We start from the raw sequence: 72,089 nt of genomic DNA, 5'->3' as shown, positions 1-72,089 counted from the left end.
AATAAAACTAACAAAAAATACACAGAAAGAAAAATATTAAAAGGAGCAAGGGAAAAGCAACAAATAGCAGACAAAGGAACACCCATAAGGTTATCTGCTGATTTTTCAGCAGAAATTCTGCAGGTCAGAAGGGAGTGGCAGGATATATTTAAAGTGATAAAAGGGAAAAACTGTCAACCAAGATTACTCTACCCAGCAAGGATCTCATTCAGCTTCAATGGAGAAATCAAAAGCTTTACAGACAAGCAAAAGTTAAGAGAATTCACCACCATGAACCCAGCTTTACAAGAAATGCTAAAGGAACTTCCCTAGGCAGGAAACAAAAGATAAGGAAAAGACCTACAGAAACAAGCCCAAGACAATTAAGAAAATGGTAATAAGAACACACACTTTGATAATTACCTTTAATGTAAGTGGATTAAATGCTCCAACTAAAAGACACAGACTGGCTGAATGGATACAAAAACAAGACTGTGTATATGCTGTCTACAAGAGACCCATTTCAGACCTAGTGACACATACAGACTGAAAGTGAAGGGATGGAAAAATATTCCATGCAACTGGTAATCAAAAGAAAGCTGGAGTAGCAAAACTCATATCAGATAAAATAGACTTTAAAATAAAGACTGTTGCAAGACACAGGAAAGGGCACTACATAACGATCAAGGGATCAATCCAAGAAGAAGTCATAACAATTATAAATATTTATGCAACAAACATAGGAGAAATTTAGTACATAAGGCAAATGCTAACAGCCATAAAGGGGAACTCGACAGTAACACAATCATAGTAGGGGATGTTAACACCCCACTTTAACCAATGTACAATTCATCCACAGAGAATTAATCAGGAAACACAAGCTTTAAAAGACAGAGTAGACCAGATAGATTTAATTTTATTTTTAGGACATTCAACCCAAAAGCAGAAGAATACACTTTCTTCTCAAGTGCACACAGAACATTCTCCAGGATAGATCACATTTTGGGTCACAAATCAAGCCTCAGTAAATTTAAGAAAACTGAAATCATATCAAGCATCTTTTCTGACCACAACACTATGAGATTATATATCAATTAGAAGGAAAAAAAACTTACATATACAAACACAGGGAGGCTAAACAATATGCTACTGAATAACCAAGAGATCATTAAGGAAATTAAAGAGGAAATTATAAAAAATACCTAGAAAGAAATGAAAGTGAAAACACAACAATGCAAAACCTATGGGATGCCACAAAGGCAGTTCTAAGAGGGAAGTTTATAGCAATACATTGTTACCTCAAGAAACATCTCAAATAAAAAACCTAACCTTACACCTAAAGCAATTAGAGAAAGAAGAGCAAAAAGCCCCAAAACTTAGTAGAAGAAAAGTAATCATAAGTATAAGAGCAGAAATAAATGAAGAAGAAATGAAGAAAACAACAGCAAAGATCAATAAAACTAAAAGCTGGTTCTATGAGAAGACAAACACAACTGATAAACCTTTAGCCAGACTCATGAAGAAAAAAAGAGAGGGGATACAAATCCACAAAATTAGAAAAGAAAAGAAGTTACAAATGGCACTGAAGAAATACAAAGGATAATAAGAGACTACTATAAGCAACTGTATGCCAATAAAATGGAAAACCTGGAAGAAATGGACAAATTCATAGAACAGTAAAACCTTCCAAGACTGAATCAAGATGAAATAGAAAATATGAAGAGACAAATCACAACACTGAAATTGAAACCATGACTTAAAATCTTCCAACAAACAAAAGCCCAGGGACAGATAGCTTCACAGGCAAATTCTATCAAATATTTAGAGAAGAGCTAAAACCTATCCTTCTCACTCATCCAAAATATTGCAATGAGAGAAATACTCCCAAACTCATTCTATAAGGCCACCATCACCCTGACACCAAAACCAGACAAAGATATCAGAAAAAAGAAAATTACAGGCCAAGATCACTGATCAACAGAGATACAAAAATCCTCAACAAAATACTAGCAAAAAGAATCCAACAACAAATTAAAAGGATCATAAACCATGATCAAGTGAGGTTTATTCCAGGAATGCCAGAATTCTTCAATATATGCAAATCAATCAATTTGATACAACATATTAACAATTTGAATGGTAAATACCATATGATCATCTCAATACATGCAGAAAAAGCTTCTGACAAAATTCAACAACTATTTATGAAAAACTATCCAGAAAGTGGGCATGGAAGGAAACTACTTCAACATAATATAGGCCATGCATGTCAAACCCACAGCAGACGTCATTCACAATTGTGAAAAATTGAAAGCATTTCCTCTAAGACAAGGAACACAACAAGGGTGATCATTCTTGCCACTATTATTCAACATAGTTTTGGAAGTTCTTTTGTTTGTTTGTTTTGTTTTGTTTTGTTTTTTGTATAGCCTGACTTCCTAGAGTTCATATCAGTGTTTACACAGCTTAATGATAAGTCAATGATTTGGACAGAGATTTTGCTCAGACACCTCAAATCTGGTAAGTCTTTTACCCTCTGGTGATGGGTCTGCTTGGATATGGGTTGGGGAGTTCATTTAGTGTTCAGCAGTTATCAAGTCTGTCTTTTTTTTCTTTTTTTTAAATTTAATTTTATTTATATTTTTATACAGCAAGTTCTTATTAGTCATCAATTTTATAAACATCAGTATATGCATCTTAATCCCAATTGCCCAATTCATCACACCACCACCCACACCCCCCCACAGCTTTCTCCCCTTGATGTCCATACATTTGTTCTCTACATCTGTGTCTCAATTTCTGCCCTGCAAACCGGTTCATCTGTACCATTTTTCTAGGTTCCACACATATGCATTAATATACGATATTTGTTTTTCTCTTTCTGACTTACTTCACTCTGTATGACAGTCTCTAGATCCATCCACGTCTCAAAAAAGGACCCAATTTCATTCATTTTTATGGCTGTGTAATATTCCATTCTATATATGTACCACATCTTCTTTATCCATTCGTCTGTCGATGGGCATTTAGGTTGCTTCCAAAACGTGGCTATTGTAAATAGTGCTGCAATGAACATTGGGGTGCATGTGTCTTTTGGAATAATGGTTTTCTCTGAGTATATGCCCAGTAGTGGGATTGCTGGATCATACGGTAATTTTATTTTTAGTTTTTTAAGGAACATCCATACTGCTGTCCATAGTGGCTGTATCAATTTACATTCCCACCAATAGTGCAAGAGGGTTCCCTTTTCTCCACATTCTCTCCAGCATTCGTTGTTGGTAGATTTTCTGATTACACCCATTCTAACTGGTGTGAGGTGGTACCTCATTGTAGTTTTGATTTGCATTTTTCTAATAATTAGTGTTGCTGAACAGCTTTTCATGTACTTCTTGGCCATCTCTATGTCTTCTTTGGAGAAACGTCTATTTAGGTCTTCTGCCCATTTTTGCATCAGGTTGTTTCTTTTTTTTTTTTAATATTGAGCTGCATGAGCCCTTTGTATTTTGGTGATTAGTCCTTTGTACGTTGATTCGTTTGCAAATATTTTCTCCCATTCTAAGGGTTGTCTTTTCATCTTGTTTATGGCTTCCTTTGCTGTGCAAAAGCTTTGAAGTTTCATTAGATCCCCTCTGTTTATTTTTGTTTTTATTTCCATTACTCTAGGAGGTGGATAAGAAAAGATCTTGCTATGATTTATGTTAAAGAGTGTTCTTCCTATGTTTTCCTCTAAGAGTTCTATAGTGTCCAGTCTTACATTTAGGTCTCTAATCCATTTTGAGTTTATTTTTGTGTATGGTGTTAGGGAGTTTTCTAATTTCATTCATTTACATGTAGCTGTCCAGTTTTCCCAGCACCACTTACTGTCTTTTCTGACAGCAAAAAGAAAAAAGGAGAAAAGAGACTGTCTTTTCTCCATTGTATATCCTTGCCTCCTTTGTCATAGACTGGTTGACCATAGGTGCATGGGTGTATCTCTAGGCTTTCTATCTTGTTCCATTGATCTGTGTTTCTGTTTCTGTGCCAGAACCATATTGTCTATATTACAGTAGTTTTGTAGTACAGTCTGAAGTCAGGGAGTCTGATTCCTCCTGCTCCATTTTTTTCCCTCAAGAGTGCTTTGGCTATTCGGGGTCTTCTCTGTCTCCATACAAATTTTAAGATGATTTGTTCTATTTCTGTAAAAAATGCCATTGGTAATTTGATAGGGATCGTGTTGAATCTGTAGGTTGCTGTGGGTACTATAGTCATTTTCACAATATCGATTCTTCCAATCCAAGAATATGGTATATCTCTCCATCTGTTGGTATCATCTTTAATTTCTTTCATCAGTGTCCTATAGTTTTCTGCATACAGGTCTTTTGCCTCCCTAGGTAAGTCTATTCCTGTGTATTTTATTCTTTTTGTTACAATGGTAAATGGGAGTGTTTCCATAATTTCTCTTTCAGATTTTTCGTCATTGTTGTATAGCAATGCAAAAGATGTCTGTGCATTAATTTTGTACCCTGCTACTTTACCAAATTCATTTATTAGCTCTAGTAGTTTTCTGGTGGCGTCTTTAGGATTCTCTATGTATAGTATCATGTCATCTGCAAACAGTGAGAGCTTTACTTCTTCTTTTCCAATTTGTATTCTTTTATTTCTTTTTCTTGTCTGATTTCCATGGCTAGGGCTTCCAAAACTATGTTGAATAATAGTGGTGAGAGTGGACAATCTTGTCTTGTTCCTGGCCTTAGAGGAAATGCTTTCAGTTTTTCACCATTGAGAATGATGTTTGCTGTGGGTTTGTCATATATGGCCTGTATTATGTTGAGATTGGTTCCCTCTATTCCCACTTTCTGGAGATTTTTTATTATAAATTGGTGTTGAATTTTGTCAAAAGCTTTTCCTGCATATATTAAGATGATCATATTGTTTTTATTGTTCAATTTGTTAATATGGTGTGTCACATTGATTGATATGCAAATATTGAAAAATCCTTGCATCCCTGGGATACATCCCACTTAATCATGGTTTATGATCCTTTTAAAGTGTTGTTCGATTCTGTTTGCTAGTATTTTGTTGAGGATTTTTGCATCTATATTCATCAGTGATATTGGTCTGTAATTTTCTTTTTTTGCAGTATCTGTCTGGTTTTGGTATCAGGGTGATTGTGGTCTCATAGAATGAGTTTGGGAGTCTTCCTTTCTCTACAATTTTTTGGAAGATTTTACGAAGGATGGGTGTTAGCTCTTCTCTAAATGATAGAATTCACCTGTGAAGCCATCTGGTCCTGGACATTTTTTGCTGGAAGATTTTTAATCACAGTTTCAATTTCATTACTTGTGATTGGTCTGTTCATATTTTCTATTTCTTCCTGGTTCAGTCTTGGAAGGTTATATCTTTCTAAGAATTTGTCCATTTCTTCCAGGTTGTCCATTTTATTAGCATAGAGTTGCTTGTAGTAGTCTCTTAGGATGCTTTGTGTTTCTGTGGTGTCTGTTGTAACTTCTCCTTTTTCATTCCTAATTTTATTGATTTGAGTTATCCCCCACATTTTCTTGATGAGTCTGGCTAGTGGTTTATCAATTTTGTGTAACTTCTCAAAGAACCCGCTTTTAGTTTTATTCATATTTGCTATTGTTTTCTTTGTTTCTATTTAATTTATTTCTGCTCTGATGTTTATGATTTCTTTCTTTTTGCTAACTTTGGGTTTTGTTTGTTCTTTCTCTAGTTCCTTCAGATGTAAGGTTAGCTTGTTTTTTTGAGATTTTTCTTGTTTCTAGGGTTCTAGGGCTTTCTTGAGGAAGGCTTGTATAGCTATAAACTTCCGTCTTAGAACTGCCTTTTCTGCATCCTGTAGGTGTTGGAACGTTGTGTTTTACTTGTCATTTGTCTCTAGGTATTTGATTTCCTCTTTGACTTTTTCAGTGATCTCTTTGTAATTTAGTAATGTATTGTTTAACCTCCTTGTGTTGGTGTTTTTCACATTTTTTTCTCTGCAATTAATTTCTAATCTCATAGCGTTCTGGTCAGAAAAGATGCTTGATATGATTTCAGTTTTCTAAAATTTACTGATGCTTGATTTGTGACCCAAGATGTGATCTATCCTGGAGAATGTTCCATGCATAGTTGAGAAGAAAATGTAATCTGCTGTTCTTGGATGGAATGCCCTATAAATATGAATTAAATCTGTCTTGTCTATTGTGTCACCTAAAGCTTCTGTTTCCTTATTTATTTTCATTTTCATTGGTCTGTCCATTGATGTGAGGTGTTAAATCTCCCACTATTATTGTGTCACTGTGTCCTCTATTATGGCTGTTAGCAGTTGCCTTATGTATTGAGGTGCTCCTATGTTGGGTGCATATATATTTATAGTCATTATATCTGCTTCTTGGATTGATCCGTTGATCATTATGTAGTGGGAGTGGCATGATATACTTAAAGTGTTGAAAGGGAAGAACCTAAAACAAAGATTACTCTACCCAGCAAGGATCTCATTCAGATTCGATGGAGAAATCAAAAGCTTTACAGGCAAGCAAAAGCTAAGAGAATTCAGCACCACCAAACCAGCTCTACAACAAATGTAAAGAAACTTCTCTAAGTTGGAAACACAATAAAAGAAAAGGACCTGTAAAAACAAACCCAAAACACTTAAGAAAATGGTCATAGGAACATACATATCAATAATTACCTTAAACGTGAATCGATTAAATGCTCCAACCAAAAGACACAGGCTTGCTGAATGGATACAGAAACAGACCCACATATATGCTGTCTACAAGAGAGCAAATTCAGACCTACGGACACATGCAGACTGAAAGTGAGAGGATGGAAAAAAATATTCCATGCAAATGTAAACCAAAAGAAAGCTGGGGTAGCAATACTCATAACAGGTAAAATAGACTTTAAAATAAAGAATGTTACAAGAGACAAGGAAGGTCTGGCTTGTAGGGTTTCTGCTGAGAAATCAGCTGTTAACCTTATGGGAGTTCTCTTGTATGTTATTTGTCATTATTCTCTTACTGCTGTCATTAATTTGTCTTTGTCTTTAATTTTTCCAATTTGATTATTATGTGTCATGGCGTGTTTCTCCTTGGATTTATCCTGTATGGGACTCTCTGTGCTTCCTGTACATGGGTGGCTCTTTCCTTTCCCATGTTAGGGAAGTTTTTGCATATGATCTCTTCAATTATTTTCCCTGTCCTTTCTCTCTCTCTTCTCCTTCAGGGACCCCTATAATGTGAATGTTGTTGTATATAATATTGTCCCAGGGGTCTCTTAGGCTGTCTCTATTTCTTTTCATTCTTTTGTCTTCATTCTGTTCCTCAGTAGTGAATTCCACCATCTGTCTTCCAGATCACTTATCCATTCATCTGCCTCAGTTATTCTGCTATTGATTCCTTGTAGTGTAGTTTTCATTTCAGTTATTGTATTGTTCATCTCTTTTTGTTTGTTTTTTAATTCTTCTAGGTCTTTGTTAATCATTTCTTGCATCATCTCGATCTTTGCCTCCATTGTTTTATCGAGGTCCTAGATCATCTTCACTGTCATTATTCTAAATTCTTTTTCTGGAAGGTTCCTTATCTCCCCTTCATTTAGTTGTTTTTCAGGAGTTTTATCTTGTTCCTTCATCTGGTACATAGCCCTCTGCCTTTTCATCTTGTCTGCCTTTCTGTGAATGTGGTTTTTGTTCCACAGGCTGCAGGATTGTAGTTCTTCTTGCTTCTGCTGTCTGCCCTCTGGTCTAGTTTTGGAAGTTTTATTCACAGCAATCAGAGAAGAAAAGGAAATAGAACAATCCAAATTGGAGAAGAAATAAAGCTGTCACTGTTTGCAGATGACATGATCCTATACATAGAAAACCCTAAAGATGCTCTCAGAAAATGACTAGAGCTCATCAATGAATTTAATAACGTCACAAGATACAAAATTAATACACAGAAATCTCTTGAATACCTACACACTAACATTGAAAAATCAGAAATAGAAATTAAGGAAACAATCAAATTTACTATTGCAAAAAATAAGAGTAAAATATCTAAGAATTAAACTATTTAAGGCAGAAAAAATCCTGTATGCAGAAAACTATAGGACACTGATTAATAAAATCAAATAAGACACAAACTGTTGGAGGGATATACCATGTTCTTGGATTGGAAGAATCAACACTGTGAAAATGACTATACTACCCAAAGCAATCTACAGAGTCAATGAAATCCCTATCAAATTACCAATGGCAGTTTTCAAAGAACTGGAACAAAAAATTTTTCAGTTTGTATGGAAACACAAAAGACCTGGAATATCCAAAGGAATCTTGAGAAAGAAAAATGGAGCTGGAGCCTGATGCCTCCCTGACTTCAGTCTATACTACAAAGCTCCATTAATCAAGACAGTATTGTACTAGCACAAAAACAGTAATATAGATCAATGGAGCAGGATAGAAAACCCAGAGATAAACTCATGCACCTATGGTCACCCTATCTTTGATAAAAGAGGTATGTATATGCAATGGAGAAAAGACAGTCTCTTTAATAAGTGGTGCTGGGAAAACTTCACAGAATGAAATTAGAACACTTCCTAACACCATACACAAAAATAGACTCAAAATGGATTAAAGACCTAAATGTAAGGCCAGACACTATAAAATTGTTAGAGGAAAACTTATGCAGAGCACTCTTTGATATAAATCACAGCAAGATCCTTTTTGACCCACCTCCTGGTATAATGAAAATAAAAACCAAAATAAATAAATGGGACCCAATTAAACTTAAAAGCTTTTGCACAGCAAAGGAAACCCTAAAAAAGATGAAAAGACAATCCTCCGAATGGGAGAAAATATTTGCACATGAAATATTTGCAACTGGCAAAGGGTAAATCTCCAAAATATACAAGCAGCTCATGCAACTCAATATCAAAAAACAATCAAAAATTGGGCAGAAGGCCTAAATTGACACTTCTCCAAAGTAGACATACAGATCAACAACATACACATGAAAATATGCTCAACATCAATAATTAGAGAAATGCACATCAAAACAACAATGAGACATCACCTCACACCGGTCAGAATGGCCATCATAAAAAATTCTACAAACAATAAATGCTGAAGAGGGTGTGGCCAAAAGGGAACCCTCTTGCCCTGTTGGTGGGAATGTAAATTCATACAGCTACTATGGAGAACAGTATGGAGGTTCCTTAAAAAAACAAAAATAAAAGTACCATATGACCCAGCAATCACAGTACTGGGCATATACCCTGAGAAAAATGTTATTCAAAAAAATACATGTATTCCAAAGTTCATTGCAGCACTACTTACAATAGGCAGGTCATGGAAACAACCTAAATTTCCATCGACAGATGAATGGATAAAGAAGTTGTGGTACATATATACAATGGAATATTACTCGCCCATAAAAAGTTTGAATTGGGCCATTTGTAGTGATGTGGATTGACCTAGAGTCTGTCATACAGAGTAGTAATTCAGAAAGAGAAAAAAAAATACTGTATATTAGTGCATTTATATGGAATATAAAAAATGGTACTAATGAACCTATCTGCAGGGCAGGAATAGAGACACAGATGTAGAGAATGGACTTGTGGAAACACAGGGGGAAAGGGAGGGTGGGATGAATTGAGAGAGTAGCATTGACTTATACACACTACCATGTATAAAATAGAGGATATGGGGAGGGGGAAGGGTGAGCTGTGACAGGGCAAGAGAGAGACATGGACATATACACACTAACAAACGTAAAGTAGATAGCTAGTGGGAAGCAGCCGCATGGCACAGGGATATTGGCTCGATGCTTTGTGACAGCCTGGAGGGGTGGATTAGGGAGGGTGGGAGGGAGGGAGTCGCAAGAGGGAAGACATATGGGAACATATGTGTATGTATAACTGATTCACTTTGTTATGAAGCAGAAACTAACACACATTGTAAAGCAATTATACCCCAATAAAGATGTTAAAAAAATAAAAATAAAAATGGGCAAAAAATAAATAAATTAATTAAATAAAATAGATAGCTAGTGGGAAGCTGCTGTATAGCACAGGGAGATCAGCTCTGTGCTCTGTGATGACCTAGAGGGGTGGGATGGGGAGTGGGAGGGAGGCTCAAAAGGGAGGGAATATATGTATACATATAGCCGATTAACTTTGTTGTACAGCAGAAACTAACACAACACTGCAAAGCAATTATACTCCAATAAAAAAATAAATAAAATAATAAAATAAATGTATTATAAAATATTGTTTACCTTACCTGTGCTGTGCATTACACTGTTGTATTTTCTTTCTTTCTTCCTTCCTTCTTTTCTTTCTTTCTTTCTTTCTTTCTTTCTTTTTCTTTCTTTCTTTCTCTCTTTCTTTCCTTAATTCCTTCCTTTATTTATTTAAAGTATAGTTGATTTACAATATTACATTACTTTCGGGTATATAGCATAGTGATTGACTATATTTTTAGATTATACTCCGTTAGAGAATATTAAAGATAATGGCTATAATTCCCTGTGCTATACTGTGTATCCTTGTATCTGATCTATTTTATATATAGTAGTTTGTATCTGTTAATCCCATACCCCTAATTTGTTCCTACCCCCTTCCCTATACCCTTTGGTAATGACAAGTTTGCTTTCTAAATCTGTGAATCTGTTTCTATTTTGGATATACATTCCTTTGTATTATATTTTAGATTCCACACACAAGTGATGTCATACAGTATTTGTCTTTCTCTATATAACTTATTTCACTAAGCATAATATTCACTGATATTCACTTTGCTGCAAAAGGCAGAATTTCATTCTTTTTTATGGCTAAGTAATATCCCATTGTGTATATATATATATATATATATATATATATATATATATATCATATTTTCTTAATACAATCATCTTTTGGGCACTTGGAATGCTTCCATGTCTTGGCTATTGTAAATAGGGCTTCTATGAACACTGGGTGGGGGGCGTGTATCTTTTTGAATTAGTCTTTTTTTCTAGATATATGCCCAGGAGTGGAATTGCTGAGTTATATAGTACCTCTATTTTTGGTATTTAAGGAACCTCTAAAATTATTTTCCATAGTGGCTGCCCCAATTTACGTTCCAACCAGCAGTGTAAAATGGTTCCCTTTTCTTCACATCTTGTCCAATATTTGTTACTTGTAAATGTTTTGATGATAGCCATTCTGACGGGTGTGAGGTGATATACCATTGTTTACATTGGCATTTCTCTGATAATTAACGATGTTGGACATCTTTTCATTTGTCTGCTAGCCATCTGTATGTCTTCTTTGGAGTAATGTCTGTTCAGGTCTTCTGCCCATTTTTTGATTGGATTTTTTTTTGATATGGATTTGCATGAGCTGCTCATGTATTTTGGATATTAACCTTTTATTGGTCACATAATTTGCAAATTTTTTCTTCATTCCATAAGTTGTCTTTTCATTTTGTCATTGGCTTCCTTTGCTGTACAAAAGCTCTTAAGTTTAATTAGGTCCCATTTGTTTACTTTTCATTTTATTTCTTTTGCCTTAAGAGACTGATCCAAAAAAATATATTGCTGCAGGTTATGTCAAGGAGTGTACTGCCTATATTCTCTTCTAGGAGTTTTATATTTCTGTTCTTACATTTAGGTCTTTAAATGATTTTTAGTTTATTTTTCTAGAAGGTGCAAGGGAATATTTTAATCTAATTGTTTTACATGTGACTATCCCATTTTCCCAGCACCACTTGTTGACGAGACTATTCTCCATTGTATATATGTGCCTCCTTGTCGTAGATTAATTGACAATAGGGGTGAGGGATGTCTTATTTATTTTATACCTAGTAGTTTGTACTTATTCATCCCATTCTGCTATCTTGCCCCCTCCCCACACTTCTTCCAACAGCTGTTTTGTTCTCTGTAGCTATGAGTGTATTTATATTTTGTTATTTTTTTCATTTGTTTTATTTTTTAGATTCCACATATAAGTGAAAACATGCAGTATTTGAATTTCTCTGACTTAATTCACTAAGCATAATACCCATCCATGTTGTTGTAAATGGCAAAATTTAGTTTTTTTATGGCTGAGGAATATTCCATTTTATATATGTATATCACATCTTCTTTATCCATTCATCTGTTAATGGACACTTTGGTTGTTTCCATGTCTTGGCTATTGTAAATAGTGTTGCTATGAACATTGGGGTGTATATACCCTTTCAGATTAATGTTTTCATTTATTTTGGATAATATCCAGGGGTAGAATTGCTGGATCATATGGTAAATCTATTTTTAATCTTCTGAGGAACCTCCATACTGTTTTCCATACAGGCTGTACCAATTTACATTCACACCAACAGTGAACTAGGGTTCTATTTTCTCCACATCCTTGCCAACATTTATTATTTGCTCTCTTTTGAAGATAGCCATTCTGACAGATTTAAGGTGATATCTCATTGTGGTTTTGATTTGCATTTCCCTAATGCTTTGTGATATTGAGCATCTTTTCATGTGCCTATTGAACATCTGTATGTCTTCTTTGGAAAAGTGGCTAATTGCATCTTCTGCACATTTTTTAATCGGTTTGCTTTTTGGGTATTGATATCTATGTCTTTTGGATATTAACCCCTTATCAGAAGTAACATTTGCAAATATCATCTCTCATTCTGTAGGTTTTCTTTTTGTTTTGTTGATGGTTTCCTTCACTGTGTAAAAGCTTTCGTATTTAGTTACATCCAATTTGTTTATTTTTTAATTTTGTTTCACCTGCTCAGGATGACAGATCCAAAAAATATTGCTAAGAATCATGTCAAAGACTGTGCTGCCTATGTTTTCTTCTAGGAATTTTATGATTTCTGGTCTTACACTTAGGTCTTTAATTCATTTTGAATTTATTTTTGTATATGGCATTAGAAAATGTTCTATGGTTTCATTTTTATATTCTTATTTCATTTGGATAATTCTTTTTTTTTTTCTTGTGGTATGCAGGCCTCTCACCGTTGTGGCCTCTCCTGTTGTGAAGCACAGGCTCCAGATACGCAGGCTCAGCAGCCATAGCTCACGGACCTAGCTGCTCAATGGCATGTGGGATCTTCCCGGACCGGGGCACAAACCTGTGTCCCCTGCATTGGCAGGCGGACTCTCAACCACTGCATCACCAGGGAAACCTGGATAATTCTTTTAATAGAAAATCATCCATTTCAATGAATTTTAAAATTGATTTGCATTAGATATCATACCATTGCCTTACATTATCTTATGTTGGTTATTCAGTGTCCTTTTTATTTTCTACTATCTACATTATTGGTAATTCTAACCTTGGTCTCATTAAGGTCACATTCATAATTACTGATTTATTCATCTAAGGTTTCCTATAAGATCTAGTATATAATCTAGTATATAATACATTCCATGGATGTTTCATAACCTATACTCCCTTTCTATGTAATGTAATGTCTACCGACTATCCATTATGCCTTACTGTCTTTTTTAGTGCATCTCAAAATGTTATTTGTTTTGAAGCAATTGTATTTTTCTTCATTTACCTAATTGCTGAGTCATGCTTTATAGTACTATTTTCTGATTAAAACCAATATGTATACTAAAGAAATTCTAGCAAATCAGACAAATTAAAGTAGAAAATTGTAACTATTCATAAGCAAGTTTACCAAAGATAACCAAATTTAATATTTCAGTGTTGTTTTTCAAGTTTTTCTTTTATGCATTTGTATATAATTATGGCTGAGACCATTCATAATATCATATATTTATTTACAGTCATCTCCAAGGTTTGCTCCCACACAAAAGATTGAAATAAGCATTTAGAAAGAAGGTAGAGACAAAAATGAGTTTTTAGGATGTGGGAAAATGTGAACAAAATCCAAATGCATGTATCACAACATTCTGAGTGTATGATACATATTTTTTTATTAAAAGGGAAAAACACCTTAAAATGTAAATGCTTCCCATGAAATATATTTTACTGAATTAGGTTATAGACTAATGCTACAGTGATTAAACTCATGATCTCTGGACTCAGACTTCCAGGATTATAAAATTCCCAGCCCTATCACTAATTATAAGCTGTATATCCTTGACCAAATTATATAACCTCTCTATCTTGTGTTTTTGTTTTGTTTTTTGTAATCTAGCAAATGAGGATAATTATCATACCTATCATGGAATTGTGAGGATTGTGACAAACCATATAAAGCCCCTCACATTCTTATATTTTATCATTATTTCTCAAGACCTGTTAGATATAAGGTATTTTATTTTCATAATTCTTATGATCCACCTCCTCACCCACCACACAAAAGTGCATTCAAGTTCCTCCATATTATAGGCCTCTATTTTTTAAATTGACATATAACTGAAAAACATTATATTAGTTTCAGGTGTACAACAGAGTAATTCAATATTTGTATATATTGCAAAATTTTGACTACAATAAGTCTAGTTAACATTCTTCATCATATATAGGTACAAATTTTTTTTCTTGTGATGAGAACTTTTAATATCTACTTTCTTAGCAACTTTAAAATATTCAATATGGTATTGTGCACCATAATTACTGTGCTGTACCTTACATCCCCATGACTTATATATTTTATAACTGGAATTTTGTACCTTTTGCCTCTTGTCACCCATTTCATCAACCCTTCATTCTTACCCCACCCTCACCTCTGGCAAACACCATTCTGTTCTCTATAATTATAGCTTTTTTTTTTGGAGGAGTGTCCTAATATGAGATCACATAGTATTTGTTTTTCTCTATCTCACTTATACTAAGCATAATGTCCTCAAGTTTCATCCATGTTGGTGCAAATGGCAAGATTTCATTGTTTTTATTATGTCTTAATAATATATATTTCTCACATTTTATTCATTAATCTGTCAATGGACATTTAGGTTGTTTCCATACCTTCACTATTGTAAATCATGATGCAGTGACCATGAAGGTGCATATATACTTTCCAGTTATTGTTTTTATCTTCTTCAGATAAGTATGCAGAAGTAGAATTGCAGAAGCCACAGTACTTCTATTTTTAAATTTTTGAGGAACTTCCATACTGTTTTCCATAGTGGCTCAACCAATTTACATTCTCACCAATAGTGTACTATGATTCCCTTTTCCACACATCCTTGCCAATACTTGTTATTTCTTGTATTTTTGATAATAACCATTATAATAAGTGTGAGGTGATATCTCATTGTGGTTTTGATTTGCATTTCACTGATGATGAGTGATGTTCAGCATCTGTTCATGTAACTGTTGACCATTTGTATGTTTTCTTCAAAAAATTGTCGACCCAGATCCTCTGCCCATTTTAAGATTGGATAATTTGGGGTTTATTTGCTACTGAGTTGTATGAGTTTTTAAATATATATTTGGATATTAACTGTTTATCAAATACATGATTTTCAAATGTTCTTTTTTCCCATTCTGTAGGTCATCTTTTCATTTTGTCACTGGTTTCCTTTGCTGTGCAAATCTTTTAAGTTTGATTAGGTCCCATTTGTTTATTTGTGATTTTATTTATTTTCCCTTGGGAGATTGATCTATGAAAATATTGCTATGATTTATGTCAAAGAGTGTTCTGTCTATATTATCTTCTAGGAGTGTTATGGTGTCATGTATTACATTTAGGTCTTTAAACCATTGAGCTTATTTTTGTATACAGTGTGAGAGAATGTTCTAATTTCATTGCTTTACTTTTGTATCTTCAGCTTTCCCCGCACAAATATTAAAGAAATTGTGTTTTCTCCATTGTATATTCTTGCCCCTTTGTTGTAGATTAATTGACCATAGATGCATGGGTTTATTTCTGGGCTCTCTACTATGTTCCACTGATCTATGTGCATGTTTTTGTGCCAGTACCATGCTGTTTTACTATAGCATTGTAGTATAGACTGAAGTCTCAAAAGGCCATACCTCCAGCTTTGTTCTTCTTTCTCAGGAGTGATTTGGCAATTATGGGTCTTTTGTGGTTCTATATAAATTTTAGGATTGTTTGTTCTGTTTCTGTGAAAAATATCATGGGTATTTGGAAGGGTTTGCATTAAATCTGTTGATTGCTTTGGGTAGTATGGTCATTTTAACACTATTAATTCTTCCAATTCATGAGCATGGGATATCTTTCCATTTCTATGAATGAACTTCAATTTTCTTATCAATATTTTTTAGTTTTCAGAGCATAGGTCTTTCACCTCCTTCGCATGATGTATGTTTCTAGAAATTTGTCCATTTCTTCTAGGTGGTCCAATTTGTTGGCATAAAATTGTTCATAGTATTCTCTTAGGATTTTTTGTATTTCTGTGTTATTGGTTGTAATTTCTCCTCTTTCACTTCTTGTTTATTTGAGTCCTCCTTTATTCTTCTTAGTGAACCTATCTAAAGGTTTGCCAATTTTATCTTTTCAGAAAACCAACTCTTGGTTTTATTGATTCTTTTCCATTGTGTTTTTTATTTCTATTTCATTGATTTCCTCTGTGATCTTTATCATTCCCTTTATTATGTAGACTTTGGGCTTTGTTTTTTCTTCCTTTTCAATTCTTTTATGTGGTAAGTTGGGTTGTTTATTTGAGATTGTTCTTATTTCTTGAGGAAGGTTTGTATTCCTATGAACTTTCCCTTTTAGAACTACTTTTGCTGCATCCCACAGATTTTGTAAAGTGTTTCCTTTTTGTTTTCCTCAAGGTATTGTCTTATTTCTTCTTTGATTTTGCCATTGACTTATAGGTTTTTTAGTAGCATTTTGCTTAATCTCCACATGTTTGTTCTTTTCCTGTTTTTTCTTTCTGTAGTTGATTTCTAGTTTCATACAACTGTGGTAAGAAAAGTTGCTTAATATAATTTCTATCCTCTTATCTTAAATTTGTTGAGGTTTGCTTTGTGATCTGCTATGTGGTCTATCTTACAGAACATTCCTTACACACTTAAAAAAGGTGTATTCTGTTATTTTTGGATATAGTGTCCTTTAGATGTCAATTAAGTCCAATTTGTCTATTGTGTCATTAGGACCTCTGTTGCCAATTGATTTTCTTTCTGCATGATCTGTCCATTGATGTCAGCAAGAATTAAAGTCTCTTACTATTATTGTATTCCTGTCAATTTCTCCCTTTATGTCTGTTAGTATTTGCTTTCTATACTTAGGTGCTCCTATATTGGGTGTGTTTATGGTAATGAGTGTTATTATCCTCTCCTTGTATTGATGTCTTTATCATTATATAAGGCCTCTCTTTGTTTTTCTTTATAGCATTTGTTTTAAAGTTTATTTCATCTGATATGAGTATTGCTACCCCCATTTTCTTGTCATTTCCATTTGCATGAAGTAACTTTTCCTATTCCCTCCCCTTCAGTCTGTGTATGTCTTTCACGCTGAAGTGAATCTCTTATAGGCAGCATATTATATCTCTTTTTTTTAAATCCAATGCTCAGTCTTTTAATCTGAGCATTTAAAGTAATTATTGAGTGGTATGTATGAATTGCCATTTTAACCCATTTTTTCCAGTTGTTTCTGTAGTTCTTCTTTGTTCATTTTTTACTCTTTTTTGTTTTAACTTTTGTGTTTTGATGATTTTCTTTTGTATTATGCTTTAATTTCTTTTTTGTTTTTGTGTATCTACTGTATGTTTTTTATCTGTGGTTACCATGGAGTTCAAGTATGTTTACCCATAACTATATCTACTTGCTTTAAACTGTCATTCAAGTTTAAATACTTTCTAAAATATCTATGGTTTTATATACCACTCCCCTACATTTTGTGATTTTGATGTCCTATTTTATATCTTCATGCTTATCCTTTTTCTGTTTGTTGTAGTTATAATTGCTTTTACAATTTTTTGATTTTTTTTTTAATCTATGTAGTAGCTTAGTTAAGTGATCTCCAATTCTTACTATATATTTGTCTTTTCTATTGTGATTTTCTCCTTTCTATAAATTCTTGTTTCTTTCCTACTTAGAGAAGATACTTCAATAGTTCTTTTAGGTTAGGCTTAGTATTGCTGAATTTTTGCTTGTTTGAGAAATTCTTTACCTCTCCTTCTATCCTAAATGGTAATTTTGCTAGGTAGAGTATCCTACGTTGTAGATTTTCCCCTTTCAGCACTTTGAATATATCATGCCACTCCCTTCTGGCATGAAAAGTTTCTGCAGAGAAATCAGCTGATAACTTTATGGGATTCCCTTGTAACTGATTCTTTTCTTTTCTCTTGCTGCCCTTAGAAACCTCTCTTTATTTTTAATTTTACCATTTTAATTATGATATGTCTTGGTGTGGGTCTGTTTGGGTTCATCCTGTTTGGGACTCTCCGTGTTTCCTGTACCTGGATATCTGTTTCCATTTTTAGACTTGGGGTGTTTTCATCCATAATTTCTTCAAATACGTTTTCAATTCCCTTCTCTCTCTCTCTGCACTTTATGGAACACTTATTATGTGTAGGTTAGCACATTTCATATTATCCCATCAATTTTGTATGTTACTTTCTTTTTCTTTTTTCATTTTTCTTTGTGTCTACTGATTGTGTGGTTTCCATTATTCTAACTTCCAGATCATTTATTCATTCTCCCATGTCATTTAGTCTTCTATTCATTACTTCCAGATTGTTTTTTATCTCAGTGATTGAATTGTCTTTATTTGATTGATTCATCTTTATAGTTTCTAGTTCCTTGTTACAGTAATCTTTCTTAATTCAGTTAGAATTTTAATACCACCTGTTTGAACTCAGTGTATGGTCAATCAATGATGTCTGTTTAATTATTTATTCTTTCAGGGGATTTTTCTTACTATATTAATTGGGAGTGGTTCTTCTACCTTTTCGTTTTACTTAACTTTCTCTGTCTCTATGAATTTAAGAGAAACAATTATCAATTGTGGTCTCAAAGGGGTGTTTTTATGTGAGAACATTCTTATGTAGGCTCTGTGTGTCCAGTGTCTTTGGTGTGAGAGCTGATTTTGATATGGATGTCAGCCACATCTTTCCTCAGAGTGTTCTGACCACTATCATTTTGATAGTGGCTGTGGTTGGTGTTGGAAGATCTAAAGCCTGTGCAGTGAATGAGGTCGGACTTCTCTGCTGCATGGCTGTGGCCACCCTTTCAGGGGTGGGGTCTGGTCTTCTGCCTTTGGATCAGAAGCTCTGATTTTCAGGCTCAATCAGACATCATTCCCCTTTATTGAGTGGCCTGCCCCAAAGGAGGAGAGTGCTGAAGCAAGTGAGGCCAGTGCACTCAGATAAGACTGATTTACCACCTTTATAGGCATTCATGGCTCTGCTCAGATGCAGCCAAAGGTTACATATCTTCCCCTGTTGTAGTTGTTCCAAATCTAGTGCAAGGCTGTGGTGTGGAGTGGGCAGGACTGGAGTATTTGCTAGGTGGGAACTTGGGATTGTAGCTGCAGATATTGAAGTGACCTCATAGATCTGGGTTGCCTCTGTGGCAGTCTTTTCCTAGGACCCATCTGCCCAGATGTAGTGCCAAGATGTGGTGTGGAGTGGGTGAGGCCAGAACACTTGCTTAGCTAGGAAACAGACTGCAGTGTGATGGTCATGGTGGCTCCCACGTTGCTACCCATGTAACTGCCAACAATGACCACTGCTCCTCTACCTGGACCACATCCAAGTCTCCCAGGACTTTTGTGTCCCTAGATCAAGTCTTCTCCTAAGACCTGTTTGCTTCAGATCCAGCACCAAGCTGTAGTGTGGAGTGGGTGGGGCCAGAGCACTCAATAGGCTGGGAGATAAACAATGCTGTTCGCAGGGATTCTAGAGGCACCACCCAAGTAAGTACTGACAATGGCCGCTGCAGCCCCACCTTGACCACACACCAGACCCCCAGACCATTTCTGCATTGCTAGTCTTTTCCCAGGGTCCAGCTGCCCTAGATCCAGCACCAAGCTGTGGTGTGGAATGAGTGAGGCCAGGGTGTTAACCTGGCTTGTATTGAGGAGTGTGGCAAGGTGGCATCTGGCAGTGCAGAGCTCTCTCCACACTGTTTGTTGGCAAGTCAGCACCCGTGCACTCTTCATGAGTAGAATCTAGTCTTCTCCAGCCCCCCCCCCTTTTTTTTTTGCGGTATGCAGGCCTCTCACTGCTGTGGCCTCTCCCGTTACAGAGCACAGGCTCCAGATGCACAGGCTCAACGACCATGGCTCATGGGCCCAGCCGCTCCACGGCATGTAGGATCCTCCCGCACTGGGGCACGAACCCGTGTCCCCTGCATCGGCAGGCATACTCTCAACCACTGCACCACCAGGGAAGCCCCTCCAGCCCTTTCATCTGTCCCAGCATCCAAGGAGGTTTGCCTCCTCTGTGTAGGACCCCAGGACTGAGACACCCAGTGTGTGGCTCAACCTATTCACTCCCCAGGACGAGTGTCTGCCTGTGCAGACTTTCTCTTCCTTTCATATTCCTTCCAGGGGCAAAGGTCCTGATGCTATGCCTTTTTTCCTTTCTGCCTGGTTATGTGGAAATCTTTCTTGCAGATTTGATTGTGTAGTTTTTCTGCCAGTTTCCAGTTAGTTTTCCATGAGAATTTTTCCACATGTCAATGTGTTTTTGATGTGTTTGTGGGGAGAGGTGAGTTTCATGTCCTTCTACTCTGCCATCCAGATCCAATCTCACATTCAAGTCTATAATTCATTTTGAGTTAGGTTTCACAAATGCCATTGGAATTTTGATAGGGCTTGTGCTGAATCTGTAGATTGCTTTGGGTAGTACAGACATTTACACAATATTGATTCTTCTAATCCATTAGCATGGAATATCTTTCCAATTATATGTATCTTCTTCAAGTTTTTGTTAATGTTGTTTCATCAATATCTTATAGGTTTCAGAATAGAGGTCTTTCACTTCCTTGGTTAATTTTATTCCTAGACATCTTATTATTTTTGATGAGATTGTAAATGTTATTGTTCTCTTAATTTCTCTTCCTTATAATTCATTATTAGCTCATGGAAATGCAACCAATTTTTGTGTATTGATTTTTTATGCTGCAACTGTACTGAATTTATTAATTCTAACGGTTTAGGGTGGAGACTTTAGGGTTTTTCTTGTCTTGTTCTTGATCTTAGAAGAAAAGATTTTAGCTCTTCATCATTGAGTATGATGTTAGCTGTAGGATTGTCATATATGGCCTTTAGTATGTTGAAGCACATTCCCTCTATACCCATTTTGTTGAGAGTTTTTATTATAAATTGAGTTTTATTTTGTCAAATACTTGTTTCTGCATCTATTGAGTTGATCATAAGATTTTTATCCTTCATTTGTTAATGTGGTGTATCTCATTGATTTGCAAAATTTGAACCAACCTTGCACCCCTGGCATAAATCCCACTTGATCATGTTGTGTGATGCTTTTAATGTGCTGTTAAATATGGTTTGTTAGTATTTTGTTAAGGATTTTTGCGTTTATGCTTATTATATACATTGGCCTGTAATTTTCTTGTGGCTTCCTTGTATGTTCTTGGTATCAAGGTAAAGCTCACCATGTAAAATGGGTTTGGAAATGTTCCCTTCACTTCTATTTTTTGGAAGAGTTTGAGAAGTATAAACATTAACTCTTCTTTGAATGTTTGGTAGAATTCGTCAGTGAAGCAATATCTTCCTGGACTTTTATGTGTTGGGAGGTTTTTGATTACTGCTTCAATCTCCTAACTAGTAATTATCTATCATATTTTCTATTTCTTCATGATTTAGTTGTGGGTGATGGTTTAATTCTAGGAATGTATTTCTTCTAGGTTGTCCGGTTTGTTGGTATAAGTATCCATAGTAGTATGTTCTGATCTTTTGTATTTCTGGGTTATCACTTGTAGCATTTCCTGCTTCATTTCTGATTCTATTTATTTGAGTTCTCTTTCTTTTTTTCTTGGTAGGTCAGTTTTGTTTATCTTTCAAAGAACCAGCTTTTGGTTTAATTATTTTTTTATTTTCTTTTTTAGTTTCTACTTTATTTATGTTATGATCTTTTTTTATTATTTCCTTTCTTGTACAAACTTTGGACTTCATTTGTTTTTTTTCTAATTCTTTGAGGTGTAAATTTATATTGTTTATTTGAGATTTTTCTTGTTTCTTGAGGTAAAAATGTATTGCTATGAGCTTCCCTGTTTGAACTACTTATTCATATCTCATAAATTTTGATATATTTTATTTACAATTTTATTTGTCACAAGGTATTTTTTGACTCCTCTTTTGAAGTCTTCATTGACTCATAGGTTGTTCAGTATTACGTAGTGTAATCTCCACGTATTTTTAATTTTCTGGTTTTCTTCTTGTAACTAATTTCTAGTCTCATACCTTTAAGGTGGAAAAAGATGTTTGATATGATTTCAATATTCTTAAATATGTTAATACTTGTTTTGTGGCCTAACTTATGATCTAGCCTGGAGAATGTTCCGTGTGCACTAAGAATGTTTATTTTGTTGCTTTTGGATGAAATGTTCTGTATATAACTGTTATGTCTGACAGGTCTAAAGTGTCCATTAAAGACAATGTTTCCTTACTGATTTTTTGGCTACATGATCCACCCATTGAAGTAAGTGGAGTATTAAAGTCTCCTATTATTATTGTTTTATTTTCCATTTCTCCCTTTCATTCTGTTAATATTTGCTTTATTTATTTAGGTGATCCTAAGTTAGGTGAATTAATATTTACAAATGTTATGTACTATGGTTAGAGTTACCCCATTATCATTATGTAATATCCTTCTTTCTCTCTTACAGAAATCTTTGTTTTAATGTTTATTTTTGACCAATATAAGTAGAGCTACCTCAGCATCCTTTGGTTTCCATTTGCATGGAGTATTTTTCCACTCCTTCACTTTCAGTCTGCATATGTTCTTACATATGAAGTGAATCTCTTATAGTCAGCATAGATTTATTTTTCTTCACATCTTTATTAGAGTATAATTTCTTTACAATGGTGTGTTAGTTTCTGCTTTATAACAAAGTGAATCAGTTATACATATACATATATACCCATATCTCTTCCCTCTTGGGTCTCCCTCTCTCCCACCCTCCCTATCCCACCACTCTAGGGGGTCACAAAGCACCGAGCTGATCTCCCTGTGTTATGTGGCTGCTTCACACTAGCTATGTATTTTACATTTGGTAGTGTATATATGTCCATGCCACTCTCTCGCTTTGTCCCAGCTTACCCTTCCCCCTCCCTGTATCCTCAAGTCCATTCTCTAGTAGGTCTGCATCTTTATTCCCGTCTTGCTCCTAGGTAATTCAAGACCATTTTTTGTTGTTGTTTTTTAGATTCCATATATATGTGTTAGCACATGGTATTTGTTTTTCTCTTTCTGATTTACTTCACTCTGTATGGCAGATGCTAGGGCCATCCACCTCACTACAAATAACTCAATTTCGTTTCTTTTTATGGCTGAGTAATATTCCATTGTATATATGTGCCACATCTTCTTTCTCCATTCATCTGCTGATAGACACTTAGGTTGCTTCCATGTCCTGGCTATTGTAAATAGAGTTGCAATGAACAGTGAGGTACATAACTCTTTTTGAATTATGGTTTTCTCAGGGTATATGCCCAATAGTGGGATTGCTGGGTCATAAGGTAGTTCTATTTGTGTTTTTATAAGGAATCTCCATACTGTTCAATATAGTGGCTGTATCAACTTACATTCCCACCAACAGTGCAAGAGGGTTCCCTTTTCTCCACACCCTCTCCAGCATTTATTATTTCTAGACATTTTGATGATGGCCATTCTGACCGGTGTGAGATGATATATCATTGTAGTTTTGATTTGCATTTCTCTAATGATTAATGATGTTGAGCATTCCTTCATGTGTTTGTTGGCAATCTGTATATCTTCTTTGGAGAAATGTCTATTTAAGCTTTCTGCCCATTTTTGCATCAGGTTTTTTTTGTTTCATATTGAGCTGCATGAGCTGCTTGTAAATTTTGGAGATTAACCATGTGTCAGTTGCTTCATTTGCAAATATTTTCTCCCATTCTGAGGGCTTTTTTTTTCGTAATGTTTATGGCTTCATTTGCTGTGCAAAAGTTTTAAGTTTCATTAGGTCCCATTTGTTTATTTTTGTTTTTATTTCCATTCCTCTAGGAGGTGAGTCAAAAAGGATCTTGCTGTGATTTATGTCATAGAGTGTTCTGCCTATGTTTTCCTCTAAGAATTTGACAGTGTCTGGCCTTACATTTAGGTCTTTAATCCATTTTAAGTTTATTTTTGTGTATGGTGCTAATGAGTATTCTAATTTCATTATTTTACATGTAGCTGTCCAGGTTTCCCAGCACCACTTATTGAAGAGGCTGTCTTTTCTACACTGTATATTCTTGTTTCCTTTGTCAAAGATAAGGTAACCATATATGCGTGGGTTTATCTCTGGGCTTTCTATCTTGTTCCATTGATCTATATTTCTGTTATAGTGCCAGTACCATACCGTCTTGATTACTGTAGCTTTGTAGTATAGTCTGAAGTCAGGGAGCCTGATTCCTCCATCTCCATTTTTCTTTCTCAAGATTGCTTTGGCTCTTTGGGATCTTTTGTGTTTCCATATGAATTGTGGAATTTTTTGTTCTAGTTCTGTGAGAAATGCCATTGGCTGTTTGGTACAGATTGCATTGAATCTGTAGATTTCTTTGGGTAATATAATCATTTTCACAATGTTGATGCTTCCAATCCAAGAACGTGGTATATCTCTCTATCTATTTGTATTATTTTTAATATTTTTTACCAGTGTCTTATCATTTTCTGCATACAGGTCTTTTGTCTCCTTAGGTAGGTTTATTCCTAGGTATTTTATTCTTTTTGTTGCAATGGTAAATGAGAGTGTTTTTGTAATTTATCTTTCAGATTTTTCATCATTAGTGTATAGTAATGCAAGAGATTTCTGTGCATTAATTTTGTATCCTGCTACTTTACCAAATTCATTGATTAGCTCTAGCAGTTTTTTGGTAGCATCTTTAGGATTCTCTCTGTATAGTGTCATGTCATCTGCAAACAGTGACAGCCTTACTTCTTCTTTTCCAATTTGGATTCCTTTCATTTCTTTTTCTTCTCTTATTGCTGTGTCTAGAACTTCCAAAACTATGTTGAATAATAGTGGTGAGAGTGGGCAACCTAGTCTTATTCCTGATCTTAGTGGAAATGATTTCAATTTTTCACCATTGAGGACGATGTTGGCTGTGAGTTTCTCATATATGTCCTTTGTTATGTTGAGGTAAGTTCCCTCTATGCCTACGTTCTGTAGGGATTTTATCATAAATGGGTGTTATACCCTGAGAAAACCATAATTCAAAACGAGTCATGTATCAAAATGTTCATTGCAGCTCTATTTACAATAGCCAGGATATGGAAGTAAGCTAAGTGTCCATCAACAGATGAATGTACCCATGTGGCACATGGGTGGAATGTGGAAGGTGTGGCACATATATAGTGGAATATTACTCAGCCATAAAAAGAAAAGAAATTGAGTTATTTGTAGTGAGGTGAATGGACCTAGAGTCTGTCGTACAGAGTGAGGTAAGTCAGAAAGAGAAAAACAAATACCGTATGCTAACACATATATATGGAATCTAAACAAAAAGAAAAAATAAAGGTCATGAAGAACCTAGGGACAAGACGAAAATAGATGCAGACCTACTGGAGAATGGACTTGAGGATACATGAAGGGGGAAGGGTAAGTTGGGACAAAGTGAGAGAGTGGCATGGATATATATACCCTACCAAATGTAAAATAGATAGCTAGTTGGAAGCAGCCACATAGCACGGGGAGATCAGCTCGGTGCTTTGTGACCAGCTAGCAGGATGGGATAAGGAGGGTGGCAGGGAGAGAGATGCAAGAGGGAAGAGATATGGGGATATATGTATATGTATAACTGATTCACTTCATTATAAAGCAGAAACTAACACACCACTGTAAAGCAATTATACTCCAATAAAAACGTTAAAAAATAAAAATATATGTTAAAAAATGAAAAGATGCCACCTGCCAAAAAAGATAAGGAAAAGAAAAGAAAAAAAGAGAAGAAAAGAAGATAGAAGAAAGTAAAATGAAAGCCAAAAGGAAAAAATATATAAAGAAAAGCGAAGTGGAAAAAAAAAGTTTTTTTTAAAGGAAGAAGAAAAAGAAAAAATCACATGGCTCCTGCTTTAGCAAGGCAAAGGAAGAGCATTGAAGATGATATCTACCAGTCTCCATCTCCAGAGAATATCCAAGCAGGACCCTCAGACTGATGCTTTAAAATTTGCAACTGGGTCCCTTTCACAGAAAGTCTAAGCACTTTTCAAAGGGCTGTTTCTGTGCTGGGCCCTGGAGCAGGTGAGATATATGTGAGGCCTTTAAGAGTCATTTTTAAGTTCACCATATCCCCACTGATGTTGTGGGCTTGAGTGCTGTTGGTCTTGAAAGCCTGATGTTTGGCAGGGACTCATCTCTCAGATGTGAGTATTAAACGTTGGGGTGCCCAACGTCAGATACAGACCCTTTGCTCCTCAAGATGAATATTTGTGTTTTGAATTCCCTCCTGATTGTGGGTCATCATAGTTGGGGTGGGGTTTATGAGGAGGTTGTGTCTTAGCCTTTCCTACCTTCTTCAATGTGGTTTTTGTCTCACTCTTCAACGTGGAGTGATTCCTCCACTGGGTTTTTTGGCTTTTTTCAAAGGAAACTCTTCAGCATATATTTATAGATTTGGTGTGTCCCTAGGATGAGGTGAGTTCAGGGACTTGAACCAGAACTAGGCTTCTACATAGCCTCATTACAGCCTCATTACTTATTGCTCCCTCATATAGTTCTAGCCAAACTATAGTATTCAGTATTAGTCACCTTCCAGTTTTTTTCTCTTTCCTTCCTTGGCTCAGGAGGATTTCCAATAAGAATGCTTACTCTTCTTTGGTATTTAAAAACAATTTTCAAACTTTTCTATCATGTAAGACCAAGTTCAAATGCAATTTCTCAGGTCAAGGAAATCTGCCCTCCCTCAACTCCAGAAGATCAGGAAATCTGCTAGTCTATGATAACAGCTCCTGAAAGTTTGCTACTCTCCATCTTTCTCCTTAGTAACCAGCTTGAAATTCAGCTTTTGTAAACCAATTTTTCCCTCCCTACTTTACAAATTCCGCACAGTTTACTTGGACAAAGTAATACCTATATTAAAAAAGGAAACTTGGGCTTCCCTGATGGTGCAGTGGTTGACAGTCCGCCTGCCGATGCAGGGGACACAGGTTCGTGCCCCGGTCCTGGAGGATCCCACATGCCGCAGAGCGGCTGGGCCCGTGAGCCATGGCCGCTGAGCCTGAGCGTCCGGAGCCTGTGCTCCGCAACGGGAGAGGCCACAACAACGAGAGGCCCGGGTACCGCAAAAAAAAAAAAAGAAAAAAAAAAAAAGAAATAAGGAAACCTATTTCCTGTTCCAAAAACAAAATTGTGGTTAATTATTGAAATGTCAGGAATTGAAAATAACTTAATTATTCATTGATGGTAAATTTGGAACTTTGTGAGATTAATTAACTCTTTCAAAGCCTTAGAGAATAGTAGCATACTTTTACTTGTAATTACATATTGTGTTTCTAATGTACTTAAAGGCACAGTATTACCTCTGAAGAGTTAATATGACACCCAAACTACTTACTAGTTAAAAGAGGAATGTGGTTTAAAATTTCTATTTAAGCAGTACCTTACTTTTATGGTGGGTTACATTCCTGGAAAACACACAAAAGCATGTGAGGAGAAACTGATTTTCTTATAGAAGCAATTTTATAATAAGTGAGTTCAATTTTCAAATAAGAGAATGATGCTTAATATTTTTTTATAAAAATGACCTCATGTTCCATAAAGATTATCTATCAATTTAATCTATGATAAATGCTATATCTATAGTCTGTACTAGTAATTAAAGTTTTCTAAAAGTAAACAGCATAACCAATCATGCATAAACTGTATTTAAGATCATATAGATTATTGTACAACTTTACTATATTCCTCAAAATCCCTTTCTTTTTTTAAACCAAAACTATCACAAAACTAAAGAGTATTTCATTAAGGTTATGAGATTCTGAATGGTTAATAATTGGATTGTGACACACGTCTTACAGAGATTTTTGGGAAATGTACAGCTTTTTTAGTTGACTTCTTGAAAAGCTGATTCAAGGATATATGTCTGCTATCCTCTTTGTCACACAGAATGTCCTTGCCCAAATTGGTCATTGTAATACCTTAAGGTAGGCTTACCTATTTCTTGAACTGTTATTTCATTAGATCAAGCACTGTTACCTTTCCCCCTAACATTATATAAGGCAATCCAGCCTTTAAAATTCAAGAACGAATCATTGCTTGTTTTGAAGTTATCTTTTTCTCTCTCATTACAATAGAGATTCACATGTCAGAAAAGGCCCAAAGATTCCTCTTTAATGGTGGACAGATTAAATTTAATTTGGTCACAAACCCACACATCTGGTGCTTGAAGCACAGCCTCTTGTCAACAACGTGAAAGGAGGGAATATGAAGTGTGACTATTTGGAACTGAGGTTCCTTTTGTTCACAAAGATAACAGGATATGTAGTTCCAAGTGGGTTTCTTTCACAATAATCTCCTTAGAGTAGGGTTGCCTATGAATATCTGGAAACCCTCTTTAGGCTATGCCTTTAGATTCTGGTTAATAAAGCACACACACACAAAGTTTCATTACTTTATAATTACAGAACTCTCTTCTTCCCTAGAAAACTTATGTTTTTTTTTCCTTTTAATTCCTCCTTTTTCAGTTGTCCCTACTTCCTCTTCCATAGACATTGTATTCAAATGGATATCTGAGGACTACCACTTCCCTTCTCCTCCCTGTACACCGAGTGTCTATGCTACTTAAACTGCAGGAATAAAAAAAACTGAGAGTGATGATGGGCTTCCCTGGTGGCGCAGTGGTTGAGAGTCCGCCTGCCGATGCAGGGGACATGGGTTCATGTCCCAGTCCGGGAAGATCCCACATGCCGCAGAGCGACTAGGCCCGTGAGCCATGGCCGCTGAGCCTGCGTGTCCGGAGTCTGTGCTCCGCAACGGGAGAGGCCACAACAGTGAGAGGCCCGTGTACCACACACACAAAATATAATAATAATAATAAATAAAAAATGAGAGTGATGGATTGAGCTTCATAAATGCCAACCCAAGAATCTGAGGATTGCTTGCATTTAAAACCTCCATAGTAATTCTGAAACAGTAACAATAACCTTTAAAAAAAATGAAGATAAGATTTCCAGAAAGAGGACATAAACTATTCTGCCATTCATTTATGAAGTGATAATATTATGCTTCCAATACAATTCTGTAAGCTCTGCTCACAGAGAAGTTTCTTAATAAACACAAATCTGTTCAGAGCGATGCATAGTAATGTTTAAGAAGAAAGGTTGGTTGAACTCAAAAAAATCTAAATTTTACAGAATGCTTATTTTCCAGCCTTATAGATTTTTTTTCTTTCTTCCATTTATGGATTTATATTACCAACATTAAGACTTAAGTATATTTTGTGTTAATAATGAACTACTTGTGTGTCCTATACCCCGATCATCAGGACTCTGTAGTTTGGGACAGTATTAGAAAAATCTATTTTTTGATACCTTGCAACCTGAAGCCTGACACACCATCCCCACAAGCCACAGACTTTTCAAATAATCTTCGAAAAATTGTATAGAAACGATCTTGGTCTTGGATGGCTTAAATTTAGTCTGTGTTTTCACCATTCAAACCAAGTTTAGCATTAACCTAGTGAATAATAACACAAATAGAGGTAATAATTTAAGCATATGTCGTGTATTCAGGACAAATTTTGCTCACCACTGATTATCTCCAGGGAAGTTGTTTCATCTGTCTGAGGTTCCCTTTATTCATTTGTATAACCTTCCACAACTTTATTAGAAGAGCTAGATAAGATGCTATATGTGGAAGTACCCAGGAAAGTGGTAACCCAGAATACAATAGACATCCAACATATTTTCAATGAATGAACAAATTCCCATGCCCTTTATTCAATAAGAGGTTTGTGTCCTAAAATTGATGCACATGTTGCTTCAACATTCACACCCCCTTGCCTGTGCATTTATACTTTAGAAAGACTGAAGATTTTTTTGCTCTCATTCACAAATAATGGTCTTCGTATGAAAGAGATTTGTTTTTACATTCTGGAAAAGATTCATGCATTTATTGTATCATTAACAACATCACATTTAATAAAGAAAGGTTTAAGATAAAATATCCAATTTCCATTTGTTTAAAACATCTGTAAAGCCTTGATCTAGATCTCTTAAGTAAGAAAGTGCCTTGAATTTCAAAGAGGAAACATACAACTCCCATCTTCCCTTCCTCTCCCTCATTTTTCACACTCTCCCTCCACCATCACAACCCTGTGAGCACAACTATTTCTGTTGTTCCCAAAGTTCAATTAACAAAATTGTCTGGCTGGTCATTTTCACCTTTGGAAAAAGCCAGGAAACGTAGTTAAACAAAGCCATAATCAAAGAGTTATTTTATTTTTAACCAATCATTGATGAACCACTCTCCCTGCTCATTAGGTGGGAACGAGTCACGGAGCTGCCATGGCGGGATAGTTGGTCACGAAACTCTGAAGCCATGAAGTAGTAGAGAATTGGATCCAAAAGGCAGCAGAGACTTGCAAGGCATAGACAAAAAGGGTGGAAATACAGTGAGCTTTGGACAATGGGACAACTGCTAATGATGGTTTCCTTTACCATGGTGTAAAAAATAAAGTTAATATGATAGGGAGTGAAACAGATGAAGAAGACTGCAGCACACATGTAAACCATCCGCAGTGCTTTCTGCCTCTCACTGATTCCCTGGAAAGCCACTGGTGGTTTTCGCAAGGATATAGTGGTTTTCCAGGTACACCATGCAATGATGACTACTGGGATCACAAATCCTGCCAGCTCAGCAGCTGTAATCATCCCAACCAAAGCCATTGCATTCATTTTCCTGTAACCAAGATCAGCAAAGCAGGACTCAGTGTTGTTGGCTAAGTCTGTGCTTCTTATGATGGGAAATGGCAAACAGGCAGTCCCCACGATGACCCAGACGGCAGCACTGATGCCCACATCATACCTACGCTTCCAGTCTCTGGCCCTGAAAGGCTTGAGGAGAAAGAAGCACCTCTGAAGGCTGATGCATGTCAGGAAACAAATGCTGGCATACATGTTGAGATACTTTAGGTAGAAGCACAGCAGGCAAAGGGCCCTCTGGAAAGGCCAGTGGTGGCTGATGTAATAGTAAATCCGGAGGGGTAAGGACAGCACATGAGCAAGGTCAGCCACAGAGAGGTTGATCATGAAAATGATGGCTTTATTTTTCTTGCTGATGAAGCGGCACAGAACCCACAAGGCTGCACTGTTGGCCAGTAGACCAGGGATGAATATGAGGATGTAGGTGGTGGCATAGAGGGAGTATTGAAATGTCAAATTAGTGACATTGCAGTGAGTCTCAGCATTGCTGGTACTGTTGCTGCCCATCTTGAATATTTCAGTATATTCATCAAGGTAAGCCGTGAAGTTATGATCCCTGCCCAAAAAAAAAAAAAAAAAAAAGAAAGAAAGAAAGAAAAAGGGTATAATGGTTAACCAGTACTTTAGCTGACACCCAGAATTTTTAAAATTGAAATATAGTTGATTTACAAAGTTTCAGGTGTACAGCAAAGTGATTAAGTTATACCAGATTCTTTTCCATTACAGGATATTACAAGATATTGAATATAGTTCCCTGTGCTACACAGTAGGTCCTTTTTTTAAATCTATTTTGTATACAGTAGTGTGTACCCCTTAATCTCAAATTCCTAATTTATCCCTCTCTCCCTTTCCCCTCTTTTAACTGTAAGTTTGTTTTCTATGTCTGTGAGTATATTTCTGTTTTGTAAATAAGTTCATTTGTACCATTGTTCTGGATTCTACATGGAAGTGATATCATATCATATTTGGTTTTCTCCGTCTGACTTACGTCACTCAGTATGATAATCTCTAGGTCCATGCATGTTGCTACAAATGGCATTATTTCATTCTTTTTATGGCTGAGTAAGATTTATATATATATATGTATATATATATATATATATATATATATATATATATATACACACACACACAAAACTATATATATATATATATACACACACAACCACATCTTCACCCATTCATCTGTAAATAGACACTTAGGTTGCTCCCATGTATTGGCTTTTGTAAATAGTGCTGCTATGAACATTGGGGTGTATGTACCTTTTTGAATTAGAGTTTTTGGTTTTTCTGGATATATGCTCAGAAGTGGGATTGCTGGATCATATGATAACCATTTTTGGTTTTCTTAAGGAACCTCCATACTGTTCTCCATAGTGGGTGTACCAATTTACATTCCCACCTACAGTGTAGGAGGGTTCCCTTTTCTCTATGCCCTCTCCAATATTTATTATTTGTAGACTTTTTGATGATAACCATTGTGACCAGTGTGAGGTGAGACCTCACAGAAACACAAACGACTCAGAATAGCCAAACAATCTTGAGAAAGAAATGTGCTGGAGGAGGAGCTTCAAGATGGTGGAAGAGTAAGATGCAGAGATCACCTTCCTCTCCACAAATACATCAGAAATACATCTACATGTAGAAGAGCTCCTACAGAACACCTACTGAAACTGACAGAAGACCTCAGACCTCCCAAAAGGCAAGAAACTCACCCACGTACCTGGGTAGCACAAAAGATAAAAACAAAGACAAAAGAATAGGGATGGGACCTGCATCAGTGGGAGGGAGCTGTGCAGGAGGAAAGGTTTCCACACACTAGGAGGCCCCTTCACAGGAGGAGACTGCGGGTAACGGTGGAGGGGGAGCTTTGGAGCCACGGAGGACACGCAGCAACAGGGGTCAGAAGGGCAAAGCAGACAGATTCCTGCACAGAGGATAGGTGCCGACCAGCACTCACCAGCCCGAGAGGCTTGTCTGCTCACCGCCGGGGCAGGCGAGGGCTGGTAGCTGAGGCTCGGGCTTCGGTCAGATCCCAGGAGAGGACTGGGGTTGGTGGCGTGAACACAGCCTGAAGGGGTTAGTGCACCACGACTAGCCGGGAGGGAGTCTGGGAAGAAGTCTGGACTGCCGAAGAGACAAGAGACTTTTTCTTGCCTATTTGTTTCCCAGTGCGCAAGGAGAGGGGATTAAGAACGCTGCTTAAAGGAGCTCCAGAGACAGGCACGAGTCGTGGTTATCAGCGCGGATCCCAGAGACGGGCATGGGATGCTAAGGCTGCTGCTGCAGCCACCAAGAAGACTGTGTGCGAACACAGGTCACTATCCACACCTCCCCTCATAGGAACCTGTGCAGCCCGCAACTGCCAGGGTCCTGTGATCCAGGGACAACTTCCCCAGGAGAACACACGATGTGCCTCAGGCTGGTGCAATGTCACACTGGCCTCTGCCACCGCAGGCCCTCCCTGCATCCGTACCGATATCTAGCCCCGGGCTGAGTGAGCCAGAGCCCCCGAATCAGCTGCTCCTTTAACCCTGTCCTGTCTCAGTGAAGAACAGACGCCCTCAGGCGACCTACACACAGAGGTGGGGCCAAATCCAAAGATGAACCCCGGGATCTATGCGAACAAAGAAGAGAAAGTTCCCCCAGCAGCCTCAGGAGCAGAGGATTAAATCTCCACAATAAACTTGATGTACCCTGCATCTGTGGAATACCTGAATGGACAACGAATGATCCCAAATTGAGGAAGTGGACATTGTGAGCAAAGAGATATATAATTTTTTTTCTTCTCTTTACGTGGGTGTGTATGTGTATGCTTCTGTGTGTGATTTTGTCTCTATAGATTTACTTTTACCATTTTTCCTAGGGTCCTGTCTGTTCATTATGGTTTTTTATTATTATTACTTAAAATTTTTTTTCTTAATTTTTTTTTATTTTAATAACTTTATTTTATTGTATTTTACATTATTTTATTGTATTTTATCTTGTTTCTGTCTTTCCCTCTAAATTTTATCCCTTTTATTCAAAGCCATGTGGATGAAAGGCTCTTGGTGTTCCAGACATGCATGAGGGCTGTGCCTCTGAGGAGGGAGAGACAAGTCAGGACACTGATCCACAAGGGACCTCCCAGCTCCATGTAATATTAAACAATAAAATCTCCAAGAGACTTTTATCTAAACACAAAGACCCAGCTTCACTCAACAACCAGAAAACTACAGTGCTGGACACCCTATACCAAACAACTAGGAAGACAAGAACACAACCACATCCATTAGCAGAGAGGCTGCGTAAAATCATAATAATGCCACAGACACCCCAAAACACACCACCAGACGTGGACCTGCTCACCAGAAAGACAAGATCCAGGCCCATCCACCAGAACACAGGCACAAGTCCCCTCCACCAGGAAGCCTAAACAACCCACTGAACAAACCTTAGCCACTGGGGACAGACACCATAAACAACGGGAACTACGAGCCTGCAGGCTGAGAAAAGGAGACCCCAAACACAGTAATTTAAGCAAAATGAGAAGACAGAAAAACACACAGCAAATGAAGGAGCAAGGTAAAAACCCACCAGATCTAAAAAATGAGGAGGAAATAGGCAGTCTACCTGAAAAAGCATTCAATATAATGTTAATAAAGATAATCCATAATCTTGAAAATAGAACAGAGAAAATACAAGAAACGTTTAACAAGGACCTAGAAGAAGTAAAGAGCAAAAAAACAGTGATGAATAACACAATAAATGAAATTAAAAATTCTCTAGAAGGGATCAATAGCAGAATAACTGAGGCAGAAGAACGGATAAGTGATCTGGAAGATAAAATAGTGGAAATAACTACTGAAGAGCAGAAAAAAGAAAAAATAATGAAAAGAATTGAGGACAGTCTCAGGGACCTCTGGGACAACATTAAAAGCACCAACATTAGAATAATAGGGCTTCCAGAAGAAGAAGAGAAAAAGAAAGGGACTGAGAAAATATTTGAAGAGATTACCATTGAAAATTTCTCTAATATGGGAAAGGAAATAGTAAATCAAGTCCAGGAAGCACAGAGAGTCCCAACCGGATAAATACAAGGGGAAACAGGCCAAGACATATATTAATCAAATCATCAAAAATTAAATACAAAGAAAATATATTAAAAGCAGTAAGGGAAAAACAGCAAATAACACACAAAGGGATCCCATAAGGTTAACAGCTGATCTTTCAGCAGGAACTCTGCAAGCCAGGATGGAGTGGCAGGACATATTTAAAGTGATGAAGGAGAAAAACCTACAACAAAGATTGTAGGATCCTACCCAGCAAAGATCTCATTCAGATTTGATGGAAAAATTAAAAACTTTACAGACAAGCAAAAAGGAAGAGAATTCAGCACCTCCAAACTAGCATTACAACAAATGCTAAAGGAACTTCTCTAGGCAGGAAACAGAAGAGGAGGAAAAGACCTAAAATAACAAACACAAAACATTAAGAAAATGGTAATAGGAACATACATATCGATAACTACCTTAAATGTAAATGGATTAAATGCTCCCACCAAAAGACACAGATTAGCTGAATGGATCCAAAAACAAGACCCATATATATGCTGTCTACAAGAGACCCACTTCACACCTAAGAAAACATACAGACTGAAATTGAGGGGATGGAAAATGTTATTCCATGCAAATGGAAATCAAAAGAAAGCTGGAGCAGCAGTTCTCATATCAGACAAAATAGACTTTAAAATAAAGACTATTACAACAGACAATGAAGCACACTACATAATGATCAAAGGATCGACCCAAGAAGAAGATATAGCAATTATAATATTTATGCACCCAACATAGGAGCACCTCAACACATAAGGCAAATACTAACAGCTATAAAAGGGGAAATCGACAGTAACACATTCATAGTAGGGGATTTCAACACCCCACTTTCACCAGTGGACAGATCATCCAAAATGAAAATAAATAAGGAAACACAAGGGTTAAATGACACATTAAACAAGATGGACTCGATTGATATTTATAAGACATTCCATCCAAACACAACAGAATACACATTCTTCTCAAGTGCTCATGGAACATTCTCCAGGATAGATCATATCTTGGGTCACAAACCAAGCCTTGGTAAATTTAAGAAATTGAAATCAAATCAAGTGTCTTTTCTGATCACAGTGCTATGAGACTAGATATAAATTACAGGAAAACATCTGTAAAAAATACAAACACATGGAGGCTAAACAATACACTACTTAATAACCAACAGATCATTAAAGAAATCAAACAGAAAATCAAAAAATGCCTAGAAACAAATTAGAATGAAAACACGAGGACCCAAAACCTTTGGGATGCTACAAAAGCAATTCTAAGAGGGAAGTTTATAGCAATACAATCCTACCTTAAGAAACAAGAAACATCTCAAATAAACAACCTAACCTTACACCGAAAGCAACTAGAGAAAAAAGAAAAAAAAGCCCCAATGTTAGCAGAAGGAAACAAATCCTAAAGATCAGATCAAAACTAAAAGAAAAAGAAATGAAGGAAATGATAGCAAAGATCAATAAAACTAAAAGCTGGTTCTCTGAGAAGATAAACAAAATTGATAAACCATTAGCCAGAATCATCAAGGAAAAAAGGGAGAAGAATCAAATCAATAGAATTAGAAATGAACAAGGAGAAGTGACAACTTACACTACAGAGGTACAAAGGATCATGAGAGATTACTACAAGCAACTCTATGCCAATAAAATGGACACTGTGGAAGAAATGGACAAATTCTTAGAAATGCCCAACTTACCGAGACTGAATCAAGAAGAGATAGAAAATATGAAGAGTTCAATCACAAACAGTGAAATTAAAACTGTGTTTAAAAATCTTCCAACAAACAGAAGCCCAGAACCAGATGGATTCACAGGCGAATTCTAACAAACATTTAGAGAAGAGCTAACACCTATCCTTCCCAAATGTTCCAAAACACAGCAGAGGGAGGAACACTCCCAAACTCATTCTAAGAGGCCACCATCACCCTGATACCAAAACAAAACAAAGAAGTCACAAAGAAAGAAAACTACAGGCCAATATCTCTGATGAACCTAGATGCAAAAATACTCCACAAAATGCTAGCAAACAGAATCCAACAGCACATTAAAAGGATCATACACCATGATTTAGTGGGGTTTATCACAGGAATGGAAGGATTCTTCAGTATACGCAAATCAATGAATGTGATACACCATATTAAAAAATTGAGGGAGAAAAACAATATGATCATATCAATAGATGCAGAAAAAGCTTTAGAAAAAATTCAACACCAATTTATGATAAATACCCGCCAGAAAGTAGGCATAGAGGGAACTTTCCTCAACATAATAAAGGCCATATATGACAAACCCACAGCTAACATTGTCCTCAATGGTGAAAAACTGAAAACTTTTCCACTAAGATCAGGAACAAGACAAGGTTGGCCACTCTCACCACTCTTATTCAACATAGTTTTGGAGGTTTTAGCCGGAGCAATCAGAGAAGAAAAAGAAATAAAAGGAATCCAAATCAGAAAAGAAGAGGTAAACTGGCAGTGTTTGCGAATGACATGATACTAAACATACAGATTCCAAAAGATGCTACCAGAAAACTGCTAGAGCTAATCAATGAATTTGGTAAAGTAGCAGGATACAATATTTATTCACAGATATCTCTTGCATTCCTATACACTAATGATGAAAAATCTGAAGATGAAGTTAAGGAAACACTCCCATTTACCACTGTAACAAAAAGAATAAAATATCCAGGCATACACCTACCTAAGGAGACAAAAGACCTGTATGCAGAAACTTATAAGACACTGATGAAAAAAATTAAAGATGATAAAAATAGATGGAGAGATATACCATGTTCTTGGATTGGAAGAATCAACATTGTGAAAATGACTCGAATACCCAAAGCAATATACAGATTCAATGCAATCCCTAACAAAATTCCACTGGCATTTTTCACAGAACTAGAACAAAAAATTTCACAATTTGTATGGAAACACAAAAAACCGCAAATAGCCAAAGCAATCTTGAGAAAGAAAAATGGAACTGGAGGAATCAGGCTCCCTGACTTCAGACTATACTACAAAGCTATAGTAATCAAGACAGTATGGTACTGGAACAAAAACAGAAACACAGATCAGTGGAACAGGATAGAAAGCTCAGAGATAAACCCATGCACATATGGTCATCTTATCTTTGATAAAGGAGGCAGGAATATACAGTGTAGAAAAGAGAGCCTCTTCAATAAGTGTTGCTGGGAAAACTGGACAGGTATATGTAAAAGTATGAAATTAGAACACTCTCTAACATCATACACAAAAATAAACTCAAAATGGATTAAAGACCCAAATGTAAGGCCAGACACTATCAAACTCTTAGAGGAAAACATAGGCAGAACACTCTATGAAATAAATCACAGCAAGATCCTTTTTGACCCACCTCCTAGAGAAATGGAAATAAAGACAAAAATAAACAAATGGGACCTAATGAAACTTCAAAGCTTTTGCACAGCAAAGGAAACCATAAACAAGACCAAAAGACAACCCTCAGAGTGGGAGAAAATATTTGCAAATGAAGCAACTGACAAAGGATTAATCTCCAAAATTTACAAGCAGCTCATGAAGCTCAATATCAAAAAAACAAACAACCCGATGCAAAAATGGGCAGAAGACCTAAATAGACATTTCTCCAAATAAGATATACAGATTGCCAGCAAACACATGAAAGAATGCTCAACAACATTAACCATTAGAGAAATGCAAATCAAAACTACAATGAGATATCATCTCACACCAGTCAGAATGGCCATCATCAAAAAATCTAGAAACAATAAATGCTGGAGAGGGTGTGGAGAAAAGGGAACCATCTTGCACTGTTGGTGGGAATGTAAATTGATACAGCCACTGTGGACAACAGCATGGAGGTTCCTTAAGAACTAACAATAGAACTACCATACAACCCAGCAATCCCACTACTGGGCGTGTACGCTGAGAAACCCATAATTCAAAAAGTGTCATGTACAGGGCTTCCCTGGTGGCTCAGTGGTTGGCAGTCTGTGTGCCAATGCACGTGACACTGGTTCATGCCCCAGTCCAGGAGGATCCCACATGCCACAGAGTGGCCGGTCCCGTGAGCCGTGCCTACTGCGCCTGTGTGTCCAGAGCCTATGCTCTGTAATGGGAGAGGCCACAGCAGTGAGAGGCCCACATACCACAAAAAAAAAAAAAAAAGAGTCATGTACCAAAATGTTCTTTGAAGCTCTATTTACAATAGCCAGGACATGGAAGCAACCTAAGTGTCCATCAACAGATGAATGGATAAAGAAGATGTGGCACATATATACGATGGAATATTACTCAGCCATGAAAAGAAACGAGGTTGAGTTATTTGTAGTGAGGTGGATGGACCTAGAGTCTGTCATACAGAGTGAAGTAAGTCCAAAAGAGAAAAACAAATACCATATGCTGACACTTATATATGGAATCTAAGAAAAAAAATTTCATGAAGAACCTGGGGGCAAGATGGGAATAAAGAGTGAGATTACTAGACAATGGACTTGAGGATATGGGATGGGGGAAGGGTAAGCTGTGACAAAGTGAGAGAGTGGCATGGACATATATATACTACCAAGCGTAAAATAGATAGCTAGTGGGAAGCAGCTGCATAGCACAGGGAGATCATCTCGGTGCTCTGTGACCACCTAGATGGGTGGGATAGGGAGGGTGGGAGGGAGGGAGATGCAAGAGGGAAGACTTATGGGAACATATGGATATGTATAACTGATTCACTTTGTTATAAAGCAGAAACTAACACACCATTGTAAAGCAATTATACGCCAATAAAGATGTAAAAAAATAGATAAATAAAAGAGGCAGTTTGGAGCAAGAGCCTTAAAGTCATACAGACCTGGTTTGCCATCCCGGTTCTCCCACTTTGATTCATTCGGAAAATATTACTTGAGTGTCTACTATGTACTAGTTATTGTACTGAAACAGAGCAACATGATTGCTTCCCTCATGGAACCTATATTTATTGGAGAGTGATGTAGACAGACACTGAACAAATCAATTAAAAAGAAAAAAATCAGAGAATTCTATGAAGAAAATTATAATATGATAAGTTGATAAGAGTAACTGCATATCTACTGTAGATTGTATGATCAGGGAAGGCTTTTCTGAGGAGGTGACATTTGAACCTGAATGATGAGAAGGAGCTAACCACGTGAAGACCTAGTGGAGAAGTATTCTAAGCAGAGAGAACAGCAAAGGCAAAGGCCCTAAGACAAGAATGAGCTTCACTTATTAAATAATGGAAAGAAGACCAATGTATCTGGAGTTCAGGTATGAAGGAGAGAGTAGTTAAGAGATGAGGTAGGGGAATAGATATGGGCTTGATCTTGGGGGCTCTACCATGGTTAGGTGCTGGATTTCATTAAGACCTACTCATTATCTATGAGACTCATTATCTATGAAACAGAAACACATATCAATGGAACAGGATAGAAAGCTCAGAGATAAACCCATGCACATATGGTCACCTTATCTTTGATAAAGGAGGCAAGAATATACAGTGTAGAAAAGACAGCCTCTTCAATAAGTGTTGCTGGGAAAACTGGACAGGTATATGTAAAAGTATGAAATTAGAACACTCTCTAACACCATACACAAAAGTAAACTCAAAATGGATTAAAGACCCAAATGTAAGGCCAGACACTATCAAACTCTTAGAGGAAAACATAGGCAGAATACTCTATGAGATAAATCACAGCAAGATCCTTTTTGACCCACCTCCTAGAGAAATGGAAATAAAGACAAAAATAAACAAATGGGACCTAATGAAACTTCAAAGCTTTTGCACAGCAAAGGAAACCATAAACAAGACCAAAAGACAACCCTCAGAGTGGGAGAAAATATTTGCAAATGTAGCAACTGACAAAGGATTAACCTCCAAAATTTACAAGCAGCTCATGAAGCTCAATATCAAAAAAACAAACAACCCGATGCAAAAATGGGCAGAAGACCTAAATAGACATTTCTCCAAATAAGATATACAGATTGCCAGCAAACACATGAAAGAATGCTCAACAACATTAATCATTAGAGAAATACAAATCAAAAGTACAATGAGATATCATCTCACACTGGTCAAAATGACCATCATCAAAAAATCTAGAAACAATAAATGCTGGAGAGGGTGTGGAGAAAAGGGAACCGTCTTGCACTGTTGGTGGGAATGTAAATTGATACAGCCACTATGGAGAACAGAATGGAAGCTCCTTAAAAGCTAACAATAGAACTACCATACAACCCAGCAATCCCACTACTGGGCATGTACACTAAGAAAACCATAATTGAAAAAGAGTCATATACTGTGCTTCCCTGGTGGCGCAGTGGTTGGCAGTCTGCGTGCCAATGCAGGTGACACTGGTTCGTGCCCTGGTCCAGGAGGATCCCACATGCCACAGAGTGGCCTGTCCCGTGAGCCGTGCCCGCTACACCTGCACATCCAGAGCCTGTGCTCCACAACGGGAGAGGCCACAGCAGTGAGAGGCCTGCGTACCGAAAAAAAAAAAAAAAGACTCATGTACCAGAATGTTCTTTGGAGCTCTATTTACAATAGCCAGGACATGGAAGCAACCTAAGTGTCCATCAACAGATGAATGGATAAAGAAGATGTGGCACATATATAGAATGAAATATTACTCAGCCATAAAAAGAAATGAGGTTGAGTTATTTGTAGTGAGGTGGATGGACCTAGAGTCTGTCATACAGAGTGAAGTAAGTCCGAAAGAGAAAAACAAATACCATATGCTGACACTTATATATGGAATCTAAGAAAAAAAATTTCATGAAGTACCTAGGGGCAAGATGGGAATAAAGAGTGAGACCTACTAGAGAATGGACTTGAGGATATGGGGAGGGGGAAGGGTAAGCTGTGACAAAGTGAGAGAATGGCATGGACATATATATACTACCAAGCGTAAAATAGATAGCTAGTGGGAAGCAGCTGCATAGCACAGGGAGATCATCTCGGTGCTCTGTGACCACCTAGATGGGTGGGATAGGGAGGGTGGGAGGGAGGGAGATGCAAGAGGGAAGAGATACGGGAACATATGGATGTGTATAACTGATTCACTGTTATAAAGCAGAAACTAACACACATTTGTAAAGCTATTATACGCCAATAAAGATGTTAAAAAAAACCGAAAACGTAAGGTGCTGGAGGAATCATACTCATTGATTTTAGACTATGCTGCAAAGTTACAGTAATCAAACAGTATGATACTGGCACAAAAAAACATATAGATCAATGGAACATTATAGAAAGCCCACAAATGAACCCACACACTTATGGTCAATTAATCTAATGATGAAGGAGACAAGAATATACAATGGAGGAAAGACAATCCCTTTAATAAGTGGTGCTGGGAAAACTGGACAGCTACAGGTAAAAGAATGAAATTAGAACATTCTCTAACACCATACACAAAAATAAACTCAAAATTGATTAAAGATATAAATGTAAGAGCAGATACTATAAAACTCCTAGAGGAAAACATAGGAAAACATTCTTTGACATAAATCACAGCAATAGTTTTTTTTTAAAAATCCATCTACTAGAGTAATGGAAACAGAAGCAAACAAGGTGGACCTTATTAGATTTAAAAGCTTTTGCACAGCAAAGGAAACCATCAACAAGACACAAAGACAACTTATTGAATGAGAGAAATTATTTGCAAACAATGCAATTGACAAGGGCTTAATTTCCAAAATACACAAACAGCTTGTACAGCTTAATTTAAAAAAAAAAACCAATCAAGAAATGGGCAGAATATCTAAACAGACATTTCTCCAAGAAGACATACAGATGTCCAACAAGCATATGAAAAGATGCTCAACATCATTAATTATTAGAGAAAAGCAAATCAAAACTATGATGAGGTGTCACCAGATATGTTTTTATACCTACAGAGTCATAGGATATTAAAATTAGAAGGGATTTGTTTACAGATGAAGAATAAGATGCTCAAGGAAGATATACTATTGATCCAAGGTCACCCAGTGAATCAGTTAGAGAACCATGGAATTGTCATCCAACTGCCTTACCCTACCAGATTGTCAAAGATGTGTCTTGCAGGTAAGGAAGTCCTGAAATATTCCATCGGTTTTTCTAACCACAGAAAAAGAATGTGATATTTGAGTCTGTTTCTTTTGTATCAAGACTTCTCTTGCCTCAAGCTCTGGTTGGGATGACCACTGTTCACTACTTCCCAATTGCAATGGTAGAAATCCAGTCTTGTTGTTCAGGTCTTCTTGCCTCTCCTCTGTCTGCCACCTTGCTCACTGAGTCCTGACTTCCTAACTTGGCATCACAGCACCTGGAAAACAGATCTGCCTCCTTTAGCCTGCATTACCAGTATCCTGGTTGATTTTCAGGGCTTGGGAGTATTACCTCCTTATTATTCTATCACAATAGCTGGTGGTTTTCATGCATTTTCTCTCTTTCTCTTAGCTTAGGTTTCATTCCAAATTTACATGAAAATTTTCAGTAATATATGGATTTAGAAGCTGAACCAGGATATTTTCCCTTATGTGATTGGGAAGGGAAGAGACCTATTCTCTATCTAAGGGGAATTCTGTACTGGTGTGACATCATGTCTTGGCAGATTATCTAACAGCCACAGTGAACATTGATTAAGGTACCAGCAAAATAGGCCACCAAAATCATTTTTCTGAAACAATTTAAGATTTAATATTTTTTTCATTATTCATCATAATGAGAAAGTTTTTTGGACTTCCTTAATTTATTTTATGTTTTAGTATAGTTTTTATTGTGTATTATATGTAAGACATGGGGAATATACAATAATTTTTAGGGCTTCTCACATTCTGGCCGTGGATTTATGCAGGCTGTTTGCAAATAAGAATGGCAGGACAGCAACAACCTTGTTATTTTATTTGTAGAATTTTGGACTGAAGAGGACCTTTAAAAAACATTTAATTCAGCCACCATATGATATAGGTAGAAGAAGCAAGGCCCAGAGAGGGATTTATTAAGGCCACAAATCTACTAAATGAAAGATCTGGACTTCTAAAAGGAGGAAAAAGGTGGTTAATCTTTACACACACCCTTCTGTCCATCATTTGTTTTCCTCTCAAAGACAAATTTTACAAACATAGCTTCTGTCCATACTGCAGGAATGTTTATTGCCTTTAGAGCTAGAATTGGAAAAAAAAGTACTGAGGTTTTCTCAGTGGAGTTTTGTTGTTGGTATTGTTTTAAGTATGTTTACAAAAACAAAGGAGTGGCCTATTTTAGATTCTCTTCATAAGTAGCAGAATAACTTCCTATATCATTCTAAGTCTACTCCAGGGAATAGAAATGTGATAAAAGAACAGAACCACAAAGGATTAATTCACAGATAAAAGAGAGTCAACTTTATAAGCTACCATTACTCTAAAGAGTACTTTCATTTTCCCTCCTCTTATACTCCCTATTTGACCTATCTGTGATATATCCTAAAGAGTCATGCAGTCATCTTGCTTGTGTATGTATGACTTAGAACAAAGGTAGGAGTACTCACAGGTGAAACGAAAGGAAACAATTATAATGGTCTATCAATGATGTACCCCAGAATCTGCAATGGAATTTTTCACATGCATTACATAATTCAATTCTCACAACCATCGTAAGTTACTATTATTACTCTTATTGTGCAGATGAGAAACTGAGGTTCAGAGAGATTCAGTAAATTATCTTAGGTAACAAAGTTAAAAAATGGTAAAAATGGGATTTACTACCCATTTACTACCATGATTTACTACCATGCCTGACTTGTTCCAAAGTCTGTGCTATTTCCATTATACCACTTGCCTCTCCCTGCTCAGGAGGGACTTTTTAATAGAATGAGGATCATTGTGATATCTGGAGGGCACATTATGGCAGAACCTTTCTAACCCCATAGTAGGACCTTATGATCTTGTAACATTAGAATTACTCTAGCTATGCCATCAGGATATAACTAAACATCTGTCCCCACACATGTCACCCAACCCTCCTTACCACCCACTTTTATCTCACATATTATCTCACATTTTATTGCACATATTATCTCATTAATCCTCATAGCAGCCCAGTGATTATTTCCATATTACTTCAGTATTGATCCTGTTTCTACTATTATCTATTATCTATGCATAGGCTTGTGACAGAACAAGGGAGGCTATATCAAGTGCATTACAGTTCTAAGAACTAAAAACAGCTCACACCCACCAAATTCACACTTCCACTTCTGCACTTTACAAACATGGATATTTGTTTCTGCTTCACTGGTACAGAAAATTTCACTTACTAATGGGACAGGTTGTTTTCATACCTCTGTGCTAAATAACAGGGTCTTATTAGGCCAGAACAGCATTATGTTCACAATTTATTTTGTTTCTGTGGTTTCTTATGCTTCTGCAATTCAGTTTATTTCAAGTTTAGAGACTTACATGACCTGCTTTCCAAAATCTTTTTTCTTCTCAAGACTGAAGGGGAAGTAGGAAGGGTTTTTCCCCAAATATGTCTGGTGACAATTAAATGTAAAATCCCCATGGTAATGGGAGACTGGGGGAATTTTTTGGGGTAGGGTGAAAATATAAACTCTCTCAGGGAACATTTAGCTTCCTGTTAACAATCTGTGACACTACTGAAATTTTAGAATGGAGAACAACCAAAGAAGCCACTAACAGGAGAAGGCTGAATGGAAGGGCCAAAGTCAGAACATGTTCCTTCTCTCAGTCTCTGCCCCTGCTCCTGTCTCTGTGTCTCTCTCTTTGGCTCTGGCTCTATTATTGACTATTTCTGGTTGGTTCGTGCCCTCTGTGATACTAGTCTCTCTTCCCTTCAATCTAGACATATTTTTGGTTCCTCTCTCAGGAAAGGGTACAAGATTGGTGATTCACTCTTGAGTCTAAGCTCCCCTTTTCTCTCTGCACCTTGACTCTCTTCCCAGACACTACAGATAGAAACTGGGAATTCATTCAACTCCTACCACTGTATTTCACCCATATCTAATCAGAAACCAGGTGATTCTGTCTCCTTTAAATCTCTCAAATCTATCTCCAATCCATCTCCACTTACACTGTTGCCATTCTAACCCAGGCCACTGTCATCATTCCTCTTGATTATTGTAGAAGATGCCTCACTGGACTCCCGGCACCCCAGTCTTGTCTCCTGCAGTTCATCCCCATACTGTGTCTAACATTAACATTAATTATGGCTACTGCTTATTGAGAGCTTCCATCTATTTACAAGCTAAGCACATATTATCTCATTAATCCTTATAGCAACTCAATGATTATTTCCATATTACAAATGAGAAAACTGAGACCCAGAGAGGTTAAATAAGTTGTGCCAAAGTCACAAAACTTGCATAGTGTAGAGGTGGTATATAAGAATTGGAACCCATGCTTGTCTCCATACTCCCTTACCTCTGTCATGGCACTTACTACACAAACACTGAAATTCTGCTAACATGTCTTTCTGTTTAACTAGACTTTGCACTCCTTGATGGCAGGGACTGTGTCACCTCTTAACCCTTTCTAACCTCTTCCCCACTGTGGCCTAAGTGCTCTTTCTTTGAAATATCTTGTCATTCTCCTGTCTAAAATCCTTTGTTCGTTCTCTATTGTATTAAGGCCAAACTTCTCACTATGGCTTGAAGGCCATTCCCGTGTCGTTTAACATCACTTCATGCCATTCTTTTCCTCATTCACTACTGTTTCAATTATACTGAGAAGCTTTCAGTTTCTACAACAAGCCAAGCTTTTCTCCTGACAAAAACATCTGCACACGTTGTTTCCTCTGTCTGGAATTATTTTCCTTCTTTTTCAGATATCTGTCTCCTTTAACCTCAATTTGCAGGTCAGAGACATCTTCACTGCCACTATTATTTAGGCCATCCTACATAGCATTACATACTCTCACACTCCGTCCAATTTCTCTTCGTAGCATCAATACTTGTAATGTAGATGTTTGCTCAGTTTTTATTGACTATTTCGTTCACTGTGCTGTTAGCTCTATTAGTGCCATAAAAAGATCTATTCTGTTTATGACCATATAGCCAAGACTTAGCCTGTGACTTAGGAAGCACCTAAAGAAAAGTGATATAATTGGATTCAATTGCATACAAAATAGTTTAAAGTCCTTATTTGGAATCATTAAGTAAAAATGCAAGCCCTGATATGTCAACTAATATATTGGGTAAGAGTTTATGGAAAAACCCGAACGAACTTTTTGGCCAGCCCAATATTTCTGCTGTTTGTTATTTCCCTCAAAAGTTGTCTCCTGATTTGGGCTATTATCATCAATATTTGCTGCACTTACCCATTACAACTCAGAAAAAACATGCCTTCAGAAGGCTGAGAAAAGAGCAAAATATTCAATTTAGAATCAGAGGTGGTCAGACATATCCTGTAGGTAGATATCAGCACAGCCCAACATCTCAGAGTACCATCAACACTATTATCTAGACCTCAGGGAGAGGGTAGTCCTTGTGATCTGCTTCCAAAAGCTTCTCAACCCTTTATTTTTGTTGATTGTCATTCTGCAAATGAAATATATACCTGCCTCATCTCATCAGCAAATGGCTTCCTACCCACCTACATGTGGGACTTGGAACGAGAGTGAGAGGTAACATCTGTAGTCCCCAGAGCTTAATTTTCCACATGGAAATTAAGCATAAAAGGAAAACAACTTGTGTATTTACTTTTTTCTTTGGCCTTTTGAGGGCTCTGGCTGCCTTGGAGGCCAACACTCAACCAACATATACTTAATAAGCATCATACTATGAATTCTGTGCTAGGTTCTATGGAGAATATAGAATCATCTGCTATAATATCTGTCCCTGAGAAACTTCTGGTCTGGTGGAGAAAATATTTTTTTTAATTTCCAACATCACAACCAATGCATGACAAGAACTGAGGTGAATGGCATAGGTGATAAGAAATCCTCATGTTGGCACAGCATCATCTCTGTGAGGTAAGCAGGACAGATATCAGTAATACCCCTACCATATTGTTTAGCTTACAAAGAGATGCATTCAAGAACAACTCAGTACCCTGTCCAAAGTCACAGGGTTAAAATATGGTGAAACTAGGATCAGAAGTCAGGTTTGTATGCCTCTTACTTAACGCTCTTTCAACCATGTTGGGCTGCTTCTATTAAATTAGGAGAGATAGATCACCTCGAGCCAGAGAAGATGGCACTTGTGTCAAGCTATCTGCATTCTTTTATTAGTCACTACAGGGACAGGGTTAGAGAGCAAACTGCTGATGGTGGCTGGGGAGGAGATAAAAGTTAACCTTACTTTGCCTGAATTATACACTATTGTATTTAAATCTAAATTGCCCTTCAAAGCTGTGGTCAAGTCCCATCTCTTCAAGAAAGGCTGAACTTGGTATTATCAATACCATTCATCTGGGATTTAGCAATTCATAATTTTATCCAGCAAAGGGACATTCTGCTTTATGTGTATTTGATATGTAAATTGATGAAGATAGTGTAGTGGGGTAGGAAATTTCAAGGAAGAATAATACATGATTGTCGTCCTCAAGAAGTTTATAGCCATTTAAGGAGTAAATGACATAAGAATAACTAACCATAATGGATTTTTAAATGTGCCATGAAAGGGATAACAAAGAAATTTCTGTGAGAGTAGAAATGAATCCTGCACAGAAGAGGAGTCTTAGAGCTCATCCTGAAAGATAAGTTCACTTTTAATAAGCAGCTGGAGTGGGAAGGCTGTAGGAAAAAGGGATGAAAAAAGAGTTTCAGAGGTGAATGAAGAGCATTCAAAGTTCTCAAAGTATAAAAATGAATGACCCATAGAAAGGAAGAATAGGTGTTCTATACCAGCTGGAAAACAGGGTGAGATGGTGGGGAAGGTGGAATAGGAGGTTAGAGTGGGAGAAGGTAGTGGAAGGGAAAAGCAACTTAAAAGGTAGATGCAGCTAGATCATGGAGGGTTTTATGGGGAATTATTGAAGGATTCTGGGAAGAGATGTGATATTACTATACTTGTGTTTTAGAAAGACCACTCTGGCAACAGTGTGGAAGATGGATCGGGAGACCAGAGACAGGAAGTCCAAATTAGTTGTGAGTTTGTAAGGTGACCAACACTCCAGGTTTGCCTAGGACTGAGGGTGTCCCAGTATGTAATATTTTCGGTGACAGTCCAGGACAAACAGAATAATTGATCATCCTACTATTCCAACAGTCAAGGAAGTAAAAAAAAAGCTCTGACCTGGTATGGCATGAATATTAGAATTTCAAGTAAAAGTCAGATATGGAATTGATCAGTTTTGGAGACTGCTTGAGGAGTCAAAGATAACTTCATTTATAAAACATGTCAAATGTTATACAAGGATATCACAGTTTTGTACTGTACCAAAGCCCTTTCAGATTAGCAGCTCACAGTATTCACTATTCTTGACACTCTGAGTCAAAAGTAAACTCTTCCTTATTCCAGAACTTTTCAAATTTGTACTCTCTGCCAAGCTTCATAAATTCCTGACTCTTCAGATGGTTTGCTTTCTCTAACATTAAAATCACTGAACTTCACTGCAAGTTGCACTACGCTAGCTTGCACCAGACACTCCCAGAGACCTTAAATTTCTAAATCTCGCCATTTCTCCTGGGCCAATCTGGCACCCACCCTCATCTTACTTCCTCCCTTACACAGACTACATTAAATGGTCAAATTAACTATTCTCACACAAGAACCCTCAACTTCTTTGCTCATGATTCTTCTGCCGTACCAGCCTAGCAAGGTCTTAATCCCAGATCAAGTCCACAATCCATTTTCTTTTTTACTATCCAAACTGAATGATCCTATTAAAAATACCAGTATATATTTGAAATGCTAAAACTAGAAGTGTATGATCTCCAGCCTAAGATTTTTTGCTCCAGCCTCTTTTTGCACATGCCTGATTAGTTTCTTCTCCTATTGACTATGCAGCACCTTCACAACTCTTCTAAAGTTTCTTCTCTCTTGTTCTCCCATCCCCCAACTTTCTCAGCAGAGAAACTTATTTCTTTCTTTTTTTTTTTTTTTTTTTGCGGTACGTGGGCCTCTTACTGTTGTGGCCTCTCCCGTTGCGGAGCACAGGCTCCAGACGCACAGGCTCAGCGGCCACGGCTCACAGGCCCAGCCGCTCCACAGCATGTGGGATCTTCCTGGACCGGGGCATGAACCCGTGTCCCCTGCATCAGCAGGCGGACTCTCAACCACTGCGCCACCAGGGAAGCCCGGAGAAACTTACTTCTTAAATCACAAGAAAATTGAGGTTATTGGGTGAGAAACAACTCAGTTTCATCCATTGTCCCCTCCCAACCCACACAATCTTATCTACAACTGCATCCTTCCCAACACAGCTGTCTTTCCTATTGCACAAGATGAATTCCCATGCTCTTAATCCCTTTTAACTTTCTCAGGATCTTCTTTCATTAGCTGTTCCCTTTCACTCCTAGATCATCATGTTGCCCTTCACTCTCAGCTAGATATTTGTCATCAAGTCTCTCCAACACCCAAAATAATACTTCTCTTGTCAATGCATCTTATTCTAGCTCTTTGTCATTTTCCTTCTCTTCTTAAATAAACGTCTCACAATAGTTTTTGACACTGACTGTTTTATTTTCCTCACTTTATATACATTCTTTAATGCATTCCAAGGTGACATGCATACCTTTACAACATCACTGAAACTACTTTAATAAAGGTGACAAGTGACCATCACATTTCCAAATCAGGCAGGACTTCTCTGCCAGCTTGGACACAGTCTGATCGTTTCCATGTTTTTTAAATGCTCTCTTCTGTTGGCTTCTAAGCCACAACTCTTTCTTGAGTCTCCTCTTAACTATCTATCCATTCATACCGAGTCTCCTTTATGGTTTCTTTTATCTCTGCACATCCTTTAAATGTTTGTTTTCCTAAGGTCTGCATATTCTTTTCTTATTCAGTGCCCTCATGCTAAGTAACATCACCCAGTTTCATGGCTTCTGTTACCACCCATATCCAGATGACTCTTATGTCTCAATGTCCAGGGTTGGCCTCCTCTCAGATATTAAACCTATATGTCTAACTTTCAGTGGAGATTTCCCATTTCAATGTCTTCCAGGCGTCGCAAAATAAAAATATTCAAAACTAAACTCAGCATACTCCCTGATCTTTTACTTATCCACACCATCTATCCAATTACAAGAGCCAGAAGCCTTAAAATAATCCTAGATCCCTTCACGCTCATTCAATCAACCAAGTTTTCTCCCTCTCCTACTCTCTCTCCCTCCTCTCTCTCTGGATTATTAAAACACTCTTTAACTGATCTACCTGCTTTGAGGATTGCCCTCTTAAAATCTATTCTGTACTCTGCTGCCAAAATGATATATCAAAAAGGCATATCTGGGCTACAATGTCATCATAGGGATTGCTTTAATGATACACTCACTGCTATAGAATGTTTCCGTTTATATCTCTTTATTTCTAACTAAACTATGAGCATTTTTGAAGCCAAACAGCATGTCTTACTCATCTTTAAATCTCTAGAACCTAGCAGAATAATTAGCACATAATCGCTTAGTAAATATTTTAACTGGGCAAATATTCTGCCTTATGACAACTCTTTTTATTGTTTATCTGTTTATGAATCTCTCTACACTGGGCTGTGAGCTTTGTAAAGTCAGGGGTTATGCCCTAAATTTTGTTCTCTCCCTCTCTCTCTCTCTCTCTCTCACCCTAGAACAAGGCTAAATATATAGCACTATTAAAAAAATTGATGTTAACTGGCTCATGTGGGGATTAATCCTAAAGACTTAACCTCACTGGTGTTGCATAACCAACTCAGCTAAGCAGGACCACACAGAAAATACAACCCAGGCAAAATTATAACCTGTGAAAATACCATATCTTTAGTATATACTTGAGCTCCTAGCTCTATGACTGTGAACCACCCAGATAGAATGAGGGCTAAATTCCCAGTGCCTCCAATACCATCCTTAAAGAAGTAAATGCCTCTTGGTTTATCCAATGTTCAGTGCTCTATCCAGGGTTCACACTGCCTACATCAAAGGCCAGTACCTTCATAGAGATGTCTCTTCTTGAAATAGGGGTCTGTAATGGGAGCTAAACCCTAAAGGGAATGACCAGCATAGACTTCTAATCTAATAAGCAGAGCAGGAAAATCAGCTACCATGATCGAGCTAACAAGATTCACTTTCAGTGTGCAGCTTTAAGAATGTTCCTGATAATGAAAATTGGTATACAATTATGACTAGGGCTTCCCTGGTGGCGCAAGTGGTTGAGAGTCCGCCTGCCGATGCAGGGGACACAGGTGCGTGACCCGGTCAGGGAAGATCCCACATGCCGCGGAGCGCCTAGGCCCGTGAGCCATGGCCGCTGAGCCTGCGCATCTGGAGCCTGTGCTCCACAACAGGAGAGGCCACAACAGTGAAAGGCCCGCGTACCTCAAAAAAAAAAAAAAAAAATTATGACTAAAACTTCATCAAACTCCTCTCTTCTGGATCCCATCTCAGAAGTAAATATTTTACTCCTCTCTCCAGATCGCATCTCAACTGTCATCTTTTCCTTGCATGGGGCAACCTATTCTGACTTCTTCCTTTTTTGTATTTGTACTGGACTTTTAGGCTACACTATAAGAATGTAGTCTCAATGAGGGAAGACTGTATCTTACACTTTTATATCCCTCATTTTGTTTAGCAGAGGGTTAGGCATGTAGTAGGATCTCAGTTCATACACATTGGTTTATAAAGGTAAGACTATGGAGAATAGGCACATATTAGCAGAGCCTTAGGCATTTTTATTTCTAATGTCTCTCCCATAAGCTACTCTCCTGAACAACAGCAATAGTTTTTCACCCTTTGTTACTGAGGAAAATATGGTCAAGGCAAGGATAATAAGGTTGGAGTCTAACAAATCTAAAAGCTCCAAAGCCTGTAATCCCAACCTTTTATTTTAAAGCCAGTAGGAATCCCATAAAGTTAAGTGAGAATTTTGTCATTAAACACTTGACTTTATGGAAATAACTAAATTTTGTCTCAGGGCACAAAGGTATGTCATGTCACTAAATATGACTCATACTATGACTGAGTCCAAGAACATCATAGGTACCAATAATGTCTACCCAAAAGCAGCTTCACTTCCCAACCAACTAGCTTAATGCTGTGCTTTCACAAAGTTACAGCCAAACTGAACTTATTTTATGGCAGCATCAGAATTTGTACCAGACTCCTAAGTTTCAGTGAAATACTAAGTTCAAGAAGTTTCCACATGCATCCTGTCAGTTTTTAGCTAAGCGCTGTTAATATATTATCTTTGATCTTTGAGAGAACTCTGAGTTAATTATTATTATACCCCTTTACATATCAGAAAATGAAGGCTCAGCAGGATAAAGTTTCTTTCTCAAAGTCACAGCTATTATGATTTCAGTCATAATGAGGCTCTTCATGAGCAGAGACAGCTAAAATTCTTCTCTGCAAACAATTTGTAGCACAGAAATACCTTAAAGTAACATTTCTGTGGATAAGACAATTCTTCAAAGATGAAGAAGCTAATAATCTTGGTTCTATTTCTAGCACTTTTATGACTATACATATATGGCAAATGATTGCCCACCAGGTGTCAGCGTATGGTAGTATCAAAACCAGGGATCTTTAACGAGTTTTGCCTATGAACCCAAACCATAATAGATCTATGGATAGAGTATTGGAACAATGTATTTATAAGAGTGGTGAGCTGAATATAATAAAACAGATAGGATGGGGAATCTCAAGCAGTAGAATTTATTAAAAAGAACACTGGATTTGGAGCTAAAACACTTGGATTCTAGTAACTATTCAAATTCTGTCTCTTTGTATTGTCCTGCTAATCCCCTTCCCTTATGTGGGTTTCAATTCCCTCATTATCAAAATAAGACAATATGAACTTGATCATGTTCATTACCTTCTGATCTAACTTGCCATGATGTTATGGGCCTGGCTCCTCTAAACCCCCACCCCTAGCTAATACCATCAGCACTGCCACTGCCATCATTGATACAGCTGCCACCATCTCAACCTACCTGCTGATTTACACTTTACATATCATTATTACATCTATAATTGCTGTTAATCATTATTAAATGTATATATATATATGCATATCGTACACCATATATAGAACAAATTAGGTCAGAGAATATCATCCCCATTTTACAGATCAGGAAACTGAGACTCCAAGAAGTGATCACAGTTACCTGAATACTATGCAAGTGGCAGAGTGAAGAGTGTAGAACATAGGCTTCTGACATCAAAGTAACTGCTCTTTTCCTAGTACAACTCTATAAAGTTTTACCCTCTTAGTCCTCTCCCTCTTTTCACCCCTCATCATTAAGTCACTAATACCACTAAATGAACATGTCTGTCAAATTTGTGTCTCCTATTTTCTTTGATAATAGGGCCAGTATGTGGGCTTGTCATCTTGGGAGGAGAAGTGAAAACTAAATAGAGAAATATTGCTGATGGAGGCCCTTCCCACTCTCCAGGGGAATATATCTACAGGCCATTTGGGAATGTAACTTGTCTTTTTCCCCCTTTTTCTTCTTATTTAAACCACTGAAGTCTCACATGAATTATCCAAGCCAGTCCTATACCCATGACCATGGTGTCCTTCATTCAATCACTCATAACCACAGCCAAAGAAGAGCAACTGGAATCTGGAACTCTGCCATTTCCTGAATTAATTCAAATCAACTGTAAATAACCTGGCTTGATGTCAGGAACACAAAATTTTGTATCTATTCTGCAAGTCTAGACATTTTTCCCAAAAATTAGAAGTGAAAATTATTTTACCCTTAAAATAAATTAAAGCAATTAGACTATTCACAAACTAATAACTTAGAGCTGGAATTGAACTTCCCTGCATGCATCTTTACTGGATTTTTAATAAGGTAAGAAGGAGACCTAATTATTCATCATTTTTGTACTTAGGGCAGCATTTTGGAGATGGAAAGAATCGTGTTCTTTGGGCAGACCTGGATTCATATCTTGACTCACTTATCAGCTGTCTAGCCTGAAAAAACTCCATATCTCTTGGTTTCAGCCTCCTCATTTATAAAATTAGGATCATAGCGCCTGCAACATATATCATTGTAAAGATTAAATAGAAAATGTACATCTTTAAGTAGAAAATGTATCTATTTTCATGTCTGGTACACTGTATATGTTAAATAAATCTCAGTTCATTTCCACTTTACTTGTACAGAGAGTAATCTCCATGAGCCTTTGTTTGGATGCTGTACTTCTCTAAGTTTAGAAAATCTCCCCAAAAGCATAGATGTGAGAAATATTTAGTAAGACTAATGCAATAATTCTTAAAGTAGAAAAGTGGAAAACATGTGGTACTTGAAAAGAAAATTCCTTATTACAGTAAATATATTTGGAAATCAAAATTATTGTCCATATAATACAAACTGCTGAAAGCGCAGATCTGAAACATCTTTTTGGCTGTTGGGCTTACAGTATTTGGAAAATGGCAATGTTATGGGATAGGTTTTTCTAGGAGTCCAAGGTCTGGTTCCTAGTTAAGCAAGTCCACAATAACTTTTTAGTGAAATTTTTATGTTTTTCAAATGGAACTTTGCACTTAAAAGATTGAGAAATACTGATTGAGTGACACTGTCATTGTGGAAATCAGATTACAGAACTTGCTCCCTTGTATGTTTGCATCTTATCATTTGAAAAAAAAAGGAAATTATTTACAAAACACTTGCCTGTGCTCTAAAAGTTGAAGCTCTCATGATGACATTGCTCTGAAAGAATTATAATGGCCCTTAGCAAAGATTACTGAGTTCCCTTTGAGATCTAGACTGTATTTCCAGAAGGTTCACTGTAGTTAGATTTCCCTACTATGGTCCCATTATTTACCACTTCATGATATGCAGCTCTTCTCAGGCACCAGGAGCCTAGAGTCAAACATTTGTATTACTAGGAAGGAAATTGAAGACCATCTATTTCAAGCCCCTCCCCCCTTATTATAAGTGAGGCTACTGAGACCCAGAAAAATAAAGCAACTTGCCCAAGGTCAAAACTGAATCATTGACAGAACTTGAGCTAGAACCAAAACTTTCTGTCTCTCTGTGTGTTGGTTCATATACTTCATCACTCTGCCTGTGATGCATGTGAATCAATACTAGATGAACACTTAAATATAAAATATCCCGACCTGAAATATGAGACGTCTTGAGCAGAAGGTTTTAAATAAAGCATATACTTCCTGCCAGTCATTGCTCTGATTGTTGGAACACGTAGAAAAGATGGTTTCACAAAGACAGCTCTGTTCTCTTTATTAGGTCCATAGACTGCCCTGCTTCTTAGGACATCAACTGACTTACCTCAAACACAACTAGGTGTGAAAAGCCACCGAAAACCATCCAGAAGTATGCTTACTCATTTGAAGCCTTGTGTTCCACCACTGCCAGGATTTGAGCAGTCTGCACAACTTGCACTCAACAACTTTTCCAGTTGAGCCCAAAAAGGAACTGCTTTGATCAAAGAAGGCCCTCTGTTCAAAAGGAACCATTCCAAAGGTAATTACCCCAAATGCATGACTTGATTCTCAGTATAGTTTATGCTATTTTCAGCCTCGATATATCAACCTATCACATATTTTCAACAGTGAATAATTTTACTGTGTCACAGCTAAGGGATAAACTCCTCAATTAATAGAAATGGCAAGGAGTCCCACGTCCATTTGAAAAACCAAAATAAAAGTGTTCCCACTTGCAGGATCCTTGGGACTGAGACTACTACTCCACCCAAAAAGCACAATAAAGCTTGTTATCATTCTATCCAAAATGATCCTGGTACCAACTGTTGTGGTACAGTCCACCTTGAAGGATTACCGAACTGGAAGTCTCCTTTTGACTCAGTTATCTTGTCTCAGAACCAGAGAGATTGCTAGCACTCAACGTAATAAGAACAATAATTACTGAAAAGATAGGTGCCTCTTTTTTGGGCTCTGCTATCCATTAGGTCTGAACTTGGGTGAAAAAGCAGCTTTCAAAGGATCTAGAAATGCCTCTGAACAGACTTTGAAATCTTTTCAACAGATTTTGTCATCTAGGATATTTTCTCCTTTCCTAACCTAAAATCCAACACAGTTATAAATATATTTACAGTATTCTCTGGGAGATACCAGCTTCTGTAGGAAAAAGGGACCGTAATTTAGAAGATACACGTTCTAGTTCTAGCTCTGCGGTTAACTAGCTGGGTTATCTTAAATATCTTCATTTCACTGTCTCTCAGTTTTCCCATTTGTATGGTGAGGGATTTGGATCTCTAAGAGCTCCTTCAGCTCCAAAATCTATGATCTGACTTTCTTTCTTTCTCTCCTGAGAATTTACTATCTGTTGCTGTATCTGTGAAAGTTAAACTTACCAAAGCAGGGAGCTTATACATAAAAATGTTCCTTCAGTAAGCAACTAGATAATTTATACAGAGCAGAAATCCAAATCCTCTTTTTCTGACTGAATAGGTCAAGCTTTCCCAATGAATCTCACCAACGATACTCTTTTCTTACCACTTTGTGCCATCTTCCCTTGTTGATAAAGAAACAAAGAACCCTCAGCAAAGACTGAGCTGCATCACAAACCCCATGCTCCTGGAATAATGGTGGGGACTGATGGCATTAACCCTAACTTTGTACTCTAGTCAGACTCAAGGGAAGTCATGATTGCTCCTGCTGTAATAAGTCTGAAATAAGAAACCAGGGACCATTTTCAATTTGGACACTGGTTTCACATCTGTCTCTGTCCCAGATCTTCTTGTCCCCACCAATCTTCCCACATGGAATTATACCAATTCCCACATATTAAGCTATAACTTACCCTGGAGCCTTGCTGAGCTTGTTTCTTTGCAGGGAGCTTGGGGCAGAAAAGCCTAAGTGTGGGTGGCATGGAGCTTACTGATAACTGACAAATTTGTTGTTGAAAAAGGAAGTTGAGCGCATTTGGTGTCTCACCACAGAAACCATATTTACACAGACCAAAGGTAAGTCCCTTGAACAGAAGACATTCCTCAAGTTTCATTTAGTTTTTACTTCATTCGTGCAAAGAGATTCAAAGAGCAGAGAGCTAAAGGGTGTTCAAAACCAAATAATGACTGTATACTGGCCTTCCTCATGGTTTCACGGTTTCTTACCCTATCTCTTTCAACTACAACCCACATGCCTATCCATCTCATTAGATTCCAGTAGGCTCTATGGCAGGATGGGATTCTGAGGCAAACTCTGAAGAGAGTTTACCTAAGAACAAGAACTGCAACTCCTTCAATCCTGAGAGAGAAAGAGTGAGAAAACCTCTAGAATACCTGTCAGAGAATATTCTCCAACTCCCATTACATTTTCTTAAATTGAGTTTGTTCAACTTGTGATTTATTATTTTATTGAACTTTGGGAATTTTAATTATGATGTAGATTTAAGAAGGTACTATTTATAATTTTGACTTATGTTTAAATTGTGAGGGTTTAAAAAAGTTTAATGATAAAGCTATAGAAAAATAAACTTTACCTTCAATAAACTTATGAAGTAGTGCCAAAAATAAAAAGTACATGTCAGAACTAACAGCAGTAAGACTACCTTTGCTTAAGCTATTCTCTGCATTTGGAGTACATTTCCACAACCTCTCATCTCAAGGCTTATAATTTAATGTGTAGTTTGTTTATTTTTATACATTTCTTATCCTCTTAGTGTATTGCAAACTGCTTCAGGGCAAAGATCATGTCTGACTTATCCCTGCATTTCCAACTAGTCCAGCACGAGGTACTTTCATGAATGTTTGTTGAATGAATGTGAAGGAATGAATGAAAAAAAAATATTCAAATAATGAATGAATAAATAAATGAACCATATATATTTCAGTCTCCCTCCAGTGTACTAAGGTTTAGTCTTTGTCTGTGGAGCCTTTATAAGGTTGCAAGTAAAGAAAGATCATACACTTGCGGACTATAGTATCAGCCAAGTCTGAGAGTAGTTCTGAGAAACAAGGCTTGCAAACCAGCACAAACCTCTGTGTGCATGTGAGGAAGCTACATTCAGAACCCAGGGCCTAGAGCTGCAAAGAGCCTCTGGGTAATAACCATAACAAAGGAGAAAAGAAAGTACTGTGGGTTAGATCAAACAGTAGCATCTGGATTTATGGATAAGACTCATTAAAGTTGATGACAACATTTTTGTAGAAGGGCAACCTGGATCTGCAACATGCTCTTCTTGTAAAACTAGAATCATTCAAGAACTAGATAGAGCCACACCCAACACTCAGAGATCACTAATATAAATTTCAAGGACATCAAGAGATGGAAAAGAGACACTTTCAGCACTAGGAACTGAGAACTTGAACTGATTGATGAAAAGGCCATGACTTGTGAGAACTGGTAAAGGAAGAGGGTACCCATCCTGGCTGAGGTATATCAAATGAAACGTGCCTGACCTTGCAATCCCCTTCTTAATTCTGATTCCATATATTTATCCAGCTCCAATCTGTTGTTAATTTAGTTTTCTGACTTGGCACCCTTACTGAAAGAATACACTGATAGGCCAACACACATTTCAGTCCATTTGGCAGTTCTGGTCTTCAATATAAATTATTAAATTGGCTTTCTGTTACAAATCCATCCCTTCTGAGTTTGGGCAGTATAAGCCAGTTTTCCTAGGCTATGATCCTTCTCTGGCCAAAGAAAGTTCCAGACCTGTTGATCTTTAAAGCCAAACCCTGGGACAAAAGGATAAAATGACCCCTTTCTTGACAATTAGCTACTGTCACGGCTGCCCACTTTCATTTCCCAGACAACATCTTAACATTGCTAAGAAAATAGCTTGCCAGCTTACCTCATTGCTCTCTTGCATGCAAGTGTCTTCTCCTTTCATTGGTTCTAAAAAGGGAAGCAAAAGTAGCTCAGAAGACAGTGACCCAGTTTAGGCAAAGAACATTTCAACTTAGGTAAAGTTTTTAGTGTTAATTAAAGGAGTAAATCTGTAGACAAACCAAAAAAAGCAGATAATTTCACAATCGTCTCCAATTAACTTTTAGAAGAGAGACTTTAGTTATTGAGTATGACTGATAGTCTAAGAATCATTATCATCTTAAACCAAGTAATAAATATCCAGTCATAGAAGTCTAAAAAACAGTACAGCTGCCCCACTTTGCCTATACTTCTGAACTCTTCCCTTCTCTCTTATGTATCCTTTCAAAGTTTAACTGGTACATCATATCTTCCCTAGGCCTAGGAAAGTTTACGAGTCTGTGCTTCAAAGGCTTTTAGGTCTTCTCTAACAGTAACAGTAAATTAGGTGTGATAGCTGTTGTTGAGGACATTATTTATTACAATATACTGTGTTTTCTAGGAGGACCCAATAATACTACCTGATCTTAGTATTGGGAAGAGCTAGATTTTTCCTAAGCAATTGGTTTGATTTGATTCTTAACAGATACTGATAATTGTGTCATGTGTCTTTTTTAATATAATCTGCTGAAAACCCTGGAACTAATTTATAGTCGGCTGGCTGCAAGTTTGGAGATATTTTTATGGTGTGCTTTTCTTTCATGGCTCTAATTTTACATCCTTGTCCATTTTTCTTTATTATTTTCCACCTATTTTGTATTTATATTATCTTGCTATAGTATGCATCCTTTTAAACCATCTTCAATTCTTTCTGGAACAATAGTATAACAAAAAGTGGGAATAAAAAGAGGAAAGAGTGAGTTGTGATCTCAATTCCTTTTGCATTAGAATTAGTGAGTATTAATTGCTTTAGATAAACTGTCTTCAAGAGTTTCCCATATCTGATTCTGTAAACACAGATTATTCTTGCACTTTTGAAAACTAATCTTTCAATAAGTACTTAAGAAGCTATAACAACAATCAATTTGGGGATGCTGAGTGGGAAGAGTGGAATTCAGAAGCATAAAATATGTCTTCTGTCTTCCAAGAGTATACAGTTTAAGTGACAGGTTAATCACTCCATAAAATAATTAGAAAACATAACATAGAAAGCATAAACAGTATGATTTGCTATTAAATTGTGTGGAAGTTAAAATGAGTTCAGTATGGGTAAAACCTGTTGGGGAAGGTTGGCTTGTCTTTGCTCAACAGACAAATTTGGTTTCGGTAGTATTCCCAATGGGTGAAACATGTCCCACTGGAGGCATGCAAGGTTATTTGTGGTGGTACAAGGAATTGCTGTTTAAACATTTTCAAGTTACACATTTGTTTTTAGGCTTTAGATGTAATAAAATTAGCACTTCACATCTATGATTTCATTCATAATACTACTTAGGATGAGGCTGAAGTAGGTAGCTAAGTTTTTAAAAGTGTGATTAAACAACACACATACAAATAATAGTATAGAGGGTAAGTAGACATAACAAAAGAGACATATGCATATCTGAACATAACAAAAGAGACATATGCATATCTGAAATTTGGCAAATACCAGCTTAAAGAGAAAGAGGAAGTCAAGGGACTCCAGGAGAGAGAAGAAATATTGCCAAGCATGTAAATGAAGAGTAAACATACTATTTGTGTGATAGGGAGGACAAAATCTTGACTAAAGCATAGGGCATGCTAGGGAACAGCAGGAAAGAAACTCAGAGAGTGAAACCATATAAAGAAGAACTTAAGAGTATAGAAGTCACAGGATATAGGAAATCATTGATGGGCTTTAAACAGAGCTGAGAGAGGGAGATTAAAAACTCTTATTTATTGTGTACTTTCTATGTACTAGTCACCATTCTAGGCAATTTACACACATCCTCTCACTTAATCCTCAGAAAAATCCTAAGGAGTAGGGACTAATATTATGTCCTATCCTACCTACAAGCAAATTAAAACACAGAGAGGGTAATTAAATTTCCTAATATCATACAACAAATAAGTGAGAGAGGCAAGATTCAGACCCAAGTATGTCTGGCTCCAGAGCCCAACCTCTTTTCTTCCACTCCATGAAGGATTGCTGAGACAAAGGTGCACAGAATGCATTGGAGAAGAGACAAAACAGGAGGTGGAGAGACCTATTGAAGGAAATACCAATAATTTAAATTTAAGGTAACAAGAGCATGGATTAGGGCAGTGACAGTAAGAATGAAGATAAAGAGTAATTTCAAAAGAATTAGTTTTCTTAAAAGAGCACTTAAAACTGTAATCAGTAAAATGAAAGGGGAAACAAATCTTCACAAGTAGGAACAAATTAGTCTTTGAAGGGGTTTAATTTTTTCATACTTTTCACTAAAACGTTTTTGAGTCACACACTAAAGTATCTTTCTTCAATGAGAAAACCTTACTTTGTAACTGGAAGAGGAGTTAATTTTCCTGAACCTTAGAGGCTTGTTTTGGAGACAGATATTAGCACAGAGCAACATCTTGAGATCCCCTGTGAGGCACCCACAGTCCTGAAAAGGGAAATGGTTAGTCTCACAGGATGTGAATTTCTAAAGAAATGTATTTCAGAAAATTTCCATAAGAAGAGGGTTCCTTCAGCTAACTGGTTGGTTGTATATACATACTGTGAATTAACATGAATGATAAGCTTTCCCAAAATTCTTGGTCATCTATTTGGTTTCTATATAGTCAAAGCCATGAACAATGGGCAAGAGGACAAGGGATGAGAAAAGGTATTTCTTCTCTAGGTTTCTTATTTTGGGTTCCTTGCTATGAAGTTTACTAACTTTATAAATATCACTAAGACTGACCATTGAGAACATGATGGAATAAGTGAAGGCTATATTTGTGCCCTACCTTCCTTTTCTGGCCTTTCTGTTCAGCTTTCTCTCCTAGGATAGGGTGCTTTTCCAGACCCTCTGGGTTCCTGTTGTCACAAAAGAATTTGATGTGATTATATATTTAATACTAAAACAGGAAGGGTTTTTAGGATTTGGGCACTGCAAACACATGAGAATGGATTCCAAGTGTTTGGAATTTCAGGCATTGACAAGAAACAAAGCTTCCTCAAATCAGCAATTAAATCAAAATCTTCAAATAAGCAATTCTCAAGCTTTTTGTCTCAGATCGCTTTACACTCTTAAAACTTATTTAGGATCCCAAAAAGCTTTTGCTTATATGGGTTGTATCTATTGTAAATAACTAATAAACGAAAACTTCAATTAAATAGAGTTCGTAGTCCAGAAGGTGGCGCTCTCATGCTCTGCAACTGCAACTGAGCCCAGCAGGAAGAAGAAAGACTCCTCTTCTTTCCTGGCAAGTACTCAGTGAATGAAAAGCCATGGACTTGCTGTTTACTATGACCCTCCAAACTTTCTTTTCTTCTCTATAAAACACTCTCCTTCCCTTTCTGTGTGGGGACTTGCACTTAGCTTATCATGCTTACAGACCCCAAATTGCAATTCTCTGTTGATCCTGATAAACTCATTTTGCTGGAGAGATATCTGGCAGTCTATTTGTTTCAAGTCAACGCTATCAATATTTCACATATTAGACATTTAAAATTGATGGCATAGAAAACAAACTTATGGTTACCAAAGGGAAGAGAGTGTGGGGAAGGCACAAATCAGGAGTATTGGACTATCAGATACAAAGTTATACATAAAATAAAGAAACAACAAGGATTTTCTGTATAACACAGAAAACTATATTCAATGTATTTTAATAACCTATAATGGAATATAATCTGAAAATGATACCTGAATCACTTTGCTGTACACTTGAAACTAACACAATATTGTAAATCAAATATACTTCGATAAAAGTTATAATTTATTAATCCACCTGAAATAATAAATACATTGTATGTTAACATAATTAGCATATATTTTATGAGGTATAACTAATTTACTAAAAAATAATGAGAAGAGTGACATTGTTTTACATTTTTGCAAACCTCTTTAACAGAACAAAGCTGGATTCTCATATATTTATTTTTGCATTCAATCTGTTATATTGTTTCAGTTGTAATTTAGGAGAAAAAATATGGTCTCATGTGGATGAGATGAAAAAAGGTGAGCATTTTAATAATCCTTTCATTTGAGTGCACATATTCTTTGTTACAATACGAAAACTAAACTAGAAGTAGCCTTTTACAGGATAATTGCAATGTGGATTCTGAAAGCACATCAAGGAACTTTTCCTACTCTATTTTATTAAAATTCATTGATATATCTTGTATTTTGAATTGGTCTTTTAGTCGTGCATTATTTGTAACTACTTGCATTGGTCTCTTGGAACATATTGGTTCATGGAATTATGTTACTCTTGATACAGTTCACTATACAGAATCAAAAATGCAGCACATCTGCTACAATCACCACCGGTTTCATCAGAAAAGTCTGTAAGTAATAGGAAGCTGTCAAGTACATGATGATGGGTGCAAGTTGTCCAATTTCTAATGTACTTGAAAACTCAAGTTTTAATATTGGCAACAAATACTTGTCAGTTGTTTTTCCTTGAAGCCACAGGTTTACTTTGATCATTTCTAAGAAATGTCTGCCAAATACGCAAATCTGAACAACTATAATTTCTTTCAAGTAAAAATTGTGTCCCATGAAAAAGTGTCTAGTTCAGCATAAACCTTAAATAATTTACAAGTGCTTTTCTTTGAGACAACCATTATACTTCGATGTGCAGCAGAAGTACTTTATATATACTTCCTATTTTTTTACACAAAACATTAAAAGACTTGTACTCAAGGGTCAAGATTTAATAAAATTAATAATTTTGTTGCTACATCAAGGACATTCTTAAGTGAAACTGCTTTTTCTACACATAAATATATGGCAGTGAAGAATACTAGAATACTTTGACACAACTGCTTTGATTTATATTAAGGCATCAGCATTTTTACCCTCCATATGTTTTGTACCATCAGTGCAAATGTCAATACAGTGAAAAAGTAAAAATGTCTTAGTATTGTTATAAAAATAGTTTTGACCTTGAGGGCCCACTGAAAGAGTCTCAGCACCTCCAGGGATCTGTAGACCACACCTTAAGAATCTTTGTCTCAAATCATGTTTCATAGGGATTCATAAAGAATTGTTTAAAAATTCAGTCAAAATGTTATGACTAAATAACTATAGACATAGTTAAATATTCATACTGGGAATCAACTGATAACATCTATATCATATTATTCTAGCATTAACATGAAAGTTACAGGTTCTCTGTAGAGCCTTTTTGGCTGTCTTCAAATGTACCTTTGGTATTCTCTTTGCTATCTCCTCTGTCTTTACTATCCTTTATTCATTTGAATTCAGAGTACTTTCCTTTATTCATTTGAATTCAGAGTAGCTATGTTAATTGAGCATTCACTAATTGCAAGACCCTGTGCTAGGCTATGTTTGGGTGGATTCAGTGATGAATAAGACAAGTCCTTGCTCTTCAGGAATTTAAAATCTAATTTAGAAAGTTAGGGATGTACATACTTAGCGCTAGTATACAATGCAGGCTGAGATCAGATTTACTCAGCTTCCCTCCTTCAGAGGCAACCACCATATTTAGGTTCTTATTTATGCTTTCACAGATACTCTATGCACATACAAGCACATACATATATATGTTTTCTCTCATTTTTAATACAAGAAAGCAGTAAACTATATACATTCATCTGCACCTTGATTTTCCACTTAGTAAATTATCTTAGACATAATTGCCTATCTGTAAAAATAAGTAGGTACCAATAATTTTTGACAATTTTGACTGTCTAATAATTAATTTAATTCTTCTCTACTGGTGGTTTAGGTGGTTTATAATTTTTTGCTGTTGAAATTTTTTCTGTAAATAATGTCATTTTATATGTGGCATTTTCAACATATGAATTTATAAAGCAACATAGTAGAGTGGTTTGGGTTTGAATCCTAGCCCTCCTACTTACTAGCTGTGTGACCTTAGGCAAGTTTCTTAATCTCTCTGAGCCTATTTCTTCATCTTAAAATGAACATAAGTTAATGTATATGAAAAACTTATAGTAGTATCTGACATATAGTAAACATTCAATACATGTAAATTATTATTTTTTTAACCTTCATTGGACCAGTGAAGCCATGGAAGTTACCTTTAACATTTGTGTGTATATGAAATTTTCTAGAAGAGAATTCAAAGCTTCCATCAAATTCTGAAAGAAGTATGGGATCTCCCCCAAAATGTAAGGACCATTACTGGGAATAATAATAATAGCTACTGGGTAAAATACTTTAGACTACCTCCTCTTACAACACTAGCCCCTTCTGCATCATAAATCCTATCTCAATTCCTTCAATGAATAAATGCCTAATATATAAAGTATTTTACATCCATTATCTGTAATCCTCACAGCAATATTGCAAGATAGGAATTTCTATTTTACACATGAGGAAACTGACATTCAAAGAAGTTAGTTAATGAGCCCAAGATTAAATGACTGGCAAAGACAGTATTTGAACTCAGTATAGCCTGCCTCCAAAGTTATTTCAATTATATACTGCTAACCTTTTTTCTTCCTCGCTTGAATAATTCCACTTTCTTTATGCCAACAACATTCTCTGTGCTCATTCTATAAATCAAATCCCCCAAATCTGGCTTCTACTCCCTCTCCTGTTCTAAAATTTGTCTAATAAAAGTTGTAAAATGCATCATAATCACCCATTCTGATGGATCATTCTTCAATATCTTATTGAACTCTCTGACATTTGACATGGTTAACCAGTATGAAGACACCATGGACAAGAAATTAGGTCTAGGTTCAGATATATCTATGTTCAAACCCTTTGTTGCCACATATTAGCTGGGTTATCATAGATAAGTTATATTACTCATCTGAGCTTCAGTGACTTCATCTATAAAACAGAGATAATTCATTTACTCCTTAGGCCGATTCTGAGAATTTAATGTAATGGCTCAATTGATCATTTAAAGTGCCTTAACACAATAAACTTGCAGTAAATGTTAGTTATCATTTTCCACATTTCATGAAATGCTCTCTGTGGTTTGATAACTGCATTATCAATGCTGCCCTACCTCTCATTGCTCTTAAAAAAAATCTATTGCTTGTTCCTTTTCCTCCTTCAAGTCTTAAATCTCAGTGTTGAAAAACATAACATTATTAAACCTCCCTTCTTTTCTCTTTACTGCTCCTTGGTAATATCATCAAAATTAAAATCTGTACTCTTATGATAAACACATAACTACAAAATACATTTATCAAAATTGTCTACAATATAGTTCCCTCTGAGAGTCAATGCATCCCAAACGGCAGTGAATATGATGCCCTCCGTGAGTCTACTCCTTGATTAATGTGATATCCTCCAAATTTTCTAGGCTAAAAATCTAAAGTGGTACTACTGGTAAGGAAGACAATATGTATGCCTAAAGCTGTGCCTTCTGAAGAAAAATTTCTGCTTCACACTGCAATAGAAATAGACTTCACTGAACTAACTTAGCCAAGTCACTAAAAAAATTAAGCAATCAAACAAACAAACAAGGCCCAAGGAGGAGGCCATTTCAGCATCTGGAATTGCTGCAGCATATTATTTAAAATTGTTCAGTTTAAAAAAATTATGATACATGCAAAGAAACAAGAAAATGAGTCCTATAAATAGTAAAAAGAACAAGCAATGAAAATTTCCTTTGAGGAAAGCACGATGTTGCACTCAGCAGATAAATATTTCAAAACAGCTATTATAAATATATTCAAACAACTAAAGGAAAACATTTTGAGAGAATTGAAGGAAAGTGTTACGACTTTCCTTCTATCATAAGATAGAGAATATCAGTAAACTGTTGAAATTATATTAAAAATGAAAATTCTGGAGATAAAAACTGCAATAACAAAAAGAAAAAAAATCACTACAGGAGCTCAAAAATATATCTGAACTGGCCGAGAAAGGAATAAGTAAAACTGAAGATAGATTGATAGAAGTTATGCAATCTGAAGAACAGAGAGAAAAAAGGAGGATAAATGAATGGAGCCTCAGAGAAATATGGGATATTATTAAGTGCATGACACATAATTAAATACAAGAAACAAAGATGAAAGATAAAGGGGCAAAAGCTTATACAAAGAAACAATGAATGAAAATGTCCTAAACTTGATGAAAAATATCAATCTACACATTAAAGAAGATTGATTCATTCTAAGTACAATAGATTCAAAATGGCAGAATAAGGACCTCTTAAAGTGCTCTCCTGGATAAAAGCAATAAGAACATTGGAAAAAGTGTCAAAACCAACTTTTTCAGTACTCTGGAAATTGACTAAACACTTGCCACAATCCATGGAATATTTCTTAGAGAAAAATGGCTAACTCTTGTGAAGAATAGTGTGTTTTCTGATGTTTTAATTTGCTCTATTTCTGTAATTCTTTCCCGAGACCTGCAGCACTCTTGACAACAAATAACCTGGAACCACAGTGGAAACTAGCAGCCTGACCACTACTAGAAAGGCCAAGCTAAGGTTTGGGTCCTTCCAAAGCCGCATTCCCAGAGAATTATTACTATTGGATCTGTCTGGATATTCCCTGGAAAATGCCACCAGCAGGGCTTGTTTAAACTGACCCAGAGATCTCCCAGTGTGAACATGATTTTCCCTGGAACAGTTTTTCAGAAATATTAACAGTAATTATTTAAGAACACATGTGCCTCAAGTGGCAAATATCAACTGGGAGAGACAATAACCTAATCAAAATGTTTAGAAGGAAAATTTATGGAATGGTAAGTCCAAAAGGGACTTTGAAAAGTTCTAGAAATCTAGCACTATATTGCTCAAAATCTAGAAGTATACACATGTGTAGGTCTATATGCATGCCCAGAGCTGTGCACAAGCTCAAGAAAGACCTGAGAAGACAATGAGCTCTCATCTCTGATCAAACTTAAAACTCTGGGGGATTGGAAGGAAGATGGCAGAAGAGTAAGATGCGAAGATCATCTTCCTCACCACAGATACATCAGAAATACATCTACACATCAAACTGCTCCTATAGAACACCTACTGAAAGCTGGCAGAAGACCTCAGAACTCCCAAAAGGCAAGAAACTCCCCACGTACCTGGGTAGGTAAAAAGAAAAAAGAATAAACAGAGACAAAAGAATAGGGATGGGAACTGCACCAGTGGGAGGGAGCTGTGAAGGAAGAAAGGTTTCCACATACTAGGAAGCCCCTTCGTGGGCGGAGACTGCAGGTGGCAGAGGAGGGAAGCTTCGGAGCAGCGGAGGAGAGTGCAGCAACAGGGGTGCGGAGGGCAAAGTGGAGAGATTCCCGCACAGAGGATCGGGGCCGACCAGCACTCACCAACCCCAGAGGCTTGTCTGCTCACCCGCCAGGACGGGGGTGGGCTGGGAGTTGAGGCTTGGACTTAGGTCAGATCACAGGGATTGGAGGCGTGAATGCAGCCTGAAGGGGGCTAGTGTGCCACAGCTAGCCGGGAGGGAGTCCGGGAAAAAGTCTGGAGCTACCGAAGAGGCAAGACACTTATTCTTCCCTTTTTGTTTCCTGGTGTGCAACGAGAGGGGATTAACAGTGCCACTGAAAGGAGCTCCAGACATGGGCGCAAGTCACAGGAATCAACCTGGACACCAGGGATGGGCATGAGATGCTAAGGCTGCTGCTGCAGACACCAAGAAGCCTGTGTGCAAGCAGAGGTCACTATCCACACCTCCCCTCCCAGAAGCCTGTACAGCCCACCATTGCCAGGGTCCCATGATCGAAGGAAAACTTCCCCGGGAGGACACATGGCATGCATCAGGCTGGTGCAATGTCACGCCAGCCTCTGCCGCCACAGGCTCGCGACACATCCGTACCCCTTCCTCCCCCAGGCATGAGTGAGCCAGAGCCACCAAATCAGCTGCTCCTTTAACCCCATCCTGTCTGAGTGAAGAACAGGCGCCCTCAGGCCATCACATGCAGACGCTGGGCCAAATCCAAAGCTGAACCCCAGGAGCTGTGTGAACACAGAAGAGAAAGGTAAATTTTCTCCCAGCAGCCTCAGAAGCAGCGGATTAAAGCTCCACAAACAACTTGATGTGCCCTGCATCTGTGGAATACCTGAATAGACAATGAATAATCACCAATTGAGGAGGCGGACCTTGGGAGTGGGATATATTTTTTTTTCCCTTTTCCTCTTTTAGTGACAGTGTATCTGTTTGCTTCTGTGGGGGATTTTGTCTGTATAGCTTTGCTTTCACCATTTCTCTTAGGGTTCTCTTCATCCATTTTCATTTTTTTTACATTTAAAAATTTTTTTCTTAATAAATATTTTTATTGTAATAACTTTATTTTATTTTATCTTACTTTATTTTATCCTCTTTCATTCTTTCTTTCTTTCTTCCTTCCTTCCTTCCTTCCTTCCTTCCTTCCTTCCTTTCTTTCTTTCTTTCTTTCTTTCTTTCTTTCTTTCTTTCTTTCTTTCTATATTTTCTCCCTTTTATTCTGAGTCATGTGGATGAATGGCTCTTGGAGATCCAGCCAGGAGTCAGTGCTGTGCCTCTGAGATGGGAGAGCCAAATTCAGGACATTGGGCCACCAGAGACCTCCCAGCTCCACATAATATCAAATGGCGAAAACCCAGAGATCTCCAACTCAACACCAACACCCATCCTCACTCAACGAGCAGCAAGCTACAGTGCTAGACACCCTATGGCAAACAACTAGAAAGACAGGAACACAACACCACCCATTAGCAGAGAAACTGCGTAAAAGCATAATAAGGCCACAGATACCCCAAAACACTACCAGACATGGACTAGCCCAACAGAAAGCAAAGATCCAGCCACATCCACCAGAACACAGGCAGTAGTCCCCTCCACCAGGAAGCCTACACAATACACTGAACCAACTTTAGCCACTGGGGACAGACACCAAAAACAACAGGAACTATGAACCTGCAGCCTGCAAAAAGGAGACCCCAAAAACAGTAAGATAAACAAAATGAGAAGACATGAAAACACACAGAAGATGAAGGAGCAAGGTAAAAACCCACCGGACCTAACAAATGAAGAGGAAATAGGCAGTATACCAAAAAAATAATTCATAATAATGATAGTAAAGATGATCCAAAATCTTGGAAATAGAATAGATAAAATGCAATAAACATTTAAAAGGAACATGAGAACTAAAGAGGAAACAAGCAATGATGAAGAACACAATAAATGAAATTAAAAATACTCTAGAATGGATCAATAGCAGAATAACTGAGGCAGAAGAATGGATAAGTGAACTGGAAGATAAAATAGTGGAAATAACTAATGCAGATAAGAATAAAGAAAACAGAATGAAAAGAACTGAGGACAGACTCAGAGACTTCTGGGACAACATTAAACTCACCAACATTTGAATTATAGGGGTCAAAGAAGAAGAAGAGGAAAAGAAGGGGCCTGAGAAAATATTTCAAGATATTATAGTTGAAAACTTCCCTAATATGGGAAAGGAAAGAGCTAATCAAGTCCAGGAAACACAGAGTCCCATACAGTATACATCCACGGAGAATCATGCCAAGACACATATTAATGAAACTATCAAAAATTAAATATAAAGAAAACATATTAAAAGCAGCAAGGGAAAAACAACAAATAACACACAAGGGAATCCCCATAAGGTTAATAGCTCATCTTTCAGCAGAAACTCTGTAATCCAGAAGGGACTGGAAGGACATATTTAAAGTGATGAAGCAGAAAAACCTACAGGTAAGATTATTCTACCCAGCAAGGATCTCATTCAAATTTGATGGAGAAATTAAAAAAATTTACAGAGAAGCAAAACATCAGAGTTCAGCACCACCGAACCAGCTTTACAAAAAATGCTAAAGGAACTTCTCTATGCAAGAAACACAAGAGAAGGGAAAGACCTACAATAACAATCCCAAAGCAATTAAGAAAATGGGAATAGGAACATACATATTGATACTTACCTTAAATGTAAATGGATTAAATGCTCCCACCAAAAGACACAGACTGGCTGAATGGATAAAGAAACAAGATCCATATATATGCTGTCTACAAGAGACCCACTTCAGACCTAGGGATACAAACAGACTGAAAGTGAAGGGATGGAAAAATATATTCCATGCAAACAGAAATCAAAAAAAAGCAGGAGTAGCAGTTCTCATATCAGACAAAATAGACTTTAAAATAAAGGCTATTACAAAA

The 72,089-nt window shown here is 37.0% G+C and overlaps 1 protein-coding gene across 1 annotated transcript; it reads right to left on the bottom strand.

Moving 5' to 3' along the window:
- Positions 1-29,898: 29,898 nt before the first annotated feature.
- On the bottom strand, positions 29,899-57,908 carry LOC136142567 (putative P2Y purinoceptor 10). The gene is made up of 2 exons (XM_065900814.1): positions 57,861-57,908; positions 29,899-31,473 (listed from the first exon to the last, which is right to left on the bottom strand). The coding sequence occupies exon 2, from the start codon at positions 31,422-31,424 to the stop codon at positions 30,438-30,440; it is 987 nt and encodes a 328-aa protein (XP_065756886.1). The 5' UTR covers positions 31,425-31,473; positions 57,861-57,908; the 3' UTR covers positions 29,899-30,437.
- Positions 57,909-72,089: the final 14,181 nt, after the last annotated feature.

The sequence above is a fragment of the Phocoena phocoena genome, chromosome X, assembly GCF_963924675.1.
Source record: "Phocoena phocoena chromosome X, mPhoPho1.1, whole genome shotgun sequence".
Lineage (NCBI taxonomy): Eukaryota > Metazoa > Chordata > Mammalia > Artiodactyla > Phocoenidae > Phocoena > Phocoena phocoena.
Note: the sequence above shows the minus strand (reverse complement) of the source record. Positions and strands in the feature narration are given on the sequence as shown.

What these genes read in the sequence shown, in the direction of transcription:
- LOC136142567 (XM_065900814.1), bottom strand. Translation starts at nt 31,424, where the DNA reads ATGGGCAGCAACAGTACCAGCAATGCTGAGACTCACTGCAATGTCACT.